Raw genomic sequence first — 72,089 nt, forward strand, 5'->3', positions numbered from 1 at the left:
TTCGACTTAAGGGGACAATGGTGATGTGATCATATGACCAAGAACAAAGCCCCAAATCTTTTGTAAACACATCAAAATCCAAAGTTATTGTTTCTTTACATAATTTTTTTAGCTCCATTCTATTAAAATGTCTGCGTTTCTTGTGTTGACTTGCAAAGAAAACTGTGCCTACATCTTTAATGAATGTCAAGTTATCACAACTTAAGTTCGGACATTTTATATTTGGAAATGTGTCCATAGAAAATTAAGAGACAGTTTTCTTCCTAAACAAAACTGTTTCGAAATAAACTGTTTCCTCTGTGAAGATGCTGCACTGTATTCATAAGGTACCAGCTAACTAATTTAAATAGTAAGAGGAAAACGATTAAGAAACAGGATAAGTCCTCCTAATTTTTGCACACAAAAGAAAAAAAAGCGAGACCTTTCATGCAAAAGGCTCAGTCCTTAAAACCTTATTGTGCACACTTAACTCGATGGTAAAGCACCAAAAAGAAGCTGAATTCAAAACAACAGCCAGCTACCACTGTTGGATACAGCATGGCTAAGCTGAATAAATTTGGTAAAATTCTTAATGTCACCCAAGAAATTCTATGATTTGACTCCTATATGTTGCATATAACTTGTTGGTATTTAATTGTTTAAATAAAATTTGAAGTAGACTTGAACAGCTCTGGCAATACGTATTTAGTATCTTAAGGAATGACAAGTGATTAAAGACGCACATCTGTGATTTCCCCTGGTGTTTTGAGTTTTTTGTTTGTCTGTTTGTTTTTTAACTAGAACTAAAATCATTTTCTGTACCAGGTTGTTGACGTTCACCGTTAGCTACCTATAAAGTCAGCTTTAAAATGAATACATAGGACTATGACCTTCCAGGTATGAGATCTACTCTTGCAGAATTAGCCAGGAAGAGTTTTGCTTAATGTAAATCATAAGTAGGCATCCAGAATTAGAGCCCTAAAGCGTAACTCACATTAAAAAATAGTACTAAAGGTCTGTCTATTTAGTTAGATGTGTCGCTACTTTGTTCTCCTCCAGACATAAAAGTAAAAAAAACAAAGCAAGTGGCCCATTGGAAACTGACGCTCATCTACATATCTAGGCCCCCAAAAGCCAGTTTGAAAATGCAAGTGCTGAGATGTGGAAACAGCTAAAGCAGAGCAGAGGCAACTTCGGCAAATGTCAAGCAAGTCTCAGTAAAGTTCCTCAGCAAAAAATTACCAGTAATTTTAAAAACAGTTTAGTCTGAGTCACAAGACATGTATTCTCTTATGTAAAATAAGTGATCCAACAACACTGTTTTCTTTTTCATGTTTAATGTGAAAACCATAACCTCGTGAAGTTTGCAGAGCAAATATTAAGCATCAATATATTAACTTCAGTGGTTACATTATTAGCTCATCAAGAAGTAGTTTGATAACTGGTGGCACAATGTACGCTTTTCAAAAATGCTGGAAAACATACATGTTGTGAATTCGTATCTACAACTGAGGAGTGGGCACCGCTCTAAAACTTTTCCATGCAGCAAGAGAAGCAGCTGCTAAATCCCTTTCTTCCTACAGTAAATCCATGTTAGGGTACAAGACCTAAGACACTAAATCAAAACATTTACAGATGTTTCATAATGTTTGAGGCAGAAGTTTTTAAAGGAGAAATTAAAATAATCACCCTTATTCTAAATTTAATGTTTCTGTTTCTTTTTCTTTTTCTTTTTTTTTTTAATCAGTTCTCTGAAGCAAACACCACAAAGGACAATTCAATAACTTTTTATTAATCACAATAACTACCAAACACCCAAGTAAATGGCTGCTTTTTGCAACAGTGTTTGCACCCATTCACTGAAAGCAACAAGTTAGCCCACTTAGGTGAAAATGCCTTCTTTTAGCTACCAAACATCATTAGCGGGAAGGACTCAGTTAATATCCCAGGAAAATGCTGCCCATCTAAAACTGGAAGCTCACAGTGAACCCAAGACATGTTATCTTCAGGCCACAGACAGAGGGAGAGAGAAAAAAAAAAAAAAAAACACTATTTTATTCAATAAGCCAATCTTCAGGTAGATTCCTTAAAAGAAAGGGCTTCTAAAACACGAATATGAGCTCTGACATTAGCAACCTGACTTCCACTCCAAAATTATTGAAGTATTTATGGGTAAAATTAACTCTTATAAATACCTTCTTCTAGCTTTGAAATAAGTTGTTAGGAGCCACCAGTGACCAAAGTTACCAGATTATTTTTATGCACTTTTTTTTTTAAATGTCAGAAAATAAACCACAAGTTATGATACTAACTACACAATGGTAAAACGACTTGTTGCCAGAAGCCATGTTTAAGCTGATTTTTTTGGACAATGAGAATGTATTTCTAAATCTACAGATGGCAAAATCTTCTATTTTCCCCCTAAGATGTAAACATTATTTTAATGTCTTTATTTGTAAGACATATTTCCCATTTACATGTGAAATAGTATACTGGAAAGCTTAAATACTCTTAAATATGTCAATCAAACACCCAAAAGCAGAGCGTTTCCCAGACTAGGGGAAGTCTCCACAAAACAGGAGCCACGTGTCAAAGAGGCAGTGTGATGTGTGACTCTGTGCCCTTGCTCCAGTCACATACTGTCTACTGTAACTTCCCCCACTGACACTGCGGGAGTGCTCTGTCTGGGCTTGAAATGCTACTGATACACCTAGCTCTTTAAAATTCAGTTAAGACCAACTGGATTTCATTTTCACATAGACAGCATGTAACTCTCCGTCACTTGAGAGCAGGATTGTATTTACAAGTATTATATGGCAATAAAGGGTTGTATGGCATTCACAGACCTTACGGCTTTATTCAGAAGCCTGGTTAAAATTAGACAACATAAAAATACTACCACTAAGAACCCACCACTGTAAGTATTTAACTGCCTAAGATAGCGACAGTGACATTAGATAAGGATCTATTGTGAGCAGGCTTTCTCTCCGGCTAGGCAAGATTCTGTGCCGAAGGTGGTGGCCCTAGGACTCCTTCTCAGGACTCCTGCAGAGCTGGGCTAGCTTTACATCCATGTGAACTGCTGTCATCACTACTGTGTCCAAGCCCAGAGGATGAACTGGAAAAGAAGAGAGGGAAAATAATAAAAAGAGGAAATTGGTTTTCACAACACACTCAAAGCCTGAGTAACAGAGGAGAACTTTAATTATCTCCAGTCACAAAGAGAGACAGGAAATTTGGACTTTTAATTAGCCATTTGGAGTGCAGTTGGATATTTTTTTAGCTAGATAATTTAAACGCGAATAATTCAAGTCTGACTAAATGAAAGTCACATAATCAGAATGCAGATAATTGAATTTCTGCTGCATTCATTAATTCAGTGTGGAGGTGTGTGTGAAGACCACTATGATGAGCTGTCACAGCTCAATAAAATCTCAGTCAATTAATTTTTTCATTATCTTAGTATTACATCAACAAAAAGCAAAATGTGTATATATCTACGTGCGTGCACACAGACACTATGTGTTATATAAATATGCCTGTTAAATCAAAGTGCAAAAAAAAAAAAAAATACCTCTCTGAATCATAATCTACGTCGTTGTCTTTTTTCCCTTCGTCTTCTTCGGGGAACCGTCTATTCATCAAGGCAAACTTGTGAATTGCTTCTTCCACTGAGTACTTGGTCTGCCCAGAAACACATGCTTCGATGTCCTCGGAGTTGAGATGGCTCTGCAGGAAGAGGTGGAGGCTGCTGTCTGAAAGCAAAAGTGCATTCTGCAGGACTCTGAGAAAAAAGAGGAAAGAAAATAACTGATGAGCAGGTATGGGCAGAGATCGGGTAGAAAGCAGCAAGCCCTCGCGTATGCCTCTGCCACTGATCTCTCTGCTCTGAGAACTTTGCCCCGATGCTGGGCTCTGCCCACCAACGGGATGAAAACATATGCTAACTTTTGTTCAATTATTTGGAATCTTAGGTGAGTAAAAACATGAAGCTAATGGTTGAGGACATCTGTTAAAAGAATAACTTCAAGGACATTTCTTCAATTTAACCATCTGTTAAGACCATGTGGATTAATTATGGAAATATTTTGCTTATACGGTTATAGCAATTCAGTCTGCTTTTAAAAATGTATGGCCAGCAGCATGTCAGTGTTGCACCCCAAGCCTTTATTGGGTAAGCTGTCATGAAACATCAAAACTTTCAACTACCATTAAAATTATATGAAGATCCAATATGTTCCTCAGCACAGTCTACAGTTGAAAACTTTTATCAGTGTACTGCGTACACAAGTACATGTTTGCAAGTGCTCCTGTGAGGCGGCTTTTCTAATACCTAGAGTTAACTAGATACTTCTGCAGAATCCAGCAGCAGTGCATCTCTTGCCAAAATAAGCAACCAAGTAATTTTGACCCCACGCTTTTTTCCCCAAGCAGGATAATTTGGTGCTGAGTGCATACTGGTGGTCCAACAGGACAGACTGAAACTTATTCCAAAGGTGGCACCAGTTTCAGCTGAAGCATTGGAACCAGATGGAGGGTTAAAAACCGACCCTGCAGCAAGAATCTAGCATGGTCACGTTCATATTCTCAGCCAAGTACGTGCTTTTCTGGGACATCACAGAATAAGGAACCAAGGCAGTGTCTCCTCACACTTAAACAGAAGCTAGTGTTTTAGCAAACATTTCTGAGGTGTGATAATTGCGTCTCTGTTCAATGGTGGTATTACAGGAGATAGTGGGACCAGGATATAGGAATTAAAGGTAGACAACCCATGAGTCGTTTTGCCTGACATGGGATTTTCTCATATGGAGACTAAGAAAACTAGATCATATATTTCAGATGAAATATCTTGTATTTTTAAACAAGTAATTAGGTAAATAATTCTTTTCTGGTCATTAGCATCAATTTTATTCAATACCAAAGGCATCACAACACCACATCCTTTGCTCCCAGGTAACACAATTATTTCTTGAAGAAGGCAAATGTCTACAAACACATGATTCCAATCATTCCCTTTGCCTCAACAGACTTATAAATGTGACTTGGGGGCGGGTGACTCTTTACTAAAAGCAAAAGCAAGACTATTGTGCTTCTCAAAGAGAAATATCTCAAGCAAAGGAACTAAGTGCTCAACTCTGCATGCCCTCTACCATGGTCCTCCCTGAAGATGGCCATATCGCATGACAAAGGTTCATTTGCCAAGCAGCAAAGCCTTTGACTGCACTAAAATCTATCTTCCTCGTTTACAAATGCTTCCCCTCCATGTCCTAAATAATTCAGATTAGGAAAGAGTTTTATGGAAACAAGCCTCTGATACAAACTTGTGCCTGCTGTGAAGTCTGAGCCCCGTGTTTCCTGCGGCCTCGTGTTGGTAGCTCCCCACCAGCCACAGGACAAGTGGCTGTTCATAGGATTGTACACACGGCTTTGTTTCTGTTGGAAATGTGTTTTATTTTCTCTATAAAATAATGGGTGATCTTTAAAATTGATTTTAGATGGTTTGAGGCATTACAGCACAGAAGTAATGTGCACTAATGGCAACGATATTGGACACAAATTCATTTTAGCTTTATTTCATGTCTAAAGCAATTCTACTGAGCCTTGAACTGCTCACGTGCAGTTATTAACTTGCTGGGCCCCTAACACATGGGTACCGAAAACAAAAGTGATCAGAGTGCAGGCTGATGGAGACCTCAAGGCTACTGTCCCTTTTCTTCTGCTATAATTCAATTTCCAATTTGACTGTGCATTAGTCTCCTTAGTTCCCAGTTTTCTGCTGCATACTGCCACCTGGAGGACACAAGGGTAAAATCAAGAGAACAGACAACCCAGGTCAATAGGAAGAGGGAACAGAAGACAGACACACCTGTGAACATTCACACTCACAGGGCCTCGAGAGCGTTCAAAACCAGCGTGCCTGCTAAGTCTGGTTTTATTTTTTAATTTTTGTGCCTTGATGGCTAAGTTTAGGCCACCAGAACTGTACAGGTATGAATTTGAAACAAACAAAAAACTACACATATGTATGTATATGTATGTATCCATGTTTTCATTTTGTGGTCAGGTAGTCTCCATTGTAAAATTAAAGTTCAGAGCAGAGGCTGAGGCAGGAGAATCAAGGGTTCCAGGCTAGCCAGAGCAGCACTGTGAGAGCATCTCAAGCAATAATAAATTTTAAATATTTTTTAATTTAAAAGATATAATCTCTGGGAGGATGGGAGGTCACGGGTGCCTCTTCTGAGTGACAGTTTTACCGTCTGAGTGTTGTGCCTACCAGTATCCGAGCAGAAAATCCTTTATTTTCTTTAATCATTTTTATGTCACATTTTCCACAAACAAACCTTAAAGTAGAAAATCAACTTCAAGGGCTGGAGAGAGGTTAAGAGCACTGGCTCCTCTTGCAGAGGAGTCGGGTACAATTCCCAGCATGCACATGGCAGCTCATAACTGTAACTCCAGTTCCAGGGGTTCTGACACCCTCACACAGACATACATGGAGGAAAACACCAATGCATATGAAATAAAAAATAAATAAAAAGAAAATGAACCAAGCTTCCTATAAAGAGGACTTTGTAAAACAATCCATAAAACATAATTCTTAGACGCCTCCATAAAAATAAGTGCGAAAGTCGTAGCGGCACACACTTTTAATCCCAGCACTCGGGAGACAGAGGCAGATGGAGCTCTGTGAGTTCAAGGTCAGCCTGGTCTACAGAGCTCCAGGACAACCAAGCCTACATATTGAGAGCATTAACCCCCCCCCCCAAAAGAATAAAACAACTGTATATTATTTTCAAGCCTTTATAGTGGGAGTTTCACAGAGCAGTCTACAGAATTTTAAGGGAATTTCTGAAAATATATTTACAATGCAAGCCAAAAGTTGCTTCTTCCCCCCACACCCTGCTAAACAAGGCAAGGCCTGCTTTTCCCCTTCAGTGGACACAGTAAAGTCTGGTTTTCCTTAATGTGATTTTACTAAGCATATTATACAGTGGTTCAGTTGAAGAATAATATGGTACACAAAAATCATTTAATTCTACAGTTGGCCTGGATATTCTGAACTCAATATGATTCTTCCTACACACATCTATAGTATGCGGGTTTGATATTGAGAAAAAAGGCTAACTCTTTACTTATCATGAGAGAAATAATTTAAACCTAGAAATATTCGTTGAAAGATATTCACAATCTATGCTGTGGTGCCCTCTATTGAACATAAAGATTTACAAAAAGAAAAAACAATGTGTATAACTGTGTGTCTGTGTGTTTACAAGGAATGTGTGTCTCTATTTGTATCTGTGTGCATGCCTATGTGTGTGTCCTTTGTTTAAAAAAAAAAAAAAAAAAAAAAACTTTCTCACCCACTATACCATCATCCTCCATTCCATGACCAGCTCAAGGTCAGCCTGAGATGTCCAAAAACAAGAACATGAGTAAAAACTATATAAGAGCACAATAGAAAGTCTGAATTGTGGAGTGTGCTCTCAACAGGATGTACGCTGTAAACAGAGTTGGCTCATTTGGAGACTCACATAGACTTTAAAACTCTAGAACATTCTGACTCCGTTACAACGTAGAATGAGGAGAAAGAATACAAAAGGGAAATTTGTCACATGGGAAAATGAATGTTTGAAAACCTCACAATCACACTGAGCTGTTCAGCTTGCAGTGTCTGCTCTGCTGAGTTCCCAGAACACAGTACCCTGTCTTCCATACAGTTAGCTGGTTTGTACAGGCGAGACAATCCCCCCCACTTCCCCATCCCCCCTGCCCACTCCCCCCCAAAACAAAGCACCCATGCTCACATGCTCAAGATCAACACACACTCTTCCCCAACAACCAAACAGAGAAACAATCTCCAATTCCTCCATGAGTGTCGGCCAGAATATGTATTGTGATTGACTACACATTATTACATAAATAACCTTAAAATGAAGTTTTCATTTTACATTATACACATACATAGGCAGAAATGCTTTTGCCTTCATGGAGTTTGAATACTTTCAAAATGTATAGAAATGTCAAACATTTTAGATATATGCCAAGAGTCAGTAATCAGCACATGTCACATTTTAATGCTATCGATTCTAGAGGCCTTCCACCAAAAGGGGGATGGGCTACGGGTGGATGACCCTACTTAATGAGGGACTAGTGATCCCTCAAAGGACAGACACTAAGGTGTGGCCAGGCACAGTTCTGAAGTGTACATCTCACCCAGCTGCCCTAAGTGACCTAGGGCTAAACGTGGGAGGTGAGGGGCGCCAGCGGTGAAGACATGGCTGGCTGCTACTCATGCCCAAACTGGACCAAAAGGAGAACTGTGTAGAAGACTGTGGTACAGAAGGGAGGGCTCAGCACTGGGCCCAGTGCATGTGCTGGGGGGGGGGTTTGCGTGCCACAGTGTGTAGTTCAGAGAACACGTGTTGGGGCCTGCCCCTTCCTTCACCACGGGGCTCTGGGGATCGAACTCGGGCCGTCTGCCTTGGCTGCAAGCAACTCTGTCCAGTTGTTTCTTTTTTTTTTTTTTAACTTTTATATTAGATTTATTCCACTGATTTTGTGTGTGCTTTGCCTACATGTATGTACGGACACCATATGGGTGTTTAGTACTCATGGAGCTCAAAAGATCATAGCAGAGCCCCTGTGAACTACCGAGTAGTTGCTAGGAAACAAACTCTGGGTCCTCTGCAATAGTAACAAGTGCTCTCAACTGCTGAGCTGACTCTCCAGCCCCCTCCCATTTCATTTTTCATGTGAAACTAACCCATTAGAAACACATGTTCCCATGGAGTAAACAGTACCCCAGGAAAGCATCTGCTCCGTGATATGAACCTCAGATGACGATCCATACCCGTTTTCTTAAATGTCAGACTTATTTATTTCACATGTATGAGCTTTTGGCATGTATGAATGTATGTATACCATACAGGTGCACATGTGTATGTCTGGTGCCCAAGGAGGCCAGAGGTGGGCTTTGAACCTCTTGAACTAGAGTTTCCCAGGGTGGTGAGCTGCCCTATCGGTACTAGAACTAAACCTGGGCTCTCTGGAAGATCAGTACAGGCTCTTAACTACTAAACCATCTCTCCAGCTCCCAGATCAAATCTGAATTCATTCAGAGCTCCTGACCTCGGAAATAGCAAGTCCTCTACTGTGTCTGTATAGGGCCGGTAGCCCTGGCACACAGCTGGTGGAAGAGGGGTCAGCATGCACTTCTCAAAGTCCTCTCCAAGCAGTTTGTTATCCGAACAATACAACTACCAGCAAGGACAGCAATGTACTAACGCTACTGCTCCACTCCACAACCAGTGCAACTAAGGGACTCAAAAAAACCCCGAGTTCCATGACCTGGAAAATATCAAGAGCCAGGACTGATGTGAGACTTAGAGCCAAGTTCCTTGAGCTCTTGAAACAGGATGCTTGCCACTGTGATGTGTGCCAAACAAAGCCAGTGAACAGCCAAAGGATACACAATACAAAACACCTCTGCCATAGCACAATCCCATGGGAGCAGATGCTGGGAGGACCCGCTATGAAAGTACAGTACTTAAAAACAGTGCAGGGAACACAAGAACCACAAGCTGGGCATGGCAGCGCATGCCTGAGCTCCCAGCAATTTGGGCAGGCAATCAGGAGTTCAAGGCCAAAGTCGAGCACATAGTGGGTTTGAAGCCAGTCTAGGGCACATGAAACTGTTTCGAAGACCAGCGACAGAGGAATGATCAGTGTCTGCATTTACCTAGTGACATAAACACAAAGATGCTTGCTGTCCCTGAACCTGCAAAATAGCCCAACAGCTCCCCAGTGCTAGCCAGGGCTGTTCATCTGCTCCTGCCCAGGCCTCCCAGGTGGTAACCAGGCTGCAGCCTTCCCTGGGGGAGCATCTGAAAAGAGGCTGCCTTGCAAACATGAGCTCCATCTTACCGTCGGCCACCTGGGCACCTTAGAGACAATTAACAGAAGGGAAAAGTACAAAAGCCCTGACCAGCTCTTTGTCACCCTGCGTCACCACAAATGACACTGCTGTAATGCTTTCAGAGGACTCAACTAATGGGTTCCTCTGAGCTCTTTTCATGGTGATTGCTCGGGTGTCTGCTCTTACACACTGCACAAGCTTCCGGCTTTCCTCGTGTCCCAGTGACCTCTCGGAAGCAAAGGCACTGTGTCAATCTAATAGAAATAAGTATTAATATTCATGTGCATACTTAATACCCAGGCCCTTTATAAGTCAGCCATATGGGAAAGCAGCATATCATGTCAGACTAGCTCAGGGTTCTTTTTAGTGAACTCAAATGAGATCATTTCAGATCCCAAAGCCACTAGAGGAGAATGGATACCCGAGGCCCCTGCCTCTTACGGGTACTCGCCCGACTCAGCCTACTTCCTTATCTAGACTGCGAGATAAACAAGCTCACAGCTATTTCAGCCCAGAGTTGGTCAACACTTGGAAACTAGGTTGCCAGGCACTGTGGTCAGTACTCTGCAGTCCTTAGCCTACTTAACTGTCTTCAATCTTTATGAGGGGAAGAACTATCACTGACCCCATTTTACAGGTGGGACAACAGAGGCACAGAGAAAGGAAAAGGTTTGCCTAACTCCCAGATGGTAAAGCGGCAGTTCCAGGATTTGAACCCCAGCAGCCTAGCTTCAGTCTATGTGCCAACCGGTGTGGGACAAGCCTCCTGTACTGGCACCCGCAGAAGTGCGCCCCATCACACAAGCAGTCCACGCACTGACAAACCACACTCTGCAAGGAAGAACAAAGCCATTCGCTCAGAGAAGGCCCCATGGCTCAGCCCCTCCATTCTAACTACTGCAAATAAAGCCAGGCTTTAGGGAGTGCTTGTTTTAAATCATAAGGCACACTTATTCCCGGGGAATGTTACTTCTGCAGCCAGACTCGCGAGAAAGTTGTCTCTGCCTCACTTCTGCCCCTGCCGTTTCCTTTCGGTTTGTTGATGGTGTTATTGTTGCTTTAGGCTAGGGGAGTATTTGTTTGACAAGGACTGGCCAGGAACGTACTGCAAATCCTGGGTTGGCCTCAAATTCACAGAAATCCTCCTGCCTCAACCTCACAAAGTGCTTCCATTAGAAGTGTGAGCTGCCACTGTATCTACTTCACTCTTAAGAGACCGCGTTTATTCTCTGATTCAGCCGCCCATTGTTTGTAGAAGGCTCTGTTCACATTGGCACCATTCAATGTATGCCACAAGATGGCGCTCTAATACAGGATATGAAGACATGTCAAGCAGCAAGTATTTCAGAGATCGCCTACACAGGCTCTCTCTGCCCCCCCCCCACCACCACCACCACCTCCCCTATCAAACCCCAACCCCAACCCCCAGCCTGGCTACAGCCCCTTACTTACTTTCTGAGGAAATCTTCCAAACCCTGACGCCGCTGGTCAACATGCTGGCGATTGTTCATGTTGAAAAATAGGTTTTTAGATGGAAGTTCTGGTAATTGTCTGATGAGAAAGAAAAATCGATCAGCAAGTCAAGGTGACTGACTGGGCTACAGAAATCCCTCAAAGTGAGGGCACATCATGCGTGGTAATAATTATCACATGGTATCACATAATTATTGTACAATATTAACTTAAAGGAGAACGTCTTAATTCTGGGGCTGTTTGTGATCAATATCCATAAAAATTCAGATGCAGTAGGCTGACCAGAAGAATCAAGCCTGTGACCTATCCTTACCCAGCTTTCAGTTCTAGACTATCACTGACATTTAACCCATAAGTCACTTACACCAGCAATGCATTGCTTTGGAGTCTTTGCCTCAGCCACACGAATTCTCTGTACCTTCTTCGTACGCAAGATGTTTTCATCGTAAAACACATGCTATTAGTCTACACAGAAACAGAAAAACATGAGCCTCACCTGAGAGAAAAAGCACTTTCTTATTACATTCCTAACTCATAAAGAGATTGATGCAAACCATGAAACAACATTTTCATTTATGTGGGCACTGTGAAATCTTAAATGTAACTCACTAGTCTCGGGCCTGAAGAGGCAATAATGACATGAACGGGCAGTGTTATCTCTGGGCCAGCATGGCCAAACCCTGACCAGAATCCTGAAGGACCTGTGCTCTCCTGACTACAAGCATTTCCAAAGATTAACAAACAAATTTTGGTGGGCCTGGTAGCCCACACTGTCATCTCAGACTCAAGGTGCTGAGGCAGGAGGATCAGGAGTTCAAATCCACCCTATGCAGTGAGACCCTGTCTTCACATACACACATACAGACATACAGACATACACACACACACACACACACACACACACACACACAGCCCTAAAATGTAAAATGCTCAGGGGCATCCCAAAGCTTCTGTAGATACAGCCCTTCACAAGGCATTGAAGATATCTGTATCTCAACATGGATGCCACTAGTCACTGGGGATCCTGAATCACTGCTCAACTAGACAACATTTTCCCATCCTACCAGACAATGGGTGGGGTGGGTGATTTGAGTCAGGAAATCGGTATCCATGCAAGGGGACATAAATGTCAGCCCTGGTTCTAGTCCAGGAAAATGATATCAGCTGTAGTTTCCTGAGTGGGGAAACAGGGTGGATATGAAGATGGACAAAAGCACCTGGCAAGTACAGCTGTTAGTTACTAGCTGTCTGTTTCTCAGCTGCAGCCCTGAAACAGGCTCAGGAGAAACAGGTCCAGAGTCCCCAACCTAAGCTACAACATAATGTCACTCCTTTGGGTAAACACAGATGAGTAAACAGTCTCTTTGGGGTAAAAGGAAAAGCTGACAAAATCTGTGTCTTTAAAACACAAGGTCATGTCAGCCGAGTGTAGGGGCTGGAACCCGGGAACTCAAGAGGCTGTGGCTCTGGAGTAAGATCCTGTCTAAAATCTCAACCACCACCCCTGAATAAATAAATAAAAATAAAAAATACAAATAAAACCTCTGTAGCCCTGAAACTTCCTCTGTAGACCAGGCTGACCTACTTAGAGATCCTTCTGCCTCTGCCTTCCAAGTGCTGGGATTAAAGGCATTTGCCAACCGGCCCAGCTTGGTGTATTCTAAATTTTAAATGAAGCTCATAATCATTACATTGCCAAATGAGAGACTAACTTTTTGCTACTAAGATCCGTATTTTTTTTTTTTTTTTTTTTTTTTTTTGGTCTTATCTGCCCATAGTTTCTTCCAGTTTCTTCAACCTCCTGCCCTCCAGTTAACTTCTTCATGTTCTGACATCTATTAGGACTTCACAGTCCTTTGAATTATTACTTACTTGCTGTTCTCTTAAACTGACTCAAACATTTTAATTTTTTTATTTTATTTTATTTTATATAACAAAGTCCAATTAAATGAAAACAAACATTTATACACAATATATGGGAATTTGGGCGTCGTTCTTTCCAAACTACTTCCTGCTGGTAAGGGGCCCTGTCATGGGGGATTCGAAGAAGATTCAGATATCCTGGCTGTAGTCTGTAGGGCTGATCCATATTATTTTTAAAAACTATCCTGCCAATGACACTCAACCTTATCCCTGGAAATCTAAATGACTGTATGCATTTGTCCACAGGCTGTCCCCATGAAACACAGGGCAAAGTTCCTGGATTCCTGGAATTTAAAAGACTCACCTGCAAAGGCCACATAACATCTAGCCTCTTCTGTGTTACAGAAACAAAACCTACAGGAGATGGCTATGGCATCATGACATTCTGCAGGACAACTTCAAAACACCGCCTGACTCTAATGTGCCCCTTGAGGACCAAGGCTTTGTTATACCAGAATTAGGGCCCTAATGAGGCCCAAGCAGACATCTCAGGACTCTCCTCAGAGGGTTCCAGGCTAATGCAGGGACTTCTGACATCACCAGTACACGCTGGGTCCATTTAAATCCCATTTCCCAGCCCATAGTCACCATGGTATCAGTAACAAAAATTCACAGGGTCCACGTGTGGCTCCTTCAGCCACGGCGCAGGCAGCTGTGTCATCCTACTGCTTTAGAACCCCAAGTAAATATGGACATTCCAGAGTCATCTGTTATGATCGCCCTTGACGATCATTTGAGTGAACAGAGCCCCAGCTGACTGCAGAGCTAACTGAGGCTGGCCAAAAGCCTCACCCATCTACCGGCTCTGAATTGTACCACGGGAGCAGGTATACACTGAGATCACCAACTGACTCGGTTCCTCTAAATCCATATGCTTGTCTCTGCTCTCCACGGAGCCAAGGAGTCTTACTCACTGTCAACCGATGAGCACTTGAGAGGGACACCAGAACACCACCAGGTAGAGTCTGAATCATACCATGCAATTTATGAGCACAGAATAATCTATATTTCACTATCTCCTGACAATAATCAATGTCATGATGCTCTAAAGTATGTGATGAGGACTCACAAACTTGTTTAGAGGCAGTTAAAAGGCAACCTAATTTCATTTTGTTTCAAATGCTTATTCTTTTTTTTTTTTTTTTTCTTCACATTCCTTCTGGTTGCTTATTCTTTGTGCTGATGGCTCAAAATCTAGACTAAGGCAAACTAACTGTATATACTGACTTCCAAATTTTATGATTCTATATACAAAATAGAAAGGCGCATATGAACAAAAATGCTACAATGAAAAACAACACCTTGTATTTATTTTAAAATGGTTCATATTGTATCTTCCTTTTCCCCAAAATTCTAGTTCCCTAAAAACTTAAGATTTATTAAACAATATATTATGTTGACATACAAAATCACACAGAAATACCATTGATGAGTTATACTTTTTAACCATTAATTTTTTAAGTATTCACATCTATATAAGCAAGGGTAATAAACATTAAAATATTAATAGTTTTGTAAAAAAAAATATAATATGAGCTTCCAATAAGCAATTCTTAACTGCAAGAATCATCTTACTGCCTTATTTGTGATAAAAGCTTACCTGGAATCTTCCCAATTCTGTTCTTTGAATTAAGGGTTTTTTTATTTTGTTTTTTAGTTCCTAGCATCATTGTATCACATAAAACAGCCACCACCTGTGTACTTACATGAATACAGATCTCATAGTCGATATAGGAGTGCCAAAAGTCCTCCTTCTGGATCCTGGGGTCTCGGACCCAGACACTTACGAACTCCTGTAAGAGCATGGTGAACAAAGAACAGTGTCGGGATTATGGGAAAGTCTGGAAGGAGCTGGGATGATGGAACTGGAAGTGTCAGCCAGTGCTTGCTGTCCCTCAGAAAACAAGAAGTGGAGATCATGAGTCAGGTGTCAGCAGAGTCCACAAAACACTTCACACAAAGGGAAACTTTAAATGATATGCACCACAGCCCAGAGGGCAGGGTTCCTGGTATCTGAGGACAGGCAAGACTGATTCCCTTTTGTCTTAGCTTTTCAATGCAGCAGTTACTTATGCCATCTCAAATATCTATAGGGCCTGTCCAGTCAATTGCTTTCTAGGTCACAAATACGAAAGAGTAGCCAAGGTCCCATGAAAAGCCGAGCACCAGGGACTACAGCTGCCCAGCCCAGTCCCGTGAGAACGAGCCGCGGCAAACTTAACAGGAAGACACTGTGATTGGCTGTTTTTAAGTACTGTTTCTATATAGCAAATTATTTCATCCTCATCTTTGTGTCACGAGTAAAAGAAAAGTTTTTAAAAATAGATGCACAATGGTGTACACCTAGCACTTGGGAGGCAGAGGTGGGGAGGGGGGGTGAGAGCCAGAAAGTCCAGGCCAGGGTCAAAAACAACAAAATAAATTACTACACACACACACACACACACACACACACACACACACACACAGTGTAGGTAGTTTTGTTGCTGTTTGTTTTGTTTTCAGATAGTAAGAGTGAAAGAAAGAACTCTGTGGTTAAGAGCGCTTGTTGCTCTTCCAGAGGACCAAGGTTCAATCCCCAGCACCCACATGGTCTCTCCAGTTCCTAGGGAATCTGCCACCCTCTCTGGCCTTCCTGGACACTGCATGCATGTGGTGCACAGACACATATGTAGGAAAAACACCAATACACATGTGGTGGCCTGAAAGAAAATGGCTTCCAAAGAGAGAATGGCACTATTAGGAGGTGTGGCTTTGTTGGAGTGGGTGTGGTCTTGTCGGAGGAAGTGTGTCACTGTGTGTGTGTGTGTGTGTGTGTGTGTGTGTGTGTGTGTGTGTGTACTCTCAAGCCACACCTAGTGTCTCAGCTCACTTCCTGCAAGACAGAACTCTCAGATCCTTCCCCTGCACCATGTCTGCCTGCACATGGCCATGGCCCACCGTGATGATAATAAATTCAACCACTGAAACTGTACAGGACACCTCGATTAAATGCTTTCCTTTGTAAGAGTTGCCATGAGGCAGGCATGGTGGTGATGTATGACTTTAATCCCAGCACTAGGGACGCAGAGGCAGGCAGATCTCTGTGAGTTCAAGGCCCAGCAAGTTTTGTCTTGCAAGTCTGCTCCTGCATTTGACATCCTGTCTCACTGGACCTAGGGACTGTGAGTGCATGTCCCAAACAGGCTTATTTTTAAATGTTTTCACTGTACTTCTCCCCTCTCTTGCGATGTTTGGCTTGGTTTGGGACACAGTCTCGTGCTTCAGGCCAAGATGACCTGGAACTATGTAGCCCAAGTGAGCCTTGAACTCACAGCGGTCTGAGCCACCACATCCTGCCTCCTTTGGTCTTCCTGAGATGGTCTTACCATGTCATGTGATCCAGGCTGGCCTTGAATTCATGATTCTCCTGCTTCTATATCTCATTTTAAAAATCATTCAGAGACAAGATAAAAATCAGGTAACAACTGCAATACACATTTATTTGTTTATTTAATCTGTGTTGTGTGTGTGTGTGTGTTAAAATCACTTTCCTGTGGTATTTTTCACATATACAAAGTCTGGGGATTTTTTAAAAATTTATTTTGTTTTTAATTATGTGTTGGGAGTGGGTATGTGAAGGACAGCGTAGCGCCCTTGGAGGTCAGAAGGCATCAGATCCCCCAAGTTTATAAAGTTACAGGGAGTTTTTGTTGTAACCCAGGCAAACCTGGCCTCTCCCCCACCTGTGCATGGCTCTTTAAAAGAAAGACCCCACCCACTCCCTCTCCCCTCTCTCCTGCTGTTCCCCTAGGGAGACAGGACTTTTCCTGCTCCCTCTTCTCTTCCTCCTTTCTCTGTCTCTGCGTCTCTTTACCTCTCCCCCGCCCCAATAAAACTTCTCATTTAAGCTGTCTGCCTGACATGTTTGTCCCTCCACCTCCATGTCTGTCACCTTCGCCTGCCACGGAATCCACCAAGGTCCTCCTCATGCTTTTTTCCGGCAGCAGTGGTGCCCACCTTTAATCCCAGCACTTGGGAGGCAGAGGCAGGTGGATCTCTGAGTTCAAGACCTACCTGGCCTACAGTGTGCGTTCTGAGACAGTCAGGACTACACAGAGAAACTGTGTCTTGAAAAAACAGAAGGAAAAAAAAGCTAGTAATAATGGTATGCACTTTTAATCACTGCACCATCTCTCCAGTTCCCACAATGGTCTTTGTAATCAGCCAGTCCTTAGTGAATCAATGACTAGAAAGGTAAATAGGTTATGGGCAAGTTCTCTTGTGGAACTCTCTTGCTCTCTGGAATTCTTTCCTTCATTTCCTTAATAAATGGGTTTGCTTGACCAACAGGAAAAGAGGAAGGGGAGGAGGGAGGGCAAACAGGTTAGGGTTCACAGCTGTACCACTCAGAACATATCTAATCTCATCAGATAAGTAGGTTGGGAAAAGAAGAAAAGACCACAGTCTGCAAAAGACCAGACCCCATTCAAGACTCCCAACCCAGCACATACTCAAGGCTCCATTCTGGCTTTCATGGGCCTTTCTTATATACATACATATATACACACATAAACACACACATTATACACATGATCCGTTACATACATTATATATATGCATATATTGCACACACACATACACACATAATCATATTTTAACTGTGCTGGTGTAGAGATGACTAATGTTTCAAAGCCTTTGACCTAAAAGTTCACTCTTACAGTTTTAAAAGAAATTAAAAGTTTCACTGGCCCTCAAAAGTAGCATTGTCCTTGGCACTGTGCCTATGGGAAACTGAGGGATGGCTCCAAGTCACCATGTCCTGTGGAAGCCACATTCCCACAGAAGGTGTTGGCCCAACCAGTTTCCCATGGAAGAGGAAGATGTTCTCACATGAGTCCAAACAGAAGGCAACTATTCCCAACCACGCAGTGTCGCACATGAACAGCGTGTGGAAAGCACGAGCCTGCTGTTGGAAAGGAAGGTCTGCACACAGCATAAACAAAGGGGAAGCTGGGCACGGTGGCTCACACCTGTAACCCCAGCACTCAGGAGGCAGAGACAGGAATGCCATGAGCTCAAAGCCCATGGGCCAAATCCTGAGTTCCAAACCAGTCAGGCCTACAGAGTGAGAATCAGCCCGAGAAACAAACCCACAGCTAAAGAAGGGAAGGAAAGGCAGGCAGACACACGTGTGATCTGGGGTCTGAACTGCAGGCGCCACTGTTACTACAGCGCCACATGTGCCCAGCCACACCGCATATTAGGAACCCACTCTGGTAACCCAGATAAGTGTCTCTAAAGTCAATACATTCATTTTTTTTTCTCACCCTGCTTCTCGGCTGTTGTCCTATTGCACGCCAATGTTGAGCAGAATTCCTCGTCACAAAACTACAAATAAATCCTAAAATTACTAATTCTCCAAGCCTCACTTTCTGTCTCTGGAAATGGGAAGAATGTCTGTCCAACCTATGTCAGCTGTCGGATAGATCAAATAACAAAACACTACTGGAACACCAGGGACAAATATACAGCAAATTACACACAGGAGAAGGTTTATCAAATCAGAGCATAGAGCCTTACCACAGACACGGGCACCAGGAGATAAGAAAATCTAATCCAGGCCTTGTGAGTGAAGAGGGGAAACTAAAAACAGGATATATTGTGTGGGGAAAGAATCAATTTTCAATAAAAGGAGAAAAGAAAAGAAATAAGAAGTCTGGTCAAGGCCTGGTAATACACACCCATAATCCCAGCACTCGGGCAGAAGAACCAGCAGGGTCGCCTCAAATGCTAGGCATGTCTGGGACATTGTCTTGATTGACTGATGTAGGAGGCCCAGTCTACTGCTGGTGATGCCATCCCTTGGCCGGGGAACCTAAGTCAGTTAGAAAAGCAACCGAGGAAGGGAGGGAACAAGCCGGTGAACAGTTCCTCCATGGCTTCCACTTCAACGCCTGCCTCAACTTCCTGTAGTGATCTGGGAGTTGTGATAAAATAAACCCTTTCCTCCCTAAGTTGCTTTGGTCAGTGCTTTTATTTTTTGTTTGTTTTAATCACAGCAATGAAATCCAAACTAGAACAGCTGGGATGCTAAGCAGCTCTGCTCTTTTGTGGGTGGGAAGCTTGCAGTCCCTCTCTGCTCCCTGCTTTGCTGCAGTCCCCTGCAATATTTCCAGTCTATTGCGACCTTACACACACGCGCACACACACGCACGCATGCACGCGCGCGCGCACACACACAGAGGCCGGTAACTCCTAGCATTTCATTCCAGTCCAGGCATCCACCTGAAACCCATGAGTACCAAATGCCCACGTTCCCCATATCATTCTGTCCCTCAACTCAATAAACAGCATCCCACCAGCCCCTGCCCCTGCCTGTCTCAGTTCCCATCCCCAGGCTTCTCTGACTGCTCCAGCACACACCGGTCCACTCTGTCAGACAAACCTTCCAAGAACTTTCTCCTGTGTACCTATACCCTCCCCACATTGCAGCTATGTGTGCCGTCATCCACGCCCTTCAACAAGCTGGCTACTTCCCACCTCGGTTACTAACGCCAGGCCATTTCCTTTTTCTTTCTTCTGCTTCCTATCCCAACCTTTTTCTTTCTCTTTTTGCTCCCCCAATCGTTTTCCAAACACAGCTCAGTCAGCACTCCTCAGATTCCTGATGAGATGTATTTGACTGTCCTCAAAGCTCCCTGGCTCTCGGTGCTATACGGCACTGACCCATGGGCCTCCTCTCCTGGATCCTATTAGCAACTTGGGCTGACTAACAGTCAACCAATCCATGAGTGCCTGCAGAAATGAGCAAATCACCTTCAGGGGGAAACTAATTCAACTTCAGCTGATAAAAAAAGAAAAAAAAAAAAACTTCCAGCTGGCCTCTTGGACACCACTTATCATTCATAGATGGCCTCAAGTTTATCTTAATTTACCAATTCCATCCTCCAAGGGTGTGCCAATTAACAGCAGAAGTCGACGGGTGTAATGCTGGAGATCTATGAGAGCGAACTGTCTTCAAGCACCCTAAAGAACTTTAGAAATGCCTATTTACATAGAAATAATTGAAAACCATCCTGATGCCCTCAGTAACTTCGTCCCCTAAGACTTGTGCCAGGCAACAATTTGTTAGCCTAGCTGGAGTTAAAATATGTACCTCAATGTAATAAAAGCACATTTATTTTAAAATATTCCGTAATTCAGAAGGGCCTCTCCTCCCCCACCCTGCAATTAGTAGGAATTAGTGAAGTTTCAACACACTTCCAGCTACGAACAGCATGCCCAGACAGCCGAGGTTTACCTATAATGTCTTAATTAGGCGCATCCCTCACGGCCTGCCCACTATCCTTCACCAGGATGCTGACAGGCTGTCAGCCACATAGGACAGCCCTATGTCCCATACCTGGAATCACATGGATTTCCTATGGAAATGGCTTCCAAGGCCACTGTTAGTCAATTTAATAACCTTATTAAACACTTTAATGACTTGTGGGCCTAATGACTGTCTGTACTATGAAAGGAAATGCCAGAGGAGTAGAATTTAAAAAGTCACCGATCCTGCACTCCATGAGAAAACAGGCCATGAGGTCTGTGAAAATCCATTCACTGGGTACTCGCTGACTTCCATGCCCCTGCCTCTCTCTGACCCCTGCTCCAGGTTCAGCCTTATCTGTCCGTCTTGTGGCCTCTTCCCTAACAGGTAAGTAATATTACCCCAACTCCACAGATAAGCAACTGGCCCAAAAATCAGATGATGGGCAAGGCTGGGCTGCGCTTCTAACTCAAATCTGCCTCTTGTCCAAAGCCTGGGCTCTAGTGCAGTGTGATATCACTGTGTTCTCTTCAGTGGGATTATCTGCTATTAGGTAAACGCTGGCTCTTCTGAAACCGGTGTTCCCACCCAGCTCTTTCCTGTGCATGTGTGTGTGTGTAGAAAATGGAGACCACATAGAATTTACAGTAGAACATCGCTCTCTTCTAGGCCGGCATTCTAATACATTTTAAGAACTACTCTGCCAGCTGCAACTAAATTAGAAGTGACTGGGGGGGAAAACCAGCATGAATTCATCTTCACGGTTATTAACAGATAAGAAACAGAGTGATGGGAAGACCTGTCACACTGCCTCAGTCAGGTGATCAAAGTAGACAGCAGTGAAGAGATCCCTTAGATGTGATGACGATGGACCTTTATCTCTCTGGTTTTCCCTCCAAACACCCAGAACCCCAGTCTAGTACAGAGACAAACATCAGATAAACCCTAACTGAGGAATGTCTACAAAACAAGTCCTCAAGACCACCAAGGTCATCAAAAGCAAGGGATCTCTATGCAAGTGCCAGGCCCAAAGGATCTGGAGAGAAATAGTCCAAGCTCCTATCTTTTCCTTAGAACTTATATTCTACAGTGAACATGCCTTTTAAAATCTGGGAGATGGAAATAAAATCTTTCTTTGGGACTTGGACAGAATGAAACAGAGCCTCAAGTGATTGTCACACAAATGGTCTCAGAATAGCAACACCCATGGGAACCGCAGTGTGGGGAAGGATTAATATTATGGCTGCTTTTCTTACTGAAAATGTACTGCTGCTTTTAAATTTTATTTACTTTTATGCACATGGGTGCTTTGGCAGAATGTATGTCTGTGTACCACATGCAGGAAGGAGACCAAAAGAAGTCATTAGATCCCCTAAGACCGGAGTTAGAGACAGTTGTGAACCGCCATGCATGTGCTGGGAATTGAACCCGGGTCCTCTCAGGAAGAGCAGTCAGTGATCTTAACCACTGCCATCTCTACAGCCATAGAAAGTGTACTATTGTTCAGTAGGAAAACTGGATGCCAGGGGCTGAGAAGGGGAGAAGGGGGGTGTATGAAAGGAAGAGAGAAAAGAGTAGAACTTCAGTGTAAGGGAGTGGTAAAGGTATCCAGATCACAAGACCAGCCACTACTCTCTATCTTTTTAGATATTCATTAATTTAAACCTTAGTTTCCAACCAGCAGTCCCATATCAAAAGCTGCACCCTCTTGTTTTCAGGCCGCAGGGTAGAGTGCTGCATGCTCTGCAGTCCTGGCACTACAAAATCACAAGCAGAAATAGACTTAAAGCTGGGTACCATGGTGTACACCTGCTAATACTCAGCACTTGGGAGTCCCAGATGGAAGATCACCACACATTTAAGCCCTCACTAGGCTAAATAATCAGGGCAAGGCCAGTCTGGCCTACATGGTGAGACCTTGTCTCAAAAAATCTAAACAAGGGGGCTGGAGAGACGGCTCAGCAGTTAAGAGTACTGGCTGTTCTCTCAGAAGACCAGAGTTCAATTCCCAGCACCCACATGGCAACTCACAACTGTCTGTGACTCTAGTTCCAGGGGATCTGACACCCTCCACAGACATACATGCAGGCAAAACACCAATACGCATGAAATAAAAAATAAACTTAAGAAATCTAAACAAAACTTTACCACCCTTTCTTAAAGCAAGTCCAAGCTGTCTGCATTGGTAAATGTAACCTGAACATACTAACACTAGTTGTCCATTCATTAAGGCTCTTCATCCAAAATAGCACCAAGTCCTTCCCATCTCTGAGCTTTCCTTTCTTCCTTCAGTGTCCTGGCTAGTTTTAGGTGTTGGCTTGGCACAAGCCAGAGTCATCAGAGAGGAAGGAGCCTCAGCTGAGTAAATGCCTCCATGAGATCCAGCTGTAAGGCATTTTCTCAGTGACCAATGGGGGAGGGCCCAGCCCGTGGTGGGCCTGGGTTCCGTAAGACAGCAGACAGAGCAAGCCAGGAGGAGCAAGCCAGTGAGCAGCACCCTCCATGGCCTCTGCATCATCAGCTCCTGCCTCCAGGATCCTGCCCTGTTTGAGTTCCTGTCCTGACTTCCTTCAGTGATGAACAGCAATGCTGAAGTGTAAGCCAAATAAACCCTTTCCTCCCCAACTTGTAAGGAATTTTTGAAGGGCAGTGGTGGCGCACACCTTTAACCCCAGCACTCAGGAGACAGCGGCAGGTGAATCTCTGTGAGTTCCAGGCCAGCCTGGTCTACAAAGTGAGTTCCAGGACAGCCAGGTTTGTTACACAGAGAAATTCTGTCTCAGAGAGAGAAAGAGGGAGAGGGAGAGAGAGAGGGAGAGAGAGAGGGGGAGAGAGGGGGGGAGGGAGGGAGAGAGAGAGAGAGGGAGAGAGGGAGAGAGGGAGAGAGAGAGAGAGGGAGAGAGGGGAGAGGGGGCGGAGAGAGGGGGGCGGAGAGAGGGGGAAGGGGAGAGGGGGAGGGGAGAAAGGGGGAGAGAGGGGAGGGGGGGAGAGGCAGGGGAGGAGCAGAGGGGGAGGGGAGGGGGAGAGAGGGAGCAGAGAGAGGGGGGCGGAGAGAGGGGGCGGGGCAGAGGGGGTGGGGCGGAGGGGGGGGGGGGGAGGGGAGGGGGCGGGAGGGGGAGGGGCCGAGAGAGGGGGGAGGGGAAGAGGGGAGGGGGAGAGGGGAGGGGGGAAGAGGGGAGGGGGGGAGAAGGGAGGGGGAGGGGGGGAAGAGGAGAGGGGGCGGAGGGGGAGAGGGGAGGGGGAGAGAGGGGGCGGAGCGAGGGGGCGGAGCGAGGGGGCGGAGCGAGGGGGCGGAGCGAGGGGGCGGAGCGGGAGGGGGAGGGGCGGAGGGGGAGAGAGGGGAGGGGAAGAGAGGGGGAGAGGGGGAGGGGCGGAGGGGGAGGGGCGGAGGGGGAGGGGCGGAGGGGGAGGGGCGGAGGGGGAGGGGCGGAGGGGGGGGGAGGGGGAGAGGGGGAGAGGGGCGGAGAGAGGGGGAGGGGCGGAAGGGGAGGGGAGAGGGGGAGGGAGAGGGGGAGGGGGGGGGGGAGAGGGAGAGGGAGGGGGGAGAGGGGGGCGGAGGGGGAGGGGGGGGCGGAGGGAGGGGCGGAGAGGGGAGGGGGGAGGGGGAGAGGGGCGGAGAGAGGGGGAGGGGCGGAGAGAGGGGGAGGGGGGAGGGAGGGAGAGAGAGGGAGGGAGGGAGGAGAGGGGGAGGGGGAGGGGAGAGGGAGGGAGAGGGGGAGAGGGAGGGAGAGGGATAGGGGGAGGGAGGGGAGAGGGGGAGGGAGGGAGGGAGGGGGAGGGGGAGAGGGAGGAGCGGGGGAGGGAGAGGGAGGGAGAGGGAGAGGGAGGGGAGGAAGAGGGGAGAGGGAGAGGGAGGAGGGAAGAGGGAGGGGGAGGAAGGGGGAGGGGAGAGGGAGAGGGAGGGAGGAGAGGGGGAGGGGGAGGGGCGGAGAGAGGGGGAGGGGAGGAAGAGGGGAGAGGGAGAGGGGGAGGGGAGAGGGAGGGGGAGGAAGGGGGAGGGGAGAGGGAGGGAGGAGAGGGGGAGGGGGAGGGGCGGAGAGAGGGGGAGGGGCGGAGAGAGGGGGAGGGGCAGGAGGGGGGAGGGAGGGGGAGGGGAGGGGGAGGGGAGAGGGAGGGGAGAGGGAGGGAGGAGAGGGGGAGGGGCGGAGAGAGGGGGAGGGGCGGAGAGAGGGGGAGGGGCAGGAGGGGGGAGGGAGGGGAGAGGGAGAGGGAGGGAGGGGAGTGAGAGGAGGGAGGGGGAGGGGGGAGAGGGAGGGGGAGGGAGAGGGAGGGGAGGGGAGAGGGAGGGGGAGAGGGAGGGGAGGGAGGGGGAGAGGGAGGGGAGGGAGGGGAGAGGGAGGTGGAGAGGGAGGGGAGAGGGAGGGGGAGAGAGAGAAGGGGGAAGGGCGCTGCCACTCTGGGGAACTGCAGATGCGATGTATTTAATCTCCTCAAGATCCGCCTGGCCTGCCTCACCAAGCAGGGCACTTTGGGTCAAAAATTCCTTACCTTTAAAGTATAAGTCTCTATATCGGGGGTTCTCAACCTTTCTAATACTATGGTGACCTCCCAACCATAAAGTTATTTAGTTGCTACTTCATACTTTTGCTAACATTATGTAATAGCAGGCAGATAGGAGTTTGCTAAAAAGCTCTGATCTGCGGGCCCAAAGGAAATAAACCAAATCACACACTCATCCCTCTCATGGCTCTTTATTTTTCAAAGATGGGGACTTCCCAAAAAAATTATCTCTCAAAAGCTCTCTCCTCAAAAGTTATTTCTCTAAAAGCTCTCTTTAAGATTTCTAAAAGTTCTTAAAAATTCTCTAAATTTCTTTCTAAAAAGACTCAAAAGTTCCTTTTTCTAAAAGTTCTCCCGAGGTCTCTTTATCCCACAAGGCTTCTAGTTTCTATCCCTACAGGCACATTTAACAACTCTCTGACAATAGGGCACGTATCTCTCAGCGCCAGGAAGGTGTAAGATCCTGAGAAAAGCAGGTCTCTCCCATGATGGATGTGACTTGCAAAATGTCGTGGAAAACTGAAGTCTCAGAGGGGACTTGTTAACTCATTAAAGGGGACTTCTCAGTGCTTTATCACAGGGGGAAACTAAGGCTATGCCGTGTGAGATCCAGAGGCTGCAGCTCTTATTGCTGACACCCCAGTGAGAAGGAATTCCTTTCTCTGGGGCCCATTTGAGAATACAAAGCGCCCAGGATACATTCTACATACAGCCAAGTTCATAGTAACAAATATTCTGGAGTTGGTACCTGGAATATTAATTCCTACTTCTGTAATAAATTATAAAGGCTTCCAACAGTTATGAGTCATAATATAAATATCTGATATGCAGGGCATCTGATATTTGACCCCAATGGGATCCCGGCCCACATGTTGAGAACCACTACCCTAAAGGGAGAAAGCAGGAACCATGTTCCGGGAAGTAGGGAGATGGCCAGGTGTATGCATATACCAGGCACAAAGACAAGTTTCACCCCCTAAGAGGGTGTCGGTTACACCAGCGGCTAAGGAAGAAAGCCAGCACCTTCATGGGGGAGCAGCAGCCCCAGGGTCAAGGCCAGGATGTGAATCTCCAGGAAACGGTCTGTGTCCTGCAAGGGGGTGAGGCTTCTTCACCCTTCAGACAGAGAACTTCCTGAGGCAGGGGACCCGGTCCTCAGTGCTGCAAAGAAATCAAACTGCTCTTCCTGGGCATCAGAATATAAGAAGGGCAAAAATGCCTGACGCCACAAAAGATGCTGTCTGAAATGTGTCCCCTGTCACACCCACCTGCCTTTCCATTTGCATTCTGGGTTCTGTCTCATTAAACACAAGGGTTGATTCAGTTGGGTCCGTCTAATTATTCTTATTAAAATATGTAACCATAATATTTTAATTGTAAATTAAAGTTGCATGCATGAATGAGTCTGAATTCATTTTAATTTTACAGTGGCCTAATGCCAAGGCCTTTTTATAGGGACAATCAATCAACTGAGGTACTGCTCTCCTGGGAATTCAAGCCAATGAGCAAATGGAACATATTTAACCAACAAGGGAGACTCTCGATCCCCTCTCTCCTCTTGCTAGATTTATTATGGTAATAAAGCTGCTTCGACAAGAGAGACTACATTTCCCAAATCTTAAAAAAAAAAAAAAAAAAAAAAAAAAAAAAAATGACCGAACCTCGAGGCTGGCACCAACAGCTCTGGAGAGCTGGCATGTCATGCCTGGCCATCTGCATCCTGAACAAAGATGGCAAGTAGGCCTTAATCCACATGCCAATCTAATGATTAATTAGTAATGGCTGCTATCTGTAGGCACCACCTGGAAAATGCTTATACAAATACTGGTCTAGCTTCTAAAGCAATCAGTGATACTGCATCTGAGCCTTACGTGTGTGCTTAGGGGGACTTTGACTGACTAGAAGACAACCAGTAGCGAGGCTCTACAGACTTGGTGCCTCCAACTGGCCTTGAGTGTAGAGTATTCTTTGGGCAACCAAGGGGATGAAAATCCCTTTTTAAAATGAGGCTTCAGGAAGTCTCTTTTTGATCCCCAACCGAGGCCTGAAGGAAGAGAGGACAGCAGCCTCCTTCGGCAACGTGTGAAAGCAAAGCAAGAGGGCAATATTAGAAACAGCCGAGGGGACAAGATGGCACAGAGCTGCTGATGTTCCAAAGTAAGCCCGGAAATAGGAAGCAAGAAGTGCCCCCGAGTTGGGGAGAAGGAAGAAGGGAGACTTTAGGCCTGCAGGTACCTGGAAGCCATGTGCAGGACTCTGGACTCTGGCTGGCTCTAAAGGTCCATTGGAGAATGGACAGACAGCTGATGAGCAGCCAGATGTTATGCAACAATACACCCTGGATCTCACTTCACTATAATTATTTCTTACTGACAAAACTAAGCTAGATTTTTTTTTAACACTGCATCTCCATGTCTTTTCCCTTTTCCACTGAAGGAATTGCATTTTTAAATTCATTAATGATATGATATAGTTATGTAGTCACTTATCAGAGAGGACATTTTCAAGATCACTGATGCGTTTGTTTGTTTGCTTCTCTGTAGCTTTGGAGCCTGTTCTGGAACTCGTTCTATAGACCAGGCTGGTCTCAAACTCACAGAGATTGGCCTGCCTTTGCCTCCCAAGTGCTGGGACTAAAGGTGTGCACCATGGGCCAGTTATCTTTCTGTAGTTGGTATGGAGGCTAATATTGATTAACTTGACAGGATCTGGAATTACAAGATATGCCTATGAGGGATTATCTTGACTAGGTTAATTGGGACAGGAGTTCTCACCCTAAACATGGGTACCACCATTCCCTAAGCTTGGGTCCTGGACTGCATAAAAGGAACAAAGTTGAACAAATTGGGTTAGGGAAGATGGCTGAATTGGCACAGTATTTGTTGTGCAAGCATATGGAAGGACATGTGTTTGATCCCTTGATTAGAGCCTGGTGACACAAGGACACGGTGACATAAACCTGAAATCTCAGCACTTGGGGGGGGGGGGGAGACAAAGAATCCCTGAGGCTCCTCAGCCTGGCAGTCTATCCTAACTGGCAAGCTCCAAGCCAAGTGAGAGACCTTGTCTCATAAAAGTAGGTAGAAGGTACATGAGGGTAACATCTGAGACTGACCCCTGGCCTCCACATCCACACTCAGAAACACACACACACACACACAGACACACAAGCTCCAAGCCAAGTGAGAGACCTTGTCTCATAAAAGTAGGTAGAAGGTACATGAGGGTAACATCTGAGACTGACCCCTGGCCTCCACATCCACACTCAGAAACACACACACACACACACACACACACACTCTCTCTCTCTCTCTCTCTCTCTCTCTCTCAAGGTGTGGTAGTACACCCTTAGTTCCAGTATTTAGAAGGCAGAGGCAAGGGGAGTCTTGGTGAGTTTGAGGCCAGCCTTGTTTACAGAGTGAATTCTATGAGAGCCAGGGCTATAGTGAGACCCTGTCTCAAATAAATAAATAAACAAATCAATAAAGCCAAGCCCTTGGATAGTGAAGGGCAGCTGAATTAGCTCTACCCCAGGTAGAAGCCCAGGAAACTAGTCTTTGGAGGCATTAAGTACAAGATGCAGTCAAGAAAAGATAGTCTTGCTCGAGTTGTGTGGGAAAGAAACAAAAGCAAAACAACGACAAACAGGTCACACTGAAACTAAAGGCAGACGCTTTCCTGCGTACCTACTCAGGCTGGGAGTAACCAGGGATGAGTTAGCAGGAGCAGAAAACCAAGCAAGCAGAGGAAAGAGATGCTCAGGCAAAGAGTGGGAGGCAGAACCTGGGGATTCTGGGTCTGGCAGGCAGCGTTTAGACAGTTGAGTGGCTGGCAGGGTGCATTACAGCCAGCCACAAACTAGCAGGAAGGCCATGGACATGTCCATAGTGGGGACAGGCAAGGTCTGTTTTCCTTCAGCCCCTTTTGAGATATCGCCAGTTTTGAGTTACTACTTGGACCAATCTGTGATGAGCCAAAATTTGTGGGTAATTTTCAGGTTTTCAGCCCTAACTTTCCATAAAAGAACAGGTAGTGTCTCACCTCTTTCTGTTGTTCAGGGAACATCTTCAGCTCAGGACACAATCAACCTGAAAAACAATATATCATCAATACTAGTGACATCAAACTTCCACTCCAGAGTCGTCGTGCGGTGTGTGTGTGTGTGTGTGTGTGTGTGTGTGTGTGTGTGTGTGTGTCATTCCCCACACACACCCCCCACCGAGTGCCCCAGACTCTTCAACCTGGGGAACTGAAACTTTCATTCATGATTTCCCATTCCCCTCCCTCCAGCCTGGTGAAAACAGAGAGGACAGAACCCTCAGAGGGTAGAGTTAAATTGTGGCTGCCAAAAAGACTGTCCTAGGCCAACTGCCAGGACCTGTGAATATGGCTTTATGTGAGAATACAGTTAAAAATGCAGGTACGTAAAAGAAATGCAGATATAGTCATTCTAGTTTACTTAAGTGGGTCCTAACTCTAATGACAAGACTCTTTTTTGAGTTGGGGAACAGGGTCTCATATATCCCAAGTGGGCTTCAAATTCACGATGTAGCTCCTGGTCCTCCTGCCTCTACTATCAACCAGTGCTGGATTTAAGAGTGTCCACCACCACACCCAGTGACAAGTACCTTCCTAAGAGAAAGAAGAGGGCCAGGTGTGGCGGCTCATGCCTGTAGTCCCAGTACTTAGGAAGCTGAAACATTAGGATGGCCATGAGTTCTAGACCAGCCTGAGCTACAGAGTGAGGCCTGGAGGGAGGGGGCAAGGAGGATTCTTCCCTAAGCTTCTAGAGGGAGCAGCATCCTGTTAAGATCTCAGCTTCAGACTTCCACCCTCCAGAATTGCATAAGGATACATTTCAGTGGTACCAAGTGTGTGGTAATATAGGATTAGAGTACAGAAGAGACCTGCATGGAGTGAACTAGAAAGATGACCTGGGGGGGGGTGCAACTGGGGATGAGGGGACTCGTGCATTTGTCCAAGCACTCATTCAACAAGAACAGAGTTCTTACTCTATGCCGCGTGCTAACCTAGACATAAGCAGGACACAGGCTCAGCTTGTGAGAGAACTATACAATTATGGTATGGAAACAATATGAAAAGGATAGGGCAGGGGAGCCTGAGACAAGAATGGAAGGACTTACACTATATATATATGTATATATATTACATATTTCATAACATAATTTATATTCGTGTTTGTGTGTGTGTGTACCCTGTTCTACTGCATTTCTCCAACAGAGCAAAACTATAAGGGAGATCTGAGCATGCTCATTGTACATAAGCAGAGGATTGAATGCCCAAGGCCGATTAAGTGATGGAATGAGCATAAGTATGGCTTCAACCCATCTGTTTCCCAACTCCAGTACCTAACGCTGGCTCTGTGGTGATGTAATATGGATAAATGGTCAGAGGTGAGGACTTCCCCCAACGTGAGGTTTACTTCCCATGCATTAAGTATGGGTGGACTCACCTAACCCTAGAGTGGAAAGGGCCTAAGATACAGGGAGAAATCAGTGGCTTTTACTGTTAAGGAAACAGGTTTTTTCTCTTTTATTGGCTTTTATTGGCTGGAGACAGCTCAGTCAGTAAAGGACTATACAAGCAGGAAGTCCTCAGTTTGATCCTAGCCCTCAGATATGATGGCATGTATTTTCATTCCCAGCTCTGAGGGGGCAGAGACAGGTAGGTCCCCTGGGGAGGGGGGCAGGGAGGAGGATGAAGAAGGAAGGGGCGAGAAGGGAGGGAGGAGAGAGGGAGGTTAGGAGGGAGAATACTAATCAGAATCCTCCAATTAACCTTGACCATATCACCTTGTTGATGTGGGGCCCGGTCCCAAGAGCTAGATCGCTGAGTCTGGGGACAGGAGAACACACCTTCTAGTAGTTCCCTCTACGTCTTACCGTCTTGCCTTGACACTGCCTCCTCCAGTACACCAGCTTTGTCATCAACAACACTGCCTTATTAATATTGAAGAGACCCCCATGAGACCCTTGTGGGGGGGGGAGAGGCATCGGTCACACCTCTCGTAATTCTGCCTGCCAAGGTCATTGTTATAGTCCAGATCTTAACTACCTGCCAAGGTCCCATGTGTTCAAGGCCCAGCTCCAAGTGCTCTCTGGAAGCGCTGGATCTTTGGGAGTCAGGATTAGCTCAAGGAAATAGACATTGAAGGGTTTTTCTCTTAAGTCGATGGGACCCCAGCCTCTCCTCTTCCTACCCTTCCAGCTATGGCCGGTTGTCACATGCCCTAAAAGAAACAGGATAACCAACCACGGACCAACACTTCTGGAAGCATGGACCAAAGCAAACCTCACCTGTATGTACGGTTATTATTAGCAATGATAGAAAACTGTACAAGACAGCTATTTTATTAAAAAAAAAAAGTAACATACATGAATCTTAGTATCCAGGGGGAAGAAAGAACATGAGGCAGGAAGGTCCCTGTGGGACAGGACCCTGTTGGCTAAGCATCCTGGGTCAGTCTCAGGAGTATCTAGGAAAATGAAGGAGGTGGCTGCTTCCAAACATCTGAGAGTTGTGTTGGTTTACAGTTCTCAGAAACTTACCAACTCTCCCTCAAGATGAAACCTCCTTAGCCTGACACCCAGTTCCTGAGAGCATTTCCTCCAGAGAAACAGGGAGGAAAACTGGTTATGTCTACCCTGAACTCACCAGTGCACTGCCCAGCAGGGGAAGACTGTTCATGCTAGGGAGTTGACACTGTGGCACTATGCTAGGAAATGCCTTCAGCATAGAGGTTTCCTAAGCAATGCTACAACACACAGACACCTGGTCCTAGTACCAAAGTTAGTGTGCGACAGCCTACAAAAATACAAAGTCAATAGCATAATTGGGAAACCAGTAATTGATAATAAGCACATGAGGATTTAAATCTGTGATTTGTCTGGGCAGGGGGTGGGGGGACAACAGAGCTGGAAAGCACTTGCTGCTCTTGTAGAAGACACAGGTTCAGTTCCCAGCACCCATGCCAAGTAGCTCACAACCACCTGTAACTACAATTCCAGCTTCTGCAGACACTGATGCACACACAGGCAACCAGGCACATACACATACACACAAATAAAAATAAATTCATAAGAATTTAAAATAGACAAGCCAAATAAAAATTATGTATATCATATGTGAGAAAGAGGAACAGATCAATTCACGAAATGCTCTTGCAAGTCTCTCAAAGAATATTTCTGTAAAAAGGTGAACAAAGGTTTTTAGCAATCAACCCATACAACTAAAACCAAAAAAAAGTATTTAGATAAAATGTACAGAAAGCCTTTGATTTGGCCTGAGTCTCACACTAGGCTCAACAGACCGATACACCAGAATGCAATGTCCGATGGGGTGTCAAGCAATCAATGAACCTTGAAATTCATGCCAATGAGTCACTAGGTTCTCTACAGAAGTGGTAGGATGAACAAGGCCATTCTGTTTTAACCCAACGAGGAAGTGAATAATCCACTTATTGTCGCTTGTTCCTCGCTCTAGCAGCATGTCTCTTCCTTCAACCTTCCAGCTGAGCTTGCCAGTCTGCCTGCAAAGGCAGACTTCTCTGCTCCGCTCACCAGAGTTCATGGCCAGAGTTCATGTGTGTATGATACAAGAAACTGAACTCAGGATCCCATACCTGCTCAGTCCTCCTAACTGAGCTATGTCCCTGACCTTCATCTAATCTTTAAATAAGATACTCCCTGGTTCTTCCTCATCATCGTCACCATCATCATTATCCTAAAGCCAGGCAGTGGTGGCACACACCTTTAGTCCAAGCCCTCAGGAGGCAGAGGCAGGCAGATCTCTGTGAGTTCAAGGTCAGCTTGATCTACAGGCTACACAGAGAAACCCTGTCTTGAAAAATTAAAATAATAATAATATTTTTGAAAATACAATTCCCACACACAGCAATTCCACTTCTGAATATATAATAGTATATTATATATAATTTTATTTTATGCATATGGGTGTTCTGTCTGCATTTATGTCTATGTGTCACATGCCTGCTTACTACCCCCAGAAGTCAAAAAAGGGTGACGGATCCTTTGGAACTGCAGTTACAGACAATTGTAATCCATGATGTGGGTGCTGGGATTCAAATCTGCGTCCTCTGGAAGAATAGCCAGTGCTCCTAACCACTAACCCATCTCTCCAGGCCCTGGGTATATATTTTTTTTAGAAAACTGAAAGCTTGGACCGCGCTGGGTTGCCGCTGCCGCTGCCGCCATCGTGCCAGCCCCACGGGTCTTGGTGAGGTGGGTGACTCTCCAGGATGGGAGACAAGCCAATTTGGGAGCAGATTGGATCAAGCTTTATTCAGCATTACTACCAGTTATTTGATAATGACAGAACCCAACTAGGCGCAATTTACATTGATGCATCATGGCTTACGTGGGAAGGACAGCAGTTCCAGGGGAAAGCTGCCATTGTGAAGAAATTGTCTAGCCTTCCCTTCCAGAAAATCCAGCATAGTATCATGGCGCAGAACCATCAGCCTACACCAGATAGCTGTATCATCAGCATGGTCGTAGGCCAGCTCAAGGCCAATGAAGATCCCATCATGGGTTTCACCAGATGTTTCTATTAAAGAACATCAACGATGCTTGGGTTTGCACCAATGACATGTTCAGGCTTGCCCTGCACAACTTCGGCTGACCTCCACCTGGCCAGATACTCGCGCTGTTTCCTCCTCCCTCCTCTTCCCAATACTATCTCTCTCCTCCAGATGCTCCAAATATCATACACAAATGAGCAGGGCCCAGGTGGGAGTGGGTGCAGCGCGCTTCTGTCACCACGGCGTTGTGCAGGGTGTTTGGAATGCTCGACTAGTTGCATCTGACAGGAGAAGTTTGTGTTGTACCAGTGCATGCATTGGAAAGACTTAAGTAATGCAAAAGATTGTCGGTTTTTGTTTTTGTTTTGTTTTTTAATCTACTGACAAGTTGCTCTAGTAACCCAAAGAAGTGAAGGAGAAAGCAGCTGCAGTAACCCAAAGAAGTGAAGGAGAAAGCAGCTGCCTCACCGCCCAGATATTGATTTGTTCAGATGTTTCAATGCCTCATGATACAATAAAACCGCAAAATTTTTCTTAAAAAAAAAAAAGAAAACTGAAAGCTCAAGGGGATATTCATCCAGGTGTTCACAGTAGAATTGTTCACAAAGCTAAGCTAGAGAAGCGATCCAAGCGTCCACAGATGGATGAAACAATAAAGAGATGTGAAATGTGCACACAACAGTGTTCAGCCTTAAAAGGAAGAATCAGCACATGCCACCACATAGAAGAATCAGCACGTGCCACCACATAGATCAGTGGTTCTCAACCCGTGACTCATGATCCCTTTGGGGGGAAACACAGATATTTACAGTACGATTCATAATGGTAGCAAAATCAGTTATGAAGTAGCAACAAAAATAATTTTACAGTTAGGAAAGTCACCACAACTTGAGGAACTGTATTAAAGGGTCACAGCTTTAGGAAGGCTGAGAACCACTGGCATAGATGAATTTTATACAGACATTAGGCTAAATGAAAACCTTAGTACAAAAGATAAACCCTTCATGATTCCCCTTATGAGGTTGTGTGTGTGTGATGTATGTGTAAGTATGTAAGTGCAAGTAGGTGCACTTGTGTGCAAGTGGAGACCAGAGGTCGAAGTCAAACATCTTTCTCAATTCCTCTATCATATTTTTAGAAAGAATCCAGTGCTCACCACATGGCTAGACTGGATAGATAGCCAGGGATCCAACAGTCTCCCAACCCACCCTAAGTGGAGGTACAAACACAGGTCAGCATATCAGGCTTATTACATGGGGGGGGGGGGGCTCCAAACTCAGGTCCTCATGTTTGCACAGCAAGGACCTTTCCAGCTGAGCTATAGCCCACCCCCTCCTGCGAGGCTAGTCAAATTCACTCAGGAAGTAGGCAAGGGAGCAAAGAGGAAATGGCACACTTTTCTTCTTCAATGACAGTTTCAGTTCTGCCAGACACAAAAAGAGCTAGAAGGGTGTGGCACACGACATGTGTGCACCACACATGATTGAGCTGTGCATTAAATGGGTAAGAGGTGAGTTTCATGTCAAGTTTCCTACCACAGTCAAGATGTACAATTTTTAAAAACTCTTAAGTACATTTAAATACTTAACCTTTGCTTTTAACAGAAGCTCAAAGACATCGGATACCATAGGTGTCCCTTTAAAAATTAAAGATTTGAGGCTGGAGAGATATCAGCGGTTAAGAGCACTGGTTGCTCTTCCAGAGGACCCAGGTTCAATTCCCATCACACACACACACACACACACACACACACACACACACACAAAATGAAGATGTAGCCCAATGGTGTAGCATTTGCCTAACATGAGTGAAAAGCTATCTATCGTAAGCTCAATCACTATTACCACAAAGAAGAGTAGGAACAGACTATGAGAATATAAAACATAGAATGTTTAGACCAACCAGGCAGCACTATTAGTGACTTTCTCAAAGTATATGTTTATTTACTTAAAACTGGGTCTTACCTGAGCAAATAAGTGATAGTCATTTTTGGGTAGTAGAATTATGACTACTCTAAATTTCCTTCCAGAATGGAGGTATCTACAGAGATAGGATGTAATGTGCAGCGGGGGCTTAGGGCTGGCAGAGAGAGGAAGGAGTTCCTAAAGGAACAGGAAGTGATAACTGAAAGGTACAGAGATGGATTTTGTTCTTTAAGGTAATGAAACTATTCTAAAATTGACAATGTCAACAGCCACCCATAACTGTGAATAAACTAAAGACCATTGAGTCATATACTTTGAATGGATGAACTTTCTGAAACCTCTCTCAATAAAGCTGTTGATAAAGATGCTATCTGAAAGCCATGATCGTGGTCCTAGTCCACAACACCTTTGCCCCACCCACACCCCAACTCCCAAGCCACAGGTCTGGCCTCACTGAAGTTCTCCTGGACCCATCCACCCCTGGGGTTCTCTTCTCCTGACCTAAATCCGGGCCCCACCTTTCCCGATACTTTTCCTAACCCTTCCTGCCTCCAGAACTCTCACCGAAGCCAAGCACCCACATGCCCACCCCTCTGGGCTCTGTCTGTCCCATCCAGGCTCTGATTTCCCCTCCCCTGGTAACACTGTCTCAGTTTTGTCCTGTCAAACCCACAGCTGTAGCTGTTCTAAAAGTGGCTACAGAAGAAATTCCTCAAGTGGTGGTGGGGCCTCCCTAGATGAGGTCTGTTGGGGTTCCAGGCACTAGACCCAGCTAGGCCCAGGATCGGTGCACAGCATTTCCACGAAAATGTGTTACAGAATGGATGCTGGTCAGAAGACGTTCTTCTGAGGCCATGGCCAGGAGTGGCGGTGTGGGCTTTATATGAGGGTATATGGAATTTGAGCTCAGGTAGCCTTTTATTTATTTATTTTTTCCTTAAGTGTTTTACACAACAACCTAAATACCCTTATCAGTTTCTAGAATGCTCAAGGCCTTCCATTTAATCCCACAGTTGGCTGGCCAGAATACTCAAGGCAGTCTGTTGTCAGTCAAGACACCTAAGCTGAAGAAATCAGGTAAATCCACTGTACCCTCTGAATAGTTCTTGTAATCCTCCACACACCTACCTGGTGTGCAATGTCCCCTGAACTGGTAGAAAGGGCTGGGACCATGTTAAGAGCTATTTTCCTAATTTATAAAACACCGCCAATAGAACCCACACCCAAAGAAAATACAGGGACTTCCTACAAGACCTAAACTCCCAACTATGTAAAGGGTCACAGTGATGCAAGCAAGAGTCCTAGAAATGCTGTAGTTCCTTCCTTCCCCAGTCCTGGAGGTCATCCAACCCCAGGAATCCCTCAATGCCTGCCACAGCCACTCCTGCCTTCTAGGCCACCAGACACTTGTCCCCGGCATATAGATCTGAAGGAATCTTACCACCAACCAAGTCTACACCCTCCTCCACAGATTGTGGGACAGACCCCTGCTCTTCACCCCAGGTCACTTACTTTAAATCGTTTCCGTTTAAAAAAAACAAAAACTAATATTTCTAACCATGCAATTATTCTCTAATATATTTTACACTTATTGTGTGTGTTCCAGCATACACGTACACCACAGTGCACACATGGATGTCAGAGGACAAGTTCCAGAAGCTGGTTCTTCCCTTCCACCACATGGTACCTAAAGATTTAATGCCATTAGCCCAACTTGATAGTAAGCACCTTAACCCCCATGCCATCTCAGGAGCCCCTAATCCTACTTATTTACACACGCTCACATTCGCGTGCTCGCGCGCACACACACGCACACACACTTTGTTTCACATGTAACCTAAATGTGTCCTCTAGATACCTCACTACTAGCAAGCTATGGATAAGTCAGAGATAAACCTGTGTTTGACAAATTTTAGTAAGGAATACAAGTCAAAAGAGAGAGTCAGAAGGTAGCTTTTAACAGTACTTTGGTAAAAGAGGAATATTACAGGCCTGTGAAGTCATCTAAATGACCCTGAGCAGCTTGAACATGCCGTGACCTAATCTTACCAGTCATGGGAGCACCACCATGAAATGTGGGCACTGGACCACTGAGGCAGGGAGGAGGAGCTGCTCAGCATCTTCTGGGGCCAGTGTCTCTACTGCTTTTCAAGGCACCAAAACAAAGAGAGGCAGAAAACAACTTGTCTTTTTTTGAGATACGCTCTCTATAGCTTAAGCTCAAATTCTTATGTAGCCCAGGACATCTGCTCCTTCTGCCTCAGCTCTCAAGTGGTGGGATTATAGGTTTAGGTCACTGAAGGGACTCTGGTCAGCTCAAGCATGGTGAGTATGTGGTTCTGGCAAGCCTTGCCTTTCTCCCCCATAACCCTCTGCCTTGCTATAACTGTTGACTACATCCCTAAAGCTGGCCACCAAGGCCTATGCCCTTATTTGACCATTTCCTCCTTCCGAGACCTACTACCAAGGCCCAGCTATCAATGTATTGAAACCCAGCAATCAAACGCCCAGTTAAGCACTCATCCTAACACAGGGTTTCCGCTTTTACCTTTACAAACTGCCATCTGCCTATGGGCCACATCTGTCTCCTCTCTATCCAGAGGTAGTCCTTTGTCCCTCTGGTACAAATATTCCTGCCCCCTTTCCTTTGTCCCCTTCTCCCTCATTCCCTATCTCCTTTACCTTTATGCATCCTAGCCCATTCTAACACAGATCTCCTCTTTCCCCTCTTAAGAATGACACCTGCAAGGTCATTGGCTGCTGTCTCCTACCTGAGTCAGAAAGCAGCCACTTTCATTTTTTCTTTCCTGTTTAATAAAGGATCTCTCTGAGAAAACAGGTTTGTGCCCACTCTGAAGTCTGGGAGGGAGCACCCCTCCCCCTACTCAGGAGCCCCCTTCAGGCACCACACCTGATTTAGAACAAGCTATCCTTAGATGGCACTCAGGTCCGTAACGCAAGTTTTTTTTAATTAAATTTTGCTTATTTATTGTTGTGTGAGAGCATGTGTATATGTGTGAGCAAGCATGTACCACAGTGCATGTGTAGAGATCAGAGGACAACTTGCAGGAGTAAGTTCTCTCCTTACATCATGTAGGTCCTGGGTACTGAACTCAGGTCCACAGGCTTGGCTGCAGGTACCTTTAACTGACAATCTCTCTGGTCCAATAACTCAGTGTTTGAGAGACCACAGCAAAATAGGAAGGGAAAACATACATCAAATGTTTTGTGTTGATCTTAGTATTAAACTACTTTATAAACCTAAAGGACTCAACTAATTAAAAGGACTTTCCTTTAGCCAGGCCTGGCCCAGGCCTTTAATCACAGTCACTGAGAAACAGGAGGAAGAGCGCAACAATCAACATCAAGGCCTGCCGAGGCTGGAGTGAGTTCAAAGCCAGTCTGGGCAACTTAGTGAGAGCTGTCTCAAAATTAAAAATTTTCAAAAAGGTAGGGGGAACAGGGCAGGACAGATGACTCAGCTGTTAAGATCATGTATTGCTCTCCCAGAAGATCCAAGCTCAATTCCCAGCACCCACATCAAGCAGCTCACAACCACCTTACCTAAGGGATCCAGTGTCTCATGGGCACAAACCCTCACACAGACACCACACACAGAATAATTAAAAATTAAAACATTTCTTTAAGCATACAAACAATGTGGTACACAGACATGCATGCAGGCGAAACGTCTATACACAGAGTCAAAGTTGGAAAAACAAAAATAAAATCTAAACAAATAAAACAAAAATACAAAAAGGGATGGTGACATAGAGGCACTTGCCTAGCATGCATGAGACTCTAGGTTCAATTCCCAGTACCACACACAAGCAGACATACACCTCTGCTTCTAAGCTTTTATTTTTCCAAACTGGAATATACAAAAGCACTCTTCCAGGTATAAAATCACAAGTATGTCTGGTAAAAGTGAGGAAGTCTTACATCTTTTCTATGAAAAGCTGAAGGTCACTTGCCTTGGGCAAAACCTCCAGTCTTCAAATTTCAGCCATGCAACTTTCCACAAACCTGGATGTCACTCATCTTAGAATTCCTTGAGGCCAACAAGATAGCTCATGCAGTAACATCGCCTGCAGCCAAGCCTAACCTCTGAGTCTCTACCAGGACCTAGAGGATGGAAGGATAGAACCAACTCCCAAAAGTTATCTCTAACACAGTGGCATGTGCCTCCTCTACTCCCGCCTACACAAAGGAGAGACGGAAAAAGTTTAAGGTTCTTTTGTAGACCAGGCTAGCCTCAAATTATTTTATTTTTGTTTATTTTGGGGGTTTCTTGTTTTGTTTAGTTGTGGTTTTTGAGACAGGGTTTTTCTGTGTAACTTTGGAGCCTGTCCTGGAACTCATTCTATCGACCAGGCTGGCCTCGAACTCACAGAGATCCTCACGCCTCTGCCTCCCGAGTGCTGGGATTAAATGTATGCGCCACCAATGCCAGCCAGAATTATTTTTTTTTTTTAAGAATTCTCAAATCCTTTGCCTGACAGGTTTTTCTTGGCTACATGAAGTGTTAATAAAGAGCACGAGGAAACCAACATGGTGGCTCACACCTGTAACCCAACATATTCAAGATGCCCCAAACTCTCCAACCTGTGTGCTCAGCAATTGCCTGTGATCCCAGCACCCTCCAGGCTGAGGCAGAACTACCTTCAATTTCGGGCCAGCCTGGGCTACAGAGTGAGATCCTGTCTCAAAAGAATAACAAGGGTGTGGGGGGGGGGGGTCAGTAGGAGAAACATAGTGAAGCCTAGGACTCAGGAGCAGACTACATCTCTGAGTTCGAGGCCAGCCTGGTCTACGGAAAGAGTTCCAGGAAAGCCCGGACTGTCTCACAGCAAGGAAGGAGGGAAGGGAGGAAAGGAAGGAGGGAAGGGAGGAAAGGAAGGAGGGAAGGGAGGAAAGGAAGGAGGGAGGGAGGGAGGGAAGGAGGGAAGGAGGGAGGGAGGGAAGAAGGGAGGGAGGGAGGCACAATGAAAGGAACACAGAAAATCCAGCCTGTGAGTCTTTTTCATAGGAAGCTGATCTGCTGATCTCATGAGAAATTCAAAGTGCACGGACTATCAAAATGCCTGTGCAAGCAAATGCAGGGGGGAAACCAAGGCCTATTCTAGGAAGGGAATGAGCTAGCAGAGGTCTCCAGGACCACTGCAGCTGAGGTGGGCTTCTGGGTTAACAAGCTGTGTCACTGTATTAATTGGGGTTCTCTAGAAGGACAGAACTGCTAGGATACAGAATTATTACATAGAGAGTTATTAAATCGGTTTGCAGGCTGTGATGCAGCTAGTCCATCAATGACTGTCTATCAATGGAAAATTCAAGAATCCAAGTTGTTCAGTCCTCCAGGCTGCATGTCTCAGCTGGTCTTCAGGCTAAGACAGAATCCCAAAGAAGATGGCTCTAATGTTAGAGAAGGAGTAGACTTGCCAGTGAGAGAGAGAGCAAGCAGACAGAGAGAGAGAGCGCAAGCAGACAGAGAGAGAGAGAGCAAGCAGACAGAGAGAGAGAGAGGAAGAGAGGGAAAGAGAGAGCACGCTTCATTTACCATTTATATAGCTTGCCAACAGGTATAACCTAGACTGAAGGTGGACCTTTCACTTCTAAAGATCCAGATTAAAAATGTATCTTCCCCTCAAATGATTTAATTTAAATATATATTATATATATATATCAATCACAGGTGAGCCCAGCCTCTTGATTTTAGTTCATTCCAGATGTAGTCAAGCTGACAACCAAGAACAGCCATCACAGTCACCTTCACATATCTAAGGAGGTAAGGCATGGCTGAGTCACCATCCCCAAGGACACCTCCGCCTGGACACAGGGTCAGAGCTCTGTGCTAAAGCAGAGGATGCAGTCACCTCAGGCAGGCCGCCTTCTCGGAAGGTAAGGTCAGTCCATGACTGTAGTCCAGAGCTCAACCATCCTGACCAGAATCACCACTTCTAGGAGACAGCCTGGGACACAAAGCTGCTCCCCAGGGAGGCTCACTGCACCTCTGTTTTTTTCTTTTGCTTTGGTTGGTTTGGCTTTGGGTTTTTTGTTTGCTTGTTTGTTTGGAGGCAGTGAGTTTTAACCCAGGGCCTTGTACGTGCCAGGCAACTGCTCTACCCCTGGGCTCCATCTCCATCCATGCATGTTAATAAGCTACAAAGATGAGATGACTGGAAATGACAATGTCAAGTACAACACAACTGTGCAAATGCTGAGCCAGGGAGACACCCACCATGCACGGGGGAGGAAAGCGCCCCACGCCCACCCCTGTGAAGTGTGCACTCTGATGTAAGTGCACACATGTAATCATCGGACGCAACTGCCTCGTACCAGGTATGGGCCAACAAGATGGCTCCAAAGGTAAGGGAACTTGTCACCAACTCTGCTGACCTTGGTTCAATCTCCAGGAGAGAACCAGCTCCCACCAGTTGTGTTCTGACCTCCACATGCACACTGTGGTGTGCATACTGCCCCTCCGCACACAAATAAATAAAATGTGATTTTGTTGTTGTTTGAGACAGGGTCGCTCTGTATAGCCCGGGTAGTCCTGGAACTTGGTTTGTAGACCAAGCTGGCCTCAAACTCACAAAGAGCCACCTGTCCCTGCCTCCCATTTGCTGAAATTAAAGGCACCCTGTCTATATAATGTAATTTTTTTAAAATTCCAAGATACATTTCTTTTGTATAACGTTTCTTGGAAGATCTGATCGCAGTATTTTTAGCCTTATCTGGTAAACACTGAATTACAATCTGCCTCCCACTAAACTGTAAATTCCAAACAGCACCCTTGTTCATCTGGGATCTCTGGTCTCTAACTTAATAGCACAAACTGGATTCCTGTCACACTACACTGACAAAATGGTGGGGAAAAAAACGATGCCCGGAAGTCACCCAAGGGCTAAGGGCACCACACTAATGAAGCATGCCCAGTGTTTACCCACTCCTCGGTACCAACCAGATCTCAGGGTATGAGCCCTCACAGCAGTGGGCGGAACAGAACAGCACTTCTGACTGTGACCCAGAAAGTCTGAGGTCTGCTCAACCACTACCTGGTCAGAAACAGACTCCAGCTAAGTGGTATTGGCCCGCCCACTCACCTCTACTTTCCTGGTAGCCTTACTTATAAAATGAGAGCGGATGGCAGAACCTGCTTCGGTAGTTATTGAGCAATAAACAAATTAATGCAAGGACAACACCTCAGACTAAAGTCTTGCTATAAAGACGCACATACACTTACCACTGCTAATGGCTACTATTAGGCTTTAAAAAACACGGAGCCACAAGCTGTAAGAGTTTGCTTCTCTGGTCATTTCATACATACTATTGTTTAAAAGATGATGTAACTGCATCACTGAATCATGCTTCCTTCCCAGCAGTAACACTGGGATGCTGGACAATCCTGGGTTACCTTGAGTTCTGAAGACATGTGACTTTAGGTCATTACTTAATCTAGCGGGGAGTCCCAGGTATCACCTGCTCAAGGAAACAGGTTCACTTTGTTTACCAAGGTACAATGTTAAACATATTGATATAAATATGACAATCTCAAACTTGACAGCTTCAAGTCCACACATGCCAGAAAAAAACACCCCTTATATAGCTGATTTTCTACCAGAAAAACAAAACCCTTGATTGGTTAACCCTACTAGTTATCGAGAAATTAAAATACTATCAAGTATTTTGTGCTTTTTAAAAAGTTGTCAAAAGGGGCTGGGTGGTGGCGACACAGGCCTTTAATCCCAGCACTTTGGGAGGCAGAGGCAGGTGGATCTATGTGAGGTCAAGGCCAGCATAGTATAGACATCGAGTGCCAGGACAGGCTCCAAAACCACAGAGAACCACCCCCAAAAAAAAGAAAAAGAAAAAAAATTATCCAAAGGGGTTGGAGCGATTGCTCAGTGGGATTGCTCAGAGGTTAAGAGCACATACTGCTCCTACAGAGGCCCCATTTATTCCCAGCACTCACACTGGCTGGCTCACAACTCTAGAACTCTAGCTCCTACAGTCTGGCCTCTGGCCTCCTCAGGAAATCACACATACAGACCTACACAACTGGAGCTTGATATGTAGCCCAGGCTGACCTCAAACTTATACTGAGCCTCCTGCCTCAGCCTCTCAAGTGCTGGGGTTACAAGTGTGAGCCACCATGCCTGGCTTTAGGCCACACGAACACACTCATGATTCAGTCTTCTTTGAAGTGCTCGTCTGATCTGTTCTGGTTAACTCTTCCCATCATATATGGAGTCTTAATATTTGGCTCTTTTCCCTGTTATTTCAGGCTCTATCCACTTCCCCCTCCCCCACCCCACCCTTCTCCCCCCCCCCCCCCATCCTTCTTTTAAAAGGCTTTTCAGCAGAGGCAAATGTAGTGCATGGGCTATGAAAGTGAAAGCAGCTGGAACTAGCAGGAAACTTCAGAGCAAAAGAAACCCCTCATTTTCCCCTTCCAGGGTCTGAGTTCCCCACACTCACATCCAGACGCTGAGTACACTGTAGCAACAGCTTCAAGGGAGGAGATGCTGTCTTCTGGCCTCCACAGCCACTGCCACACATGAGGCACACATACAGAAACACAGATATAAATACATTAAAAACAAATCTTTAGCCAGTGGTTAAGAGCACTTGATGCTCTTCTAGAAGACCTGAGTTTGGTCCCCAGTGCCCACACCAGTAGCTCACAACTGCCTGTAGCCCCCGTTGCAAAGGATCGTCTGAGGGTGCCTGCACCCGTACCCACGCACCCACACAAAGAATTAAAAGGAAAATAAATCCTTTCCTTCTAACCATTGCTCAGAACACGTGAACATGTCAAGGAAGCAGCCCAAGGTTTCAGACCAATGGATTTTAAACAAGCCTCACAGGAGCACCACACAGCCACTCAATCACAAACCAAAACCACCCCACAAGCTAGGCACCAACCTGCTAAAAAGATGGGCTTTGAAACTGCATCCCGGGAAACAAGCCACTTCTGAGCAAAAAGGCGCAGAGTCCGAGAAAGACAACTGTATTTCTACCTCTCTGGAGTTCTTAGGGACTCTGGGTTTGCTCATCAGTCTGACAGACTGGAACATCCCTGGGTATTTTGTTCTTACAAATCGAACCTGCCAGAGCCTTAAGAGGAAGAAGGGGGGGGGGCTTGTTACACAAATGATTAGGCAAAAACATCATTGGGCTCCCAGGTTTCATTTGCCTGACGACTAATGGTTTAACTCTTTGCTGCCAAGTATCCTATTCCTCTGAACGTTCATTCCTCTCACACCCCTGCAGCCCTCCTCCACAATCTCCCAAAGTGCGAGGAAGCAAATGCCTGACCCAGAAGTGTTACAGGCAAAGGAGAGCAATGGCTTGGGGGAGAGGGGGGCAGGGGATGGACATCAGGTCAGAGCCTCTGACGATACCAAGCACACTTCTTCATAGCCTACAATATCGAGCACACCCAAGGCTAGAAATCTTAAGAAGATAATCTCATGTTAAGTATTCCTCCACACACACACAAATAAAATAAAAGGGCCAGGGCTGAGCAGGTGGCACACACCTTCAAGCCCAGCAGAGGCAAGCACATCTCTGTGAACTCAAGGCCATCTTGGTCTACATAGTGAGGCATGTTTCAAAAAGTAATAGTCAAGATTTGGGCAGGGTGGTGCATGCTAGTCATCCCAGAACTTGGGAGGTGGAGTCGAGAAGAGCAGGAGTTCAAGAACATCATTAGCTACAAAGTTCAAGGCCAGTCTGGGCCACAAGGAGACACTGGACACTAAGTGACAAGGCAATGCTAATACAGCACCAGTCTGTCCATCCCAACTACTCTGATTCCTTTGTTACAGCTTTCTAAGTGTAATACATTTAGGGGATTGTAGCACAATAAATAGAAGACCCAAAGACAGATATTGGGGTTCAAGCTTCAAACTTAAGGTAGAAAAGCAAAGCAGCCAAGCCAGTAGCTCTTACCTCTACCTCGGGCTGAAGTGGTTACCCTGTCTCTATGAGCTCTCACCAACTCTGAGGCAGAAGGCTCTCAGTTCCTGTCTCCTCCTCCTTACTCCTTTCTCCGCCCAGCTTATCATTCCTATCGCCACTTCCCTAGTGCTGGGATTAAAGGCATGTGATCCCAGGTGCTGAGATCACCTTTGTGTGTTTTGTTTTGTTTTTTAGGACTGGATCAATTTTGAACTAACAGAAATCCATCTACCTCTTAATTCTGAGTCCTGGGATTAAAGGTGTATAGCACCAAGGCCTAGTTTGTAGACCTAACTAGTGTGGCTGCTTTGCTATTTTGATCTCTAGTGGCTTTAATAAATCATAAACAATATTCCACCACAGGGGATGGTAAGATGCTCAGCAGTTGGACTCCCATGCTGCTGCTTTTACAGAGGACCTGAGTTCAACTCCCAACAGCCCTTAACACCAGATTCAAGGGGGGCCTGATGTCTCTCTCGGCAGGCACTCACACACACACACACACACACACACACACACACACGCATGTGTGTGCCTGCATGTGCACACACACATGCTTTTCAAAACAGATTCTGCAAAGATGTATTTACTTGATATATGAGTGTTTTGCTCAGATGCATGTCCCTGCACCACATTCATGTCTAATACCCACAGAGGTCAGAAGGCATCCCCTGGAACCGGAGTTACGGACAGCTATGCGTCAGCATGTGAGTGTTTGGGACTGAAACCATCCTCTGCAAGAATTGCAAGCGAACCATCTCTCCAGCTCACACACAGACACACACACACACACACACACACACACACACACACTTTTTAATAATAAAAGTATTTTTCATTTAACATCGTTGGAAATGTGAAGGATGTGACGACAAGATGAAAACTCCCCCCACCCCATCCTCCCAGCTCTTTGTGCATTCTTCTTGAGGCACTTTGTGGATATGCAAGTATACATACATTTACTTCACGCCCCTCCTCTCCTGCAAATGGTAGCAACTCACGCTTTCCTATGCCTCATTCTTTATACTTAACCACTTAGCCTGCACCCAGCTACCCTTAGAACGCTCTCCTTTGCAACTGCACGCCACTCCACCACGAAGACGTACCGCCATTCCACCATGAAGATGAACCGTTACTCATTTCCCCAGCCTCGCACCCACACACTCCTGCGCTGTTACCAACAGCGCTCAGTGAATACAACTGAGAAATAAATGTCTACAAGCCGAATTTCTCGGTTCATAAGGTCAGGTGAACTATTAACTATGACAGATATGTACCCTTGCAGAGAATTCACAGTCAAGTGAGTTGGTTTCCCAAATCTTTCCTAATAGGATAAGTTCCAACATTTTCCCAGGGGAGTAAAACAGGTCTGCAAAACTTGACTTAATTACATGTATTTGCTTGTGTGCTCCAACACCACACCAAGGCTTGTGTGTGGAGGTCACAAGACAACTCATGAGAGTCAGTTCTCTCATTCCATCGTGTGGCTCTCACAGACTGACTCAGGTTGTCAGGCTTGGTGGAAAGCACCTTTCCCTGCTGAGCCGGCTCTATTTAAGTGAGATTTAAGTTGTTTTGGGTTTTTTTTTTTTTTTTTTTTTTTTGGAGTGGGGTCTTTTATTTTTTTCAAGGTCAAGGTCCTTCCGTGTGCTTATCATCCACTAGTTTCCTTTGCACAGATTGTCCCTACCCTTTAACCATTTTCGTTTGGGGTGTTTTTGGGGCAGGGAGGCCTTGAACTCTTGATCCTCCTGCCCCAGCCCCTCCAGTGCACAGTGCTTGTTCTTTTCTTGGCTGACTTATATATAGGTTTCTTTGGTTTTGCTTGTTTGTTGTTATTTTCATTTTATTTCATTTCTCTAGGAAAACGGATCCTTAACAACATGAATTACAAATACATTTTTCTGGATTGTCAGGTTTGGTCAGCTCTGAGGTTTGCTGCGCTTTTTTTTTTTTTTTTTTTTTTTTTTTAAGTAATGAGTTTTATTTATCATTCTGTCCCCTGTGGTGCCCACCACACATTCTGTCCTAAATTTACAAGATTGGTTGGTTCCCTTTGAGTTTCCTAGAGAGAACCCAGCCATGAACAATGAAGCTCCACCACACCACGGCCATGAACTGTATAGCCTCGCCCTAATGAGCTCCCAGACATACTGTATGAGGCATACTGTACGGAGACGAAACGCTACTGTTCATAGAGAACCTAGGCGGTTATTCAAGCTGGCTGTGCAAGGCCTGTGTGTCCGTTGTAAAGAGGTGTGGTGTACACAAAAGCCCAAGCACCAGTTCTTCTCTCCTGGCCTCTCTTACCAAACACACAGCACCCCCACAGCATCCAAATCACAAACACACAATGCCCTACAGTGCCACGGTCCCACCCGTGTACCACATGCCTCTCAGGTGTATCTCTAAGCCATATCCCTCAGGTTCCCCAACCATATCCACCTCTCAATTCTCCTGCACGCGCAGCACAGCAGGCCATTTTCACGCCCCCTCTCATCCCTAAAGACTCAGCCTTCCTATTCCCTTGCTATTCCCCCTTCCCATCTCCTTACCCCAGTCTCCACAGCAGCTCCTTCCTTCCTACGCTCCAGGTAGGCCTCTCACCTCCTCGGAGAGGCAACCGTCCGATTTTTTTTTTTTTTAACCTTATCTTTATTGCAGTTGGTATTGTTTTAACCACTCATTTATTTCTGTTTATTATCTGTCATCGCAAAAGTCCCCAGAGGGCAGGGACCTTGTCCAAATCATTTATGCTTTAAAACTCTGCATTCACTTAGCAAGGTGCCTGGCAGAGAGTCAGTACTCAATAAATATGGGGCACATTAAACTTCACTGAATGAGTTCCAGAAAATTCTCTCCATTTCTGCATCATCAAGTTTTTGATAAGCTCAACCACCTGGGACGGGAAGGTGGACATAAGAACAGGAGCCTCTCATGCCAGCCCATTTCTCTCCATCATAGTTAACCCTTCATCACGTGAGAAAAGCAAGCATTTCCCCAGGATGGGCCACAGCTAGTGTGCTAAAGAAGACATTGCTTTCACTGTCCCCTAGCTCTTGACTCCACTGGATTATAGAAGAAGAGCTGGGACATAAGAATAACATTACCATTATTGTCACTAAAAATCCAAAGGGAGGGGCTGAGGCCCTACCTTTCCCTAAGGATTTAGGCAGTTAATGACTGGTAGCTGTGGTGGTGTGAATGACAATGGCCCCCATAGGCTCATTATTTGCATGCTTTGTCCCCTGACAAAGAGATGCTTGGAAGGATTAAGAGGTGTAGCCCTGGAGTAGGTGCGGCCTTGTTGGGGGAGGTGTGTCACTAGGGGTGGGGATGTGAGGTTTCAAAAGCCCATGCCAAGCCCAGTCTCTCCCCCCCTCCTCTCCTCCCTTCCCCCTCCCTCCCTCTGTCCCTCCTCTCCTCTCTCTCTCTCTCTCTCTCTCTCTCTCTCTCCCTCCCCCTCTCCTTCCCTCCCTCTCCCCTGCAGGTCAGGATAAAGTACTTCTCCAGTACAATGTCTCCAGTGTTCCATCATGCTCTCTGACATGATGATAATGGATTAACCCCTGAAATTGTAAGCCAGCCCCCAATTAAATGCTTCCTTTCATAAAAGTTTCCTTGGTCATGACATCTCTTCACAGGAATGGAACACTAGGTAAGGTCCTGTATGTAGCCCATCAAGAAGAGGGACGGGTTTAGAGATAGGAGACCACCACGGTTGTAATCCCGGCAAGACTGGCCCCGCCTCTTACCCACCTGTGCATGCCAGGTGCATGTACCCAGGCTCTTTAAAAGAAAGACCCCTGCCACTTCTCTCTCTTTCCTGCTGCTCCCCTGGGGCAGACAGGACTTCTGTCTCCCTCTTCTCCTCTCTCTGTCTCTGTGTCTCTTTACCTCTTTTTTTTCTTTCCTCCCCCGCCCCCCTTTCTAACAAAACTCTCACTTAAGGTCTGTCTGCCTGGCATGTTTGTCCCTTGTTCGCCATAGAATCCACCAAGGTCCCCCTCCGGCTTTATTAAAACAACCTGGAGGGGACAAGAGACAGTAGTTGGGGGAGAATGTGATTAAAATACATTATGTAACAAACCCCTTCATCATGCATAGTTCACATAAGCTAACAAGACATCTTTTAAAAAGGAAAAAAGGTAAATAGTTAAAGATGTATCTCAGTTAGAAGGTACCTCCCGGCATGTGAGAAGCCCTGAGTTTCATCCCTAGCACCACAGGAATGGGGGTATGTGCCTATAACCCCTACTCTGGAGGTAGAAGCAGGAAGGTCAGAAATGTTGAAGTAATCCTTACATGGAATGAATTCACAGCCAATCTGGGCTACAAGAGTTGGGGTATCAAAAACAGAAAGGCAGGCTAGCAGACAGGCAGGTAGGCAGGCCAGCTGAGCCTTGGAATGTACACCTTTAACATCAGTACTTGGGAGGAAGGGACAGGGAGATCTAGCAAGTTCAAGGGCAGCCAAAACTACCTAGAGAGACCCTGTCTCAAAACAAAAGATGGGGGAAGAGGTGGCCCAGCAGTTAAGAGCACTGGCTGCTCTTTTAGAGAACCCCAGTTTAGTTTCCATCATCCACATGGTGACTCATATGGCCTGTAACTCCAGGCCCGGGGAATCTGGCCTTGGTAGACACTGCATGCACGTAGTGTCCAGACATACACGCAGGGAAAAATACCCACATACATCACATAAAGTGTTTTTTTCTTTATTTGTTTTTTCGAGACAGGGTTTCTCTGTAGCATTGGAATCTATCCTGTAACTTGCTCTGTAGACCAGGCTGGCCTGGAACTCACAGAGATCTGCCTGCCTCTGCCTCCCAAGTGCTGGGATTAAAAGCATGTGCCTTTAAGCTTTTCTACTTTAAAAAAAAAAAAAGAAAGAAAGAAAGGAAGGAAGGAAGGAAGGAAGGAAGGAAGGAAGGAAGAGGGTGCACTGTAGGGAGGGGAAAGAAAAGAAAAAGTGAGCTAGACTCAGTGGGTGCTTATAATGTGAGCATTTAGGAGGCAGAGGCAAGAGAGCTGTACAAGTTGAAGGACAGCTTGATCTCAAAACTGGATGAGAGAGACAGAGAGAAGAAAGGGTTGGGCTAGGAGTATAGCTCAGTGGTAGAATAGTTGCCTAGAATGTCAAGGACTGGAGCTAGAGAGATGGCTCGTAGTTAACAGCATGTCTGTTCTTCCGGAGGACCTGGGTTCAATTCCTAACACCCACATGGCAGCTCACAATTGTCTGTAACTCCGGATCTAGGGGATCTGTCACTTTCACACCAATGCACATAAAATAAAGTTAAACACCCAGCACAATAAATAGGTAAACAATATGATTTTCAAGCAATCAAACATAATGTTTTAAGCCTATAAATGAACTGTCCTGTTGGATCAAGCAGCCACACAAGCTCCGCCCCATTATTACCCTAATTTTTAAATTAAGGAACTGGGCCCTGGACTACTAAGTGAAGAGTGAAACAGTCAGGATCAATGGCCAGATGGACTCAGAAAAAACCCTCACTCTTAGCACACAGGGACCCTAAAGCTATCAGGGTTCTTCACAAATAAATGCTTAAAGTCAGGCACAGTGGTGCACATCAAGAACCCTAGCACTGGGGGTGGGCAGCCTGGGCTACACAGACATCTACCGAAAGGAGGAGGAAAAGACGGAGATAACAGGATGGGAAAGAGAGGAAGACAGAGAAACTGGAAGAGGAAAGCGAGAGGGAGGCTTAAGAGACAGCCAGGAGCTGCTGCTGCACGCCTTTAATCCCAGCACTCTGGAGGCAGAGGCAGGCAGATCTCTGTGAGTTCAAGGCCAGCCTGGTCTACAGAGAAAGTTCCAGGACAGCCAAGGCCACACAGAGAAACCCTGCCTTGAAAAACCAAGAGAGAAAGAGACAGCTGGGAATAGAAAATGCCAACCCAAACACCAAACACTGGGTTATTAACAAGCATTCACATTGTTCAGGATATGAGGTAGGCCATGTTCTGTCCACACATGAACCTGGAAAAGCCAGCATCTGCATGTGACCTGTTCAGGGTCATTAGCTACGAATGCTCCTCAAGGATAACTTGAGGACGAGTCAACCCACTGGGTAATCACTGAGATTTGTTCCTGGACAGTGACACGGCCTAGTGTAAGACCTAAGGAAGAGATAAAAACAAGTTACTTTGTGAAGCAAAGCTCACTGTATCAAAAATGTAGCCCTGGTGTCAGGGTTACAGGAAGGAGGAGTTGGGTGGGAAGGCAGGGGTCAGGTGGCACATACATTTAATCCCAGCACTCAGGAGACAGAGGTAAGTGGATCTCTGTGAGTTCAAGGCCAGCCTGGTCTACATATCCAGTTCAAGGCCAGCTGGGCTACACAATCGAGAGACCCTGTTTCAAAAAAGAAAAGAAAGAAAGAGGGAGAGAAGAAAAGGCAACCAATTAACTAGGTCTTGATACTGGAAGAGGACAGGCAGGAAAAACAGGACCAGCCTGGGGCTCTTAAGGCACAAGGCAGCTAGCAAGATGGACTGGCGAGTAAAGGCACTTGCTATGCAAGCCTAGTGACCTGAGTTCAATCCAGAACCCACATAAGGGTGGATGGAGAGAACAGACTCCACGGTTGCTCCACCCTATGGCACTGGAAGACACTAGAGCTTTATCCTGTCACAAGGCAGGGGCCCAGGTTTGACACCGCCATACCCAAATTCCATGCTTCCGCAGTTACGTAACCCTCCCACACCTGCACACTCCTCTATAACTGGCTCCCAACTGTTGTGTTGTTGTTTTGTTTGTTTTTTGAGTTTGAGCCCAGGATAGAAATAATCTTTTTGTGCACTGTAAAGACGCCTTCTGATTGGTTTAATAATGGGTTGAATGACCAATAGCTAGAAAGGAAGAAGGTAGGTGGGACTTCTGGGCAGAGAGGGAGGGAGAGGAGATGAACCCAGATGCCAGAGTACATGAAGAGGAAACAGGGCAGGGCGTGCAAGATAGAGGAGAGGTAAAAAATCATGAGGCAAAACATAGATAATATAAATGGGTTAATTTAAGTCATAAGAGCTAATGGGACCAGCCTAAACTATAGGCAGCGCTTTCATGATTAACAGGAAGTCTCTGTGTCATGATTTGGGGGCTGGCAGTTCAAAAAAAGCCTGTTGCACCTGACTGCAAACTCACCATCGAAGCAAGGGTGTCCCTGAACTCCTGATCAAAGTGCCAGGATTACAGGTGTGGGATACTGAGTCCAGTTTTGTTACTTAAAATCTCTAACACAACATTAACGCATACCTTCACTTCACACTGACATGCTGTAATACCCCATGGCAAATTCAAGTTCTGCTTTCCCTACATCTTCTTCTCAGTTTTGCTGTGAGCCTGAAGACCACTGGGGGGCAGGGAGGCGGGGCTGCAGCTGGAAGGAGTTAAGGGGAGGAGCTGGGTGTGGTGGGCTCCAAATACATCGAATGAATTATCAAAGAACGTTCCCAAAAGGAAATAAAGGCCACTGCGTTAACAGGAAAAACTTGGGCAGAGGACATGATGGAAAAGGGAGCCAGTGACTCACAGACCAGTGATTGGAAAGAGAGGTGTCACTGCAGACCGAATGAGGAAGCTGCAGAAAGGGTCAGAAAGAAGGCTGAGCTCAAGAACAAGCTAGCACAATGTAGGGCTAAGATTAGGAAGGGTACAGGAGTGAGGGTTAGAGAAAACTCTACCAAAAGTTCTGCCTTCACACTGAGACCATCTCCTTGAAAAGGGGGAGGTGGGCTGGGTGTGGTGGCTCATACCTGTAAGTTCTTGGAAAGCTAAGGAAGGTTTCCTCAAATTCAAGGGCAGCTTGGGTAACAGAGTGGGTTCCAGGATCTCCTGGCCTACTGATGGAGACGCTGCCTCAAAGCCCCAAAATGGAAACAAAAAATAGAAGTATTGCGACACATGGGCAATCACCACCGTTTTCACTGGCCACAGATGCCAAGAACTGGTGCTGGGTGGAGTTTTAGTGGCCGGTGGGAACGCGAACAATCAGGAATCCCATGTGACCTACGTAATCAGATTCAAACTACCCAACAGAACACCATTCCAAAGGATCCGAACTGGCAAGCAAGGAGAAAAGGGCTGTGAGCAAGCAAGAGGTTCCACACTCAGCCAAGGACACAGCACAGTGGGGAAGATGCTCACTGCCACACTGGCGGGCTGTATGCTCGCTGGCAGTCTGCCTTGGCCAAGGGAAATCGTTTAATACCCCTGTGCCTCAGTTTCCTTACCTATAAAATGGGCCAACTGTGCACTTCACGGATGTGCTAAAAAGAGTCAATGAGACAATAATACGGAGACCGGTGCCTGACACTCACTCTGCCAGCTCCAGCCACTTGGTCTCTGTTTGTTTGTGCTTTATTTTTTTAACAATTTTTTAAAAAAACAATTATCCTTGAAGTATCATCCATGCCAAATTACAATGTTTAAGGGACAGAACTTTTGGGAGTATTTTTGTTTTGTTTTGTTTTGTTTTTGAGCCAGGGTTTCTCCATGTAACAGCCCTGGCTGTCCTAGAACTCAATTTGTAGCCCAAGCTAGCCTCGAACTCACTGAGATCCACCTGTCTCTGTCTCCCGAGTGCTGGGATTAAGTTGTACTCCACCACCGCCCAGCAAAACATGTTCAATAGATACACTCTCCAGTTCACCTGCAAGGGTAAAGCATACATTGGGGCCATCACCATCCAAGGCCCAAGAAACGGAAGGTAAGACACACCGAAAGTCCTTCTAGAAAGAGGTGAAATGCCAAAGTTTTATTCCTAACTCCATTTTTGGCAGAAACACTGAAGTAATCAAGGGCATCTGATACGTGTCTGTCCAGACCCAGCTCGGCCAAGTTCTCAAAACAGAGGTCACAGTTCTTCAGTTTTCCACTGTTGCTCAACCATCAGAGAACTGAGCTGAACAGAGAGTAATGGCCTGCACCCTGATTTGAATCATAACACTGATTTCCCAGCGTACGGAACGTGGGTGGCCATGGGTCCTGGGTTTAGAAAAGGGTCTGATCGCTGCTAGGCAAACAGATGAAAAGGCTACAAATTCGTTAATCCCTCTGAGACCCACATTCCAGGCTTCCAGCCCAAGCAGACCCCCAGCCTTCACACCAGCAGGATAAGCGTGCCTCCCCCAACTCCTCCAATGCCAATCCTCTACCTGCTCTGCCAGGAAGAAATCACTACTCAATGCCAGCACCAAACAGAACTCTTGGTATGTCTGTGACTGTGACTCCTGACCCTAACACTTGCACGCTATGGCACACACACATACACACACAAATAAGTGCACACACAACGTGGCATACATGCCATCCATGTCTTACTTATCGAGGCAATTTATAAAGAAGTGTTTAGAGGCTGGAGAGATGTCTCGATGGTTAAGAGCACTTGCTGTTCATCCAGGGGACCTGGGTTCAATTACCAGGACCCACACATGGCCCACAACTGTCTGTAACTCCAGTTTCAAGGAATCTAACCCCTTCTTCTGGTCTCCAAAGACACATGCGGTGAGCTGACATACATGCAGGCAAGACAGCAATACACATAGAAAACAAAAATAAGTAAATCTTTAAAACAACAACAACAACAACAACAAATAAGCACTTAATCTGGCTTATGGTTTCAGAGTCCATGATGCCAGCGCAAAGGAGTATCGGAGAGCTCACAACCACCAGGCAGAAAGAAAGGGCGCTGGGAATCATAGGAGTCTTTAGAAACCTCCAAGCCCACCTCCTCCTACGAAGCCACTCCTCCTAGTCCTTCCCAAACAGTTCCACCAACTGGTGATCAAGTATTCAAACGTATGAGTGTAAAGGGGCCGTTCTCATTCAGACCCCACATGCCTTCACATACACACAAGAGTAAGTAAAGCTAAAAACAGAGAGCAACTGCCCACAGCAACAGAATAAAGGGTCTGGGGCACAGGGGAACTCAGGCAGGGAGACACACTGGTGGCCTCTCCTTTAACCTGTCAGCTGAGTGACAACCCTAGAGCAGGGTTAGGTTTCTCCACCAGTGAGGCAGGGGCTAAGTCTGTGACGGAAACACTCAGAACTGGAGATGCAGCGCAGAGCCACATCATATGCCCAGCAGGCTCCGGGAGGCCCTCCGTTCCATCCCCAGCACAGAAGGGACGTCTCTGGCTTACCGATAATTTGTGAAGCCATGGAGAAGAACAAATTCCACTTGTACAGTCTCTGTACCAACCTTGGAGAAGGAGAAACAAGCCTACGGAGCCCTGAGGCCCAGAAATCTGCTTCTTCCCCCACACAATTCTTACGGATAAAATGTCCAAGGGGCCAACAAGATAGCATAGCAGATAAGAGCACTTGCCACCAAGCCCAAAGACCTGAATTCAATCTCTGGGGCCCACATAGTGAAAGGGAACCAACCTCAACAAGCTGCCCTCTGACCTCCACACTTGCATGCCATGGCACACATGCACAATGCACACACACTTAACATAAACGCGCAAATAAATAAATGTTTTTTTTTTTAATTTTTATTTTTTTAATGTTTGAAAACCACAGATGGAGAGAGTCAATGGCAACAAGAAGATGCATTGGAAGGGTCTGAGGGAAGGTGAGGGTCAGGCCAGAACAAAGCACCGGTGGCCAGAGACGGAGAGGATGGCTGAGGGGAAACGAGAAAGATGACTGCAGGAAAGCAGTAAGTGAAAAATCCAAGTGTGATGTGTGCCAGGCCTGCCATGGGAGGCACATGCAAGTAGAGAAGTCCCAAGGAGAGGCTCTGAGAAGGGGATCCAGGAGCCTTGTGCCCATGGGAGACAGGGACCTGTGCCTGAATGTCAGGCTCCAAGCCGCTGTTTCCCGTAGCCTGGGGTGACCTTACATAAGCTCTCATTGCTAGTACCAACTTAAAGAGTCTGCCTGTGTCCCCACTGGGCACCCCTTGACTCCTCTCATCACTTTTTCTCTCTTCCCATCCCATAGTCAAAAAGGGCTCCAGCTGTCCTTCCTTCTTAGGGGGAGTGGGGGCTGTTTGTTTTTCCAGACAGGGTTTCTCTGTGGCTTCGGAGCCTGTCCTGGAACTTGTTCTGTAGACCAGGTGGGCCTCCAACTCACAAAGATCCGCCTCCCTCTTATGTCCTAGGGCTGGGATTAAAGGCGTACACTACCACTGCCCAGCCAGACATCCTCTCTTTCCATTGTAAATTGATTCGCTTTCATTTGTAACTTAACAGTTATGATTGGGTACCTCCACCATTTAAAGAGATTTGGTGTGCAGCTCTGCAGGGCGCATGGTGCGAGCATGGGCTGTGCTCTGCTGATGGCCTCCAAGTGCATAGAGCATACACAAAAGAAAGACATCACACGGCAGACAGAACACCAAAAAGCAACGCAGAGGTCAGCCTCCAGCTTTTATAACAACCTTCTCACAGGAGATTTAATTCAGGGTCCTGGGAGAACTTTCTTTAATCCCTTTTAAAGGCAAAGCCCTCAGTAACCTAAGGACTCCCACTGGGCACCACCTCTTATAAGTTTTACAAACGGTCATGAGTTCACACTGGGGACAAAGCCTTTGTCCCTTGGGAGACAAGCAACAGCAATAATACAGCAAACTGACTCAATATTAATGTTGATAGCAATCAAATCTAGTACGAATATTCCACTTGACGCCAAAAGCAGGCCCTGAGAAGAGCCTGCCCCTCGAAGAGCTGGTAGTGGGGACAGAAATGTGAAGAAACTGAATTCGTTTACATGCGTGTGTTTTGGTTATTGATAAATCGTTAACTCGGCATTCAACAATGTTATCAAAACAAAACTCACCTCATATAATTATCAACAAAACAAAACAGAAATTACCTTTCATTCCCAGCACTTGGGAGGCAGAGGCAGATGGGTCTCTGTGAGTTCAAGGCCAGCCTGGTCTACAGAGCGAGTTAGTTCCAAGACAGCCAGGACTACACAGAGAAACCATGTCTTGAAAAATAAAATTACCTTCCATATCTCCCTAAGGGATTCAGGAATTGGGCATGGAGGCACAAACTTGGGAGGTGGAAACAGGAGGATCAGGAGTTCAAAGCCAGTCTCAGTTACATCAAATAAAAAAAAAGAAAGAAAGAATTTAGGGAGGCCAGTGAACTGGCTCCACGGTGAAGGAGTCCCTACACATGAATGTACACACACACACACACACACACACACACACGCACGCACACACAGACACACTCACACACACATGCGCACGCACACACACACACACACACACACTCACACACGCACGCACACACACACACACACACACACACAAATAAAGTTGTAATTTTAAAAAATACAAAATGGGAAAAGATTCGGGATGCACACCTGTGATCCCAGTACTTGGAAAGTAGGTGCATCAGGATCAAGGGTTCAAAGTCTCGGCTGCATACTGTGTTTAAAGCCAGCCCTGAGCCACAGGAGACCCTTTCTCAAAACAAATTAATTAACTGGTAATAGTGCCAGATGAGGTGGCTCACACCTATAACCCCAGCCCTCCAGCGGCCAAGGCCATCCTTGTGATCGGAGCACTATGGAAGATCTCCAGATCAAGGCCACACTGCAGGTCAGAGACCAGCCTGGGCTACATGAGACACTGCCTAAAAAATAAGCACAGGGCCAATCAAGGTGACACCTTTAATCTCAGTACTTGGAAGGCTGAGGCAAGCAGATCTCTGAGTTCAAAGTCATCCTGGCGTATATATTGAGTTCCAGGACAGCTGTTTTGTTATTTTTGAGACAAGGGCTCATAAGGTTAAGGATGGCCTCAAGCTCCTGACCCTCTTGATTCTGCCTCCCAAGTGTTGGGGTTACAGATATGCGCCACCATGCCTGACTCTGCCAACAATAACTTGACTAGCAAACAAGTGTACCAAGATTTCAACTCAGAAGGGTCTGAAACCAGAAGCTGTGGCCAATGCACTGTCCTATATAGCCTGTAGCTGGGACAAGGTCTAGAGAGCCTAATTGTTAACTGATACCTATTACATAACTAAGAAAAAGGCCTTTGGTGATAAGAGCCCTAAAATCTGGGGGACTTTCCAGGAGTACACCATCATCTTAGCCAACATCCTTCTCTGCTGTTCTCCAAAATGAAAGTCTTTGTAGGCTGGACCCTGTTCTCCGGCAGTTAGTTCTCTGCCTTTCACAAGTGGTTATTACCTCACAGCCCTGAACTAAAAGAGGAAAAAGAAACCGAAGTTCGCCCAATGGCTTAATGGCACTTAAAGGATGCCAAGCAGGGCTGAAGAAGAAGGTCAAGGGTGCTCTATAGCAGGGGAACTGTTGCAGTGGAACTCTTTAAAACGTAGGAAGGAACGATGCTGCCTATTCCTACTTCCAAGACACCAATCTCTGAAGCTCTTCCATTCGCGACATAAAAGGAAGTGGGTAACACCGTCCAGAGCAGAGGAGAATGAGAGGAACATCATGGCCAAAAGATAGCAGCCTCACCCTATCACCGTCTTAGGCACACCTCCCTGAGGGCAGTGCCAGCCAGTCGGGTTTCTGTAACTAAGAAGGCCTAAGACTGCGCTGACAGAAGAAACCCGGATGGTCAGTTAACTAGAAGTAGCTGCTAATGAGGTCTTTCACATCTTCACATAGTCAGTTCTAAATATATCTACATTTATAACATTATTCAAAACAGTCTGTCAGTCAATCTCAACTCTACTAGCCCTTTACAAATAAATAAACGGGAGCTGGGATGCAGCTCAGTGGTCAGGTGCTTGTTAATTTGCTCAAAACCATGGGCTCCATTCATCCCTAGGACCAGAAGCAAGCGAGGAAGACACCTAGAGGTTGGGTGAGACCGAGATGACTGTCCTGTTGTGTCTTAGCCTTAGGGACAGGAAGCATGCAAAGTCACGCACACTCCTCAACCTCACATGAGATATTGCCAGGACACTTACCCTCCACCTCCTGAAAAGCCCCTCAAAGATGGGCCAGGGGCTGGAGGAGTCTCCTAAGGCCCCCAACCCCCTTGGGCCACTCCCACAAGTCCACTCCCATAAGAGGGATTTTCATACGCCCCTCCCCAGGGCGCCTTCTGCCCCCCCCCACGGACCTTGGTTTCAGGGTTGATGGAGACTACGCCAAACCCCCCTTTGCTCTCAATTTCTAATCCATCGCCCTCTACGAGCTTGTGCCTTGAGGAAACAGACATCCCGTGACCATCATCCCCCTTAACAATCCTTGTAATTTTAGTAAAGTGTGATGTGTCCGGAACCAATAAGCAGGCTGTTGCTTCCCTGTGTCATTAAACACGATCATCAACGTGGGTTCCTCCGCGGCCTTTTTCATCAATCCCACAATCCCATGAAGAAAGGAGAGGGAAAAAAAAAAAAAAAAAAAACCACCTTCCTTGCCCCTCCCAGCCCCTAAACTCAAAGGTGTCTGGCCTTGCTTTCAAGGGCCGCCGGCCAGCATCTCCCGCGTCCCCGGCTGAGCAGGTGCTGGGGCGGCCGCGGCGGCCGCCACCCAGCTCCCTCCCCGAGGCTCGGCTTACTCACGCGCGGTCCTGGGCGGCGGCGCGGGGCCGGGAACACCACGGAGTTTGCTGACTCAAGGCGCCGCGGCGGCGAGCGCCCAGGAGCGCAGCCCCGCGTCCAGCGCACGCAGAGCCCGCCCCGCCCTGCGCGCCCGCTGCCCCCGCCCCGCGCCGCTGTCGGCCTCCTACAGGAACGTGGGAACAGCCGCTACCTAGCTGGCGGGTCCTTTTCTCTATCCAGCAGTGAGGGATGGGGGAGGCGCGGATCAGACAAGCATGACTAGGTGTTAACCGCAGGATCTCGATGGCGGGCGTGTGACTGTTTGCTATACAAATAATTTTAACTTCTCTGTAATTTCTTTTTTCATGAACTATAAGGAGCAAGCTATGCAGTCTGCCAAAGATAAGCACATTTCCTAAATACCATCTTGGTCTGAATCTCACCCACCTGTGCGCATGGAACACCTCAATGGTACAGAATGGGAAGATGGCCCAGCATTAAGAGCACTTTTTGCCCTTTCAGAAAACACACACACACACACACACACACACACACAAACACAGAGCAGCTCACAACCCCCTTCTGTCCAGTCACCCATGTGGTGCACATAGTACATACAAGCCAGCAAATTACTCATAAAATATTATGAATTATGAATAAATCTAAAGACAGAAAAACTAGGTGATGGAAGTGTTAGTGAGTCCTTTGAATCTGGGACCACCCAAAATCTTCCTGGAAAACTTGACTGTTTCTGTATTTCACAGTTACACTGACATATTGAACAAAACTTACCAAAATGAAATGTCTTATCTTGGACTTGTACCTCCAAATGATCTAAACTGCAACCAAGCTATGATGTATGTGTGGTCATTTCAAAGAAAATGGTCCCCAAAGGGAACCACACTATTAGGAGGTGTTGCTTAGTTGGAGTAGGTATGATCTTGTTGGAGGAAAAGTGTCACTGTGGAGGCGGGCTTTGAGGTCTTATTTATGCTCAAGACACTGCCCAGACCACTTACTGTTGTCTTTAGGTCAAAATGTAAGAAACCTCAGCTCCTTCTCCAGCACCACATCTGCCTGAATGTTATCTTGCTTCCCACCATGATGGTAACAGACTGAACCTCTGAACTGCAAGCCACCCCAGTTAAATGTTTTCTTTATAAAAATGAGTATAGTCATGGTGTTTTAAAGGCAATATTCGACCATCATTTTGGTTTTTTTTGTTTAACCTTCAAATCCTTGTCTGAGTAACATTCACTGCCTGAAAAAACAAAGCACAGCATGTCTAAGATCTTGAGTGTCCAGACTAAGCAAGAACCTGACTTCTGACTTCTGAGTTTGCTGGAGCTCACTATGTAGACAAGGCTGGCCTGGAACACACTGCAATCATCCAGCCTTGTCTCCCAAGTACTAGGATTACAAATACAGATGATCTCCATGACACAACATCTAAGGGTCTCACTTTTCAACTCTGGACAAAGTATCTACTGTTAGAATGAGAAAGGAAGAATATGAAAATAATTCAAAATAGAAAGAAGCTACAATTGGCCAGGCATAATGGTACTTGCCTATAATTCTAAATGCTGAGATTTCTTCAAATTGACACCACTACACTAAGGTTTTCTTTGCTTATTGTTTTATTTATTTTTTTTTTTTCCTCCTTGAGATAGGTTTTCACAATGTAGCAGAACCTGGTCTTGAACTCATCACCCATCTACCTCCCATGTGCTGAGTAGTAGAATTACAAACATTTGTCACTGAACTCATCAAAGGACTCAGTATTCTGGTAGAGGACCCAGGTTCATTTCCAGCACACACCAGGTGAGTCACAACCATTGTAGGCAGCAATGCAGTACATATACACACATGCACAGGAAATACTCATACACATAAAATAGATACATCTTAAAATTAATAAAAGTTTGTTTGGTCCAATTCCGCACTATGGTAACTACATCATTTTTCTGGGTTAAGAACCATACTTTACGCCAGACGGTGGTGGTGCATGCCTTTACTCCCAGCACTCGGGAGGCAGAGGCAGGTGGGTCTCTGTGAGTGTGAGACCAACCTGGTCTACAAGAGCTAGTTCCAGGACAACCTCCAAAGTAACAGAGAAACCCCGTCTCAAAAAAAAAAGAAAGAAAAGAAAAAGAAAAAAAAAAGGATACATAATTATAGTCTGAATTCATGGAACTGTTATCACCATGCACAGGTTATTTCATCTGTTAGTATACTTTTATCTTCTAATCTCTTACATCTCCTAGCTAAATGTACTGAGATACGTGACAAAAGGCATCTCCAATCTGCCTCTGCCTCCGGAGTGCTGGGATTAAAGGTGTGCTCCACCGCTGCCTGGCTCATCTCCAGGTTTCTTACAACACAATTTATCCAGCATTATTGCCACAAAAGCTTTAGGCTTGTGTTGTTTGTTGGATAATAACAGGAGTCTGCATGCGCTCTATACAGACACAGTTTTTATAAGTTTGTTTGTTTTTTTTTTTTAATTTAGAGTTCTTTCCAGATCCCTCTCACACACACTCAACTTTGTGTCTTCTTTTTTAAAGAATATTTTTATAGGTGGGCAGGGGTGGTGCACACCTTTAATCCCAGCACTTAGGAGGCAGAGGCAACTGGATCTCTGTGAGATCAATGCCAGCCTGGACTACAAAGCTAATTCTAGGACAGCTAGAGCTGTTACACAGAGAAACCCTATCTCAAAAAACCAAATATATGTATATGCATGCATGTATGTATGCATATATATATACATTTATATATGTTTATAACATATATGTGTGTATACATGTATTTTGTATGCATGCGTGTGCACAAAGGTGTGCACGAACTATAGGTGGAACTTCAGAGGACTACAGGAGTCAGGAGTTTCCTTCTGTCTCAGGCCCTCAGACTCAGTGTCAGGCACCTTCAGCTGTTGAGCCATCTCAACAGCCCAATTTTTTAAAAATAATTTATTTAAATTTATTTTATGTGCATTGGTGTGAAGGTGTCAGATTCCCCTGGAACTGGAGTTACAGACAATTGTGAGCTGTCATACGGGCACAGGGAATTGAACTCGGTCCTCTGGAAGAACAGCCAGTGCTCTTAAGCAATTAGTGATCTCTCCAGCCCCCAGTCTTTTTTTTTTTTTTTTAGTATGATTCTCAGTTGATTGAGTCTGAGGATACTAAGTCTGTGATGTCTAGATAACCCAGAGCAAAGCCCTGCATCCCTCTGTACAGGTTCCTTATCTGAAATGACACCTATTTGACTAGGACTAGGTCATTTGGGAGACTGTAGGGTCCTGCATGAACCCCAGAGGCACCTTGAGCAAGCCTGAAGCTGTTGGCCAGAAGCCTTGCCCCAAAGTTGTTACTGGTACTCTTCCTGTTTTGATAACACACACCTTGTGAAAACACACACCTCCCGGGGAGGAGCTAAGCCTAAAATTTCTGTTATTTTCCACTGTGCTGTAAGTCAGTATTTAAGCCTGTTCCATCCCCTCAATAAGTGGCATTCAGTGTTCGGCATTCGGCATTGCCGTTGAATGAATAACCCGCTGTCTTGTCTCTTTATTTCAATCTCTAGGCCTTCGCCCAATTCATAGAGCAGATCGTAGTGTGGGTGCTACAGCAGACAATGACTTTAACAGCCCAGTTTCACAGAGTAAGAAAGAGCGTCCTATGCTCTTGGACATTGCTGTGTTTCACACACCTCTCATCTTGACTGAATTATGATTGCAGAATATCTGAATGTCACATTGTGGCAGCTCTTGAAGAAGGGGGCATGTTTTATTCATTCACATAGTTTCAGTGCTGCGCAGTGCCACGTGAAGATGCCAGACGTCTCTGGAATGCTCCACTTGGATACAGAGACGGTAGAGAGGCAGGGGTGAAAGGAGGTGGTTTGAGTATGAATGCCCCATAGCTCATATGCTCGAATAAGTGATCCCCAGTTGGTAGAACTGAGGAATTTCAAAACCCAGGCCATTTCCAGTTAGCCCTCCAACACCCCCACGCCCCAACTCCCCACCTCACCGCACCCCTGCACCTCCAACTTTCAGACTAGGATGTAAACTCTTAGCTGCTCTTCCTAATGCCTGCCTGCCTGCTGCCAAGCTTCCCGCCATGATGACTCTGGATCCACGAGCCCCGGTAAATGTTCTCTCGAATAAGTTGCCTTGGTCCTGGTGTCTGGTCATGGCAATAGAAAAGTAATAAAGAAAGGATATTAACTTTTCATTCCTTGTCTTTTTGAATCATTCAAATGTAATAAAGTACATTAAAAACACATACACAGACAGGAACACTGCAGCTAAGACAGTGTAGGGACCTGAAAAACTCATTCTCTTCAGGTTCCTGCTGAGCTTAAGAGAATACCATGACATAGAAAAAGATTAACAGGGGGGAATCATACAAATTTATTTATTTACTATTACATTCACAGGTTTCCATGGATGCCCACAGATAGAGGTGTAGAGGTCAGAGGTCAGCTTGCAGGTGGTGATTCTCTCCTTCTGCCATGTTGATCCTCGGGATTGAACTCTCAGGTCAAGCATGGCAGAAAGCAACTTTCCCCGATAAGCCATCTTACCTACTCATGTAAATGTAAGCCAAGCATGGTGCCTAGACCTGTATATCAGGATCCAGAAAGAGGAAACAGGAGGATCAAGTTCTAAGCCATACTTAGCTACATAGCAAGGTCATCGGGGCTAGTGAGGTCCTGTCTCAAAAACTAACCAGAAGAAGCCAGGCATTGGTGGCACACGCTTTAATCCCAGCACTGGGGATGCAGAGGCAGGTGGATCTCTGTGAGTTTGTGACTAGCCTGGTCTACAAGAGCTAGTTCCAGGACAGCTTCCAAAGCCACAGAGAAACCCTGTCTCAAACAAAACAAAATAAAAACAAATTTGCAAAAAAGTTACTGAATTATGTTGGATTCCTAAAAGATAAAATTCTAGAAAGATCTGTACAGAGAACATCTCATTTTAACTTCTGTTATGTTTTCTTTTCTTTTCTTTCTTTCTTTTCTTTTTTCTTTTTTCTTTCTTTTTTTTTTTTTTTTTTTTTTTTTTTTTTTTTTTTTGAGACAGTTTCTCTGTCTCAACAATCCTGGCTGTCTTGGAATTCACTCTGTAGACCAGGCTGGCCTCCAACTCAAGAGATCTACCTGCCTCTGCTTCCTGAGTACTAGGATTAAAGGCATGTGCCACCACTGTCCAGCTGATATCTGTTTTAAAATTTATTTTTTATTTACATGTATTGTCTGTTTGGTGATGGGGTCCCTGTGGCTGGGTTGGTCTTTAATTCACTAAGTAGCCAAAAGCTGGCCTGGCACTTGAACTTCTGATCCTCCTGCCTCATCTTCCATAGCAAATGAGACAATGGGAGTGTATCACTACATCAAGCCTTACCTTTGGTGATAATAGGTCTGGCACACTCCTTTAATCCCAGCACTCAGGAGGCAAAACCTAGTGTATCTCTAGGAGTTCAGGTCAACCTGATCCACATAACAAGTTCCATGCCAGGCAGAAATTCACAGTGAGATCTTGTCTCAAAATAGATTAGATAGATAGATAGATAGATAGATAGATAGATAGATAGATAGATAGCAAACAAACAAGAATTCTGTGTCTTCACAGAGAAGTTTCATGGCTGGATCTTTGAAGCTTGGGCTGTCCTGGAACTCACAGAGAGCTATTTTCCTCTGCCTCCTGATGGCTATCAGCAGCACAAGTAGGTCTCTCTGGAGTAGTTTGAGTCCTTAAACCATGACTGCTCTCAGAACGATTTCAGTGCGGGTGGAATAGCGCCCTCTTCTGGAAGGACGTCCTGAGAAACCCCCTTCAGCCCAGAGCTACAAAGGATGAAAAGTTCAAATTAAGGAATAAAGAGAGTTCTGGAATTTGAAAAAACAAATGTCCCAGTCCACATCCTGTATGGGACAGAGCCATGGGAGCCCAGTAGCAGGATCCCTTAAAGCTAAGTATCTTAGGGTTATTATTACTATGATGAAACATCATGACCAAAGTAGCTTAGAAAGGAAAGAGTTGATTTGGCTTACATTTCCATCGAAGGAAGTCAGGGCAGGAACCTGGAGGCAGGAGCTGATGCAGAGGTGAGGTCATGAAGGAGTGCTTCTTTTTTTTTTTTTTTTTTTTTTTTTGAGGGGGAAGTTTAACTTTTAGTCCAGACTGGACTCGAACTCACAGAGATCTGCTTGCCTCTGCCTCCCGAGTGCTGGGATTAAAAGTAAGTGCCACCAACATCTGGCTGAGGAGTGCTTCCTACTGGCTTGCTCCCCATGACTTGCTCAGCCTGCTTTCTTATGGAACCCAGGACCACCAGCCCAGCGGTGTCATTACCCACAATGGACAGGCCCCTCCCTCATCAATCACTAATTAAGAAAATGCCCAACAGGCTTGCCTGATCTTATAGAGGCATTTTCTTAATTGAGGCTGTCTCCCCTCAGATGACTTTAGCTTGTGACAAGTTGACATAAAACTAGCAGCGCACACTAAGGTGCCTTTCTCCCGGTGTTGAAATTTAATGCCTGAACACTAACACTCAGACCATCAGGAAGCAGCTTCAGAGGTGAGCTAGCCTCTTTCTCACCTTCTAATCTTTTTATCCTTGGAGTTTAAGTTATATAACAAGGACCCTAAATAATTAAATTCTATTCAGAAATCTCCATGCAGGGCTCGAGAAGAGTTGCAAGTCCTGGAGCAACCCAGAGGTGGCGCTGTCCCCAGAGGAAAAGACCTACAACGGTTGGGAATTCATCTCATAGCCCAGCCTGCACCATGCTGCTCCAGGCAATGCGAAAAGAAGCCGAGGGTGCTTTTTGTCCCAGTTCTGACCAAAATTCTAAATAAAAACCACCATTCTTTCCCAAATTCCATCTCCAGTTTTTCAGTAAAGCAGCAAAGACTCAAATCTGGTTAGATCAAGGAAAAGGATATCCCAGCTGTCTTCAGACTCCTCAGCTCCTTCTGTCGATGCAGAACACAGATGTCGCCAAAAGGGAATATGAATTTATACTGGAACCAAATATGAGTGGCCATAGCCTGAGAACAGTCAGGTGACCACGAATGTCACTTTCCAACACGGCGGCAGTTTCACAGTGTTTCACAGTTACAGAACAAAGTCATAAATTAATGTGCTTAAAATTAGTGGGAAAACCAGGCAAGCAGGTTTTTCAAAAGGGGAAGTCTCTACCATAGCTTTGAGTATGGTAAGGGGAGGATTTCTACTATAGCTTTGAGATGTGATCTGTCACTATTCTTGGCTTTGGGGCTAGTGGGTCTAAGTTAATATATCCCCAAATATTTCAAATTCTTAGGTCACACACAGACGTGGGCAATACATAGCTATGAAAGGGTTCAAAGATTGCTCAAGATATTTGTCGCTGAATCTGCAACATTCCAACTCTCCACAATCATTAAGTTCCAATTAGTCATCTATGTAGAATCATTCACATAGATGTGGCTTTTTTTTTTTTTTTTTTTTTTTTTTTTTTTCATTTTCTTTTTCCTTTCTGAGAAATTCAGCTCATTTCTACCAGGGACACAAAGAGAAAGTGAAGTTATATTTAAGTGCTGGGACTGGCCTCTGCACTCAGCACTAGCCACAGTAAGCCACTGAGGCAGGAGGGTTAAGGATATTTGCCTGGGAACGTAGCTCAGTTGGGAACGTAGCTCAGTTGGTAGAGTGCTTGACTCACTCACAGGATTTTGTCCCCAGCACTGCCTAAGCTGGGTCTGGTGGCACATGCCTTTAATCCTAGCAAAAGGCAGTGGCAGGCTGATTTCTATGACTTTAGTGAGTTCTAAGCCAGCCCAGGTCTGCATAGTGAGACTTGGTTTCAAAGAGAACGAATAGGTAAGAAGATACTGTCTCACTGAATTTCCTAAAGAGGTCTACAAGTCTCCATTGCTCTGGGTCAAATTGCATGGAGTAGGATCTACACTCTGCTGTTTTATATTCCTTCTGGGTAATTACAGTAGACTGCCAACATGAACACCATCAATTTAGCTGGCTGTGGGGCTCATGTTTATAACCCCGAGACAGGATAAAAAGATGGGGGAGATTAGGGGAACTGGGGGAGGTAGGAGTCTGGTTGTAGGCTCTCACTGAGCAAGAACCAAGTCCAAAGCACAGTTGTCAGCACGGCTGCCAAGCCTGCTCACAATAGATGGGTGCTTCTTTCAGTATGGAAATATTTTCAAATAACAACGATAGATTAGCAATGAACTCGGCTCACACCATGCTGATTTTCAAGGCATTTTCTGGGAATCTCAAAAACAAAACTAAACACTCATTTACAGAAGAAAAAAAATCTGAATTTAATCCTGCAGCCCTTGTTCCCTAGAGTCTTACTTTATCATCAACTGCTTCCTATTGGGAAACCCTGTCTCAAGAAACCAAAAAAAAAAAAAAAAAAAAAAAAAAAAAAAGAGGGTTGCACAGAGTTCCTCAGACTCTGCAGGAGGCAGTGTGGGGCTGTATTTCAGTCAGCCCTGGACCCGGTAGCCACTGGGGAACCTGAGGCAAGATCCAGTTTGTGGGAGGTGGGGACAAGAGAACTGTCTCAACTTTGAGGCTAGCCTGGGCTGCAGAGTGAGATCCTGTCTCATCTTTGAGGCTAGCCTGGGCTGCAGAGTGAGATCCTGTCTCATCTTTGAGGCTAGCCTGGGCTGCAGAGTGAGATCCTGTCTCAACTTTGAGGCTAGCCTGGGCTGCAGAGTGAGATCCTGTCTCATCTTTGAGGCTAGCCTGGGCTGCAGAGTGAGATCCTGTCTCATCTTTGAGGCTAGCCTGGGCTGCAGAGTGAGATCCTGTCTCAACTTTGAGGCTAGCCTGGGCTGCAGAGTGAGATCCTGTCTCATCTTTGAGGCTGGCCTGGGCTGCAGAGTGAGATCCTGTCTCAAACAAGCAGGTCTGTGCTAGTGCTACCCATGTGAGCAGGAGGACCAAGTTTGATCTCTCGTACCCACGTAATGAAACAAAGCAATAGAACAACGTGGCCCACTCCTGGAGGCCCAGATTCAGAGAGATGGAGACAGTGGATTCCCTGGGCTCCTGGCCAGCAACCTAGCCTACTTGTCAAGTTCCAGGTTAATGACAGACCCTGTCTCAAAAAGCAAAACAATGGGCTGGAGATATGGCTCACTGGTTAAGAGCACGGACTGCTCTTCCAGAGAACCCAGATTTGATTCCTAGCCACCACATGGGAGCTCACAATCATCTGTAACTCAAGTTCCAGAGGTCCAATGCCCTCCTCTGGCCTCCAAGGGTACTGCATGCACATAGTACAACACAGATACACATGCAGGCAAACACCCCCCACAAATAAATAAATATATATGTGTGTGTGTATATGTGTGTGTGTGTGTGTGTGTGTATCTATATACATATATATATATATCTACAACAACAAAACAAACAAGCACTGTGGATGGAAGAGCCTGTGAGCCCTGCCCTCCACAACCCACATAAACACACACAAACAACAACGAAAGAAACACTCCTTTATACTAATATATTAACATAGAAGTGTATATGCTGAATTTAAAACATAACAAAAGTATGCATAGTACAGCTAAACTTTTATTAAAATGTAGATGAAATACACACATATACAAAACAATACATTCATGATGCTGGAGAGATGACTCGGCAGTTAAGAACACTTAAAATTGCAATAAATAAATCTTTCAAAAATCAAACACAAAGCCAGGTATGATTGTACATGTGTTTAATCCTGGAGGTAGGTGGATCTCTGTGAATTTGAGGCCAGCCTGGTCTACTGGGTTCTAGACCACCCAGGCTACATAGTGAGACCTGGTCTCATAGTGTCTCAAAAAAGTGAAGTTAAATCAAATAAAAAATAAAGGTTAACCAAAAACAAATAAAAATACCTCAGAGTTGGTCTACCAAGTCCAAAGTGGGTCCCAAAGATGGCAGTACTGGTGGCAATGTCCTAAACAGAAGGGTTCTGACTGGATAAACAGAAAGGTTACCGCTGAGTTAACAGAAGCCCAAACTCAGCATTTTTCAGGAATCCTGAAAGCCAGGCTTCTGTGTATCAAGAAACCCTGCCCATAGTGGTCAACTACCTCTGGACAAGGGGCATCTAGTTCCAGATTAATCTGAACAGCTTGTATCAGCTCAAACACCTCACCCTAATGACTGCCATATAAAATCTGCTTGCACTCCCGACAAGCTGATGTCTTACACTGCGGGATAATCTTTTCGTATGTTGTGAAGATGTGTCTCTGTCAAGGCAACTTCTGATGGTTTAATAAAGAGCTGAACTACCAATAGCTCGGCAGGAGAGGGCAGGTGGAAGTTCTGGGCAGAGATAGGAACTTTGGGAAGAAGTAAGAGAGGCAGAGATTCACCTGTGAGACACAGAGGAACTGTACTAAAGAGAGGTAACTAGTCATGTGGCAGAATATAGATTAGTATAAATGAGTTAATTTAAGTTATAAGAGCTAGTCAAAAACAAGACTAAGCTAAGACTAAGCTTTCATACTTACTAAGAAGTCTCTGTGTCATTTTTTGGAAGCTGGTGGTTCAAACAAAGTCTGGCTACAGTCCTGTATTAGCCCAACAATTTGTTCCCCCAGTAAACTTCTCTCTTTACCCATGGAATGGTCCAGGTAAGCAGTCTCATTGCATCCCTCGCTTACATGGTCACTGTAGAGTTGTCCAGGAGATCAGGTTTTTATCTTGTTGCTTTTGTTATAGTTTGGATTTTAAATATCCTCCATATATCCATGTTCCAGAGATTGCAGGCTCTGGAAGAGTTTGGAACTGAGACAGACAAGCCTAGGAGATAGTTTAGTCTCCCAGGACCCTCATTTTGTTTTGGGTTATATGCCCCCTACTCCTTGTAATAATGCATGTTGTAGCATAGCCTAGTACCTTTACCTGCACAAACTATGCACACATCTTTCTGCATACAATATACCTAGAAACCTCCTGAATCTTTACCTTTATCAAGCTATTCATACTCCAGATCTTTGAATATTAGTATAAGGTTCACCATCCCTAGTTACAACCAAATCTAGGCAGTTGCTATTCAAATGTAATTACCATATGTATCCCGGTAAAAAGAACAGAAGGCTGACCTAGCCTGAACTAGTTTGGAGCACATGCCCGGTAAGGCAACATTGTGCCCTTCAAGTAAGTAATCTTATGGGATAACTTCATATTCACCATCTTATGGTGAGCCCAGAATATGTAACCTGGGCCCAAAGATGGGTAACAGAACCCTTGAGAGATGGGCCACCTAGAAGTCTTAAGATCATTGAAGGTGTCCTCTTAAAAAGACAGCCAGCTTCCAAATCCCTTTCTTTTCTTGTTCTAAATTACCATAATCATCATTATTATTACTACTACTACAACTAGTCAGTGCCTCACTATGTATGTAGCCTTGGCTGGCCTGGAGCTTGATGTGTAGATCACTCTGGGCTCCAACTTGGAGATCTGATGGGAGATGTCATTCTGTAAATGTTTCTCATGCTGGTTAATGAATAAAGCACTGTTGGCCAATAGGAAAGGAAGATAGGAGGGACTAGGAGACAAGGAGGAAATAGGAAGTAGAAAGAAAGAGTCAAGATGAAGAGTCTGGAGAAAGCAATATGCCGGCTGGCTCCCCGGTAAGAGAAATACATAGATCAGCAGAAATGGGTTAATACTTAAGACAGAGCTAGCTGATAAGAAACTAATACCGGGCCAACAAAATTATATCTAATACAGAATCTCAGTGTGTTATTTGGGGCAGGCGCAGCGGCGGGACAAGAGTGGCGGCAGGTGGAAAAACCGTACTCCTTACAGACATCAACTTGCTTCTGCCTTCCTAGTGCTGGGATTAAAGGTATAAGCCACAATGCCAAACCAACATTTTATTTCCATTGTATGTATATAAATTTTCATGCCTGTAAATATATCTATATTGTAGCACATGTGTGTCTGGTGCCCATGGAGACCAGAAGGGAGCTTTAGATTACCTGGAACCAGATTTACAGATGGTTGTGGG

At 45.5% G+C, this 72,089-nt stretch overlaps 1 protein-coding gene and 1 pseudogene across 3 annotated transcripts; one reads left to right on the forward strand and one right to left on the reverse strand.

Annotated features, from left to right (window-relative positions):
- Positions 1-1,319: 1,319 nt before the first annotated feature.
- Snx10 (sorting nexin 10) lies at positions 1,320-60,159 on the reverse strand. 3 transcript variants are annotated; one of them, XM_051202847.1, is made up of 7 exons: positions 60,065-60,158; positions 29,127-29,173; positions 14,998-15,084; positions 11,733-11,833; positions 11,348-11,446; positions 3,554-3,763; positions 1,320-3,097 (listed from the first exon to the last, which is right to left on the reverse strand). In XM_051202847.1, the coding sequence occupies exons 2-7, from the start codon at positions 29,148-29,150 to the stop codon at positions 3,016-3,018; spliced, it is 603 nt and encodes a 200-aa protein (XP_051058804.1). In that variant the 5' UTR covers positions 29,151-29,173; positions 60,065-60,158; the 3' UTR covers positions 1,320-3,015. The 3 variants fall into 3 exon arrangements, with proteins under 3 accessions (XP_051058804.1, XP_051058803.1, XP_051058802.1); XM_051202846.1 differs by lacking the exon at positions 60,065-60,158 and adding an exon at positions 44,496-44,562; XM_051202845.1 differs by having other exon boundaries at positions 1,321-3,097; positions 60,069-60,159.
- On the forward strand, positions 33,292-33,884 carry LOC127235521 (nuclear transport factor 2-like; annotated as a pseudogene).
- Positions 60,160-72,089: the final 11,930 nt, after the last annotated feature.

The sequence above is a fragment of the Phodopus roborovskii genome, unplaced genomic scaffold (genome assembly GCF_943737965.1).
Source record: "Phodopus roborovskii unplaced genomic scaffold, PHOROB, whole genome shotgun sequence".
Taxonomy (NCBI): Eukaryota; Metazoa; Chordata; class Mammalia; order Rodentia; family Cricetidae; genus Phodopus; species Phodopus roborovskii.

Bases quoted from the DNA above. Each gene is read 5' to 3' on its own strand.
- Snx10 (XM_051202847.1), bottom strand. From the start codon at position 29,150: ATGTTCCCTGAACAACAGAAAGAG. The intron at 11,834-14,997 runs GTAAGTACACAG...GTTTCTGTGTAG, and splicing joins ACTATGAGATCTGTATTCAT to ACTAATAGCATGTGTTTTAC. The intron at 11,447-11,732 runs GTAAGTGACTTA...CTTTCTCATCAG, and splicing joins CAAAGCAATGCATTGCTGGT to ACAATTACCAGAACTTCCAT.